Source organism: Theobroma cacao, chromosome 10, assembly GCF_000208745.1.
Source record: "Theobroma cacao cultivar B97-61/B2 chromosome 10, Criollo_cocoa_genome_V2, whole genome shotgun sequence".
Classification (NCBI taxonomy): Eukaryota; Viridiplantae; Streptophyta; class Magnoliopsida; order Malvales; family Malvaceae; genus Theobroma; species Theobroma cacao.
The window spans coordinates 5,652,903-5,709,722 of record NC_030859.1 but is presented as its reverse complement, the minus strand read 5'-3'; the positions used below and the strand labels follow the sequence as shown (position 1 = coordinate 5,709,722).

Genomic DNA, 56,820 nt, shown 5'->3' with positions numbered 1-56,820 from the left:
AAAAAAAAAAAAAAAAAGAAACGAAAAGAAAACCCCAATCTCTCTCTCAGTCTATCTTCAGGTAAGCACTCTTTCTCTGTTCATTTCCCCACTTTAAAGCTTCATTTCTTTTTTAAATTTTATTTTCCTGGGTGATCTTCGATATTCAATTCCGACTATGAACTTTGATTATCTTGTTAGTTTTAATTGTTGGGTTTTCTTTTTCGTCTTAGCTTACAGTTTCTTTTTGTCAGCAAGTTATAATTTGCTATGCACTGCGGAATATGGGGTCATTTTGTAACTAGTTTTGAGTGGTTGTCTTGTATTGGTTTGGACATTCGACCTTTTTATGGGACTTTGGTAGTTAGTTCCTTGAAGTGTTTTTTGCCCCTTCTTTCTTTCAGTTTTGACCCCTTTCTGAAGTTGGTGTTGCAACGTCTGTAATGCTTGAAATGAAATGGGTATTATTTATATTAAGTTTAAATATTGGGAAATGAACTGCTGCCTTTTTTGGGTTGAATATTAAAAGTTTGTAATTTTTTGAAGTTCTTTAGCTGCAAAAGTAAAACTTTGAACCCAATTGAACCTGGCTTCAAGCTATTAGCTTTGCTAGGATGAGTAAGGCTCCATTTGCTTGTTATTATTAGCTTTTGGAATAAAAATCCTTAGAATTCCCTTGGATGCAAAAGCAAGTAATATATTTGAAGAATTAAAAACTAAAATTGTAATTTATTGGAGAACAAAATGCATGATTTTACTTTAATTTAGAGTAATCATGTTAGAATTTGTGTTGCAGTTTAGTCATTTGTTCATTTTTAATCAATTATGAATTTACTTTTACTTTTTAGGAAACAAAATGCAAAAGGCATATAAAAAAAAAAGTCACATTGGAGCCTAAACTTTTATTTTCTGGAAATAGAAAAAGAAATAAACTCTATATAAGAAAATCACATAGTGTTGATGTTAAGATGTCATGATTCAGAAGCTTCTGCAGATTCTGTTATACTCTAGCTGGATTGACTTGGAACTGTCACTTTTGAAAACATTGGGATTTGTCATACTAGTTTGAGAAATGTGCACAGCCTCCTAGCTAAATATTTTCTCGTTAAATTCTCCCATAATATATAGATGGATAGTGCCTTTTAATGCTTATCTTTTGTTTGTCATTTTACTAGAAAGATGGTACTACTGTTATGTCACTGTTTTGAGGTAAACAGTTGCTTCGTTAGAATTAATATATAAATGGAAAAGTATAGATATTGTTTTTATGTTTCACTTGCCTGAGAAGAAACATAAGCTTCTGCATTATGGTAACCATAGGAATTGAAACACTAGGAAAGATATTTATCCAGCTGTAAATGTTACTAGAAAGGAAGTGATGCATGATGGAAAGAAGGTAGTTGAGGGATTAAATTATTGAAGATATTAATTTGCTAGTCTTTTGTGCTAATAGTAATTTCCATATAGTTTTAGGATATTTTAGATTATTTAGGTTATTTTATATCAATTAGTATTTTGCTTATATTCTAAGCATTTGGATACTAGGGCAGTATGTTATGCTTTCAAGTTGATGTTAGGGTTTAAGATTTAGCTTTTGAGTACCTATGGGTTTTTTTCTTTTTCAGTTTCTAGTAGCTTCATATTATTGAGCTTTTGATAATTTGAGATTGTGATATTAAAACTTGATTATTGAGATTTTGGGATGCCACATATAGCTAAGCTGACTGGTCAGCAATACAGTCTACCTTTGCAAGATTTTTAGAAGCAGTCAATTTACAGGAGGAAGGTTAATGGTAACTTTTGTGAGTAGTACTGGATTAGCAATCCACTTGCAAGCTGGCTTGGGAGAGGGAAACAAGGTGAAGAAACAATTATGAAATGCAATACCAGATATTGCAGTCCAATAACTAGTCAAAAAATTTCTCCCTACTCTCCTTTTTTAATATTTTGTATTTTTTTTCTTCTTGGGGGTGGGGGGAGGGGGTTTTGGTGGCTTGGATGTCTGGGGTTCGTTTTGAGATATTACAGGAACCAGATATCATTATTCTTTCTGTTGTCTCATTTTGGTGCAAATTATCATCCCTATTTATTTCTTTTTGTTATCAATTGTCTGGAATGAATGTTTGCATAAATCAATGTAGCTTTTTGTAAGGAATCTGTGATTGGCCTTTTGTAACATAATATTTAAGTGTTCATTTTTTGAATCCATGTGTTGCTGTTAATCTTATTATAATTTAAAATGCAAAGTAAGATATGACCATTCTGGTCTTGCTAATGACCTAGTGGCTGTTGATGCATTATGGCTGGCTGCGGACTGCATAAGCTTAACTATGAAATAATTATGTTTGGAACAGACTTTTCTGACTGATTTTTTTATTCTATATCATGTAGGTGTATATGCTGTAAGCTGGTAAACCTTCTTATCCTGATGCATGCTATAAAAGGTGGATGGGTTGGGCAGACATTTGCCCTAGCTAAGTGCAATGAGCAAGGAGGGAAGAAGTCTCGGATTCGGCGTTCAAAGGAGGAAAGGAAGGCAATGGTTGAATCTTTTATAAGAAAGTAACCCAACATATCCCATTCCTTTTAGTTGCTAGTGCTGGTGAATCTAGTGGTATCATCTTAATATGCGAGGAACAGTTGCCTCTGTTTTGATTTGAATCCCTGTTCTATATTTCTGCCTTGGTACTCATAATATTATTCTTCTGTACATAGTAGGATATTTTTGCAATACAAGTTTTCTGAATAAACTGACTTTGATTCAATCACTGCTAACTTTAAGTGGGTTAATAGAAATCTCTCCAAAAAAACACTTAACTGCCACCCCCCCCCCCCGTCCTTCCTTCTTTTTTTTTTTTTTAATCCTAGTTTTACAATCTTATGTACATACATGGAACATTTTAAAATACTATGTATTAAAAGAAGATTGTGATAAGTATTCTTTGCCCGATTTAAATTTGTGATCCATAATATCTTTCTGCTTACCAACTGATAGAAGATATCGAAGTTATGAAGAGAGAGCAGTGCATGATAACTGGCCTTATATCATGAGAGCATAAAAAATTAGAAGTGGCATTTGGTCATGTTTTTTAAAAACATTGATGTGACATGTCTATGTCCCATACTCACATTGGTAAACTTATATGTTCTATACGTATGTGATTATAAACTTGATAGAACCAAATGAGCCTTTTATTAGCTTTTAGAAGGATAGTTTGCCTACCAAACTTTCATTTTTCAATGCCTAAATTTATTCTATTTCTTTGAAGACTGTGTTGCGAGACACATTTTGGCCTGTATTTGGAACTGAATATACTTTGTTTTATATCGGAATTTTTTGCAAATACAATATGTAAAATGTGGAGATCTCTATATCAACCAACTTTCAGCAGACTTGGTAGTAAAAAATTGAAATGGTGGCATTTCATGAACTTGTTGACATGATCCTTTGCCTTTATGCCTTGTGGGAGCATCATTTGTTGTCCATTCAGTGTGAAATATTAGATTTCTAAAACCTATGTAAACTTATTGGTCTTATTTCAGTTTCCATGTTGCATCCAATTTGGTGTTCCTAATTTAATATTATTTTTAGTCTTATTATGTGGTGTGCAGTTAATTTATCTATCTTCATTGTGGATTTTTAGACTTCTAAGTTCTTACCCCTTTAATGAAGTTGTTAAACTTTCTAGTTTCTGTAGCCAAAAGCTGATCTGAGTTGCTACCTTCCTGTACCATTTATTGGGTGAACTTGTTGCAGGTATCAGAAATCAAACAATGGAAATTTTCCATCTCTTAACCTTACCCACAAGGAAGTTGGTGGGTCTTTCTACATCATACGGGAGATTGTGCGAGAGATAATCCAAGAAAATAAAGTGTTGGGGCCTGCTAAGTTTACTGAAGGGGAGCAGAACATTGATCTGTTCTTGGAACAAAATCCACTGGGTTCAATTTCCGCAGCACCCAAAAATTCTTTGCCCATACAATCAAATGGAAGTCCTTTCATTCCTAGTCATCATGAGGATGCAAATGATGGATCAGTTTCGGTTTCTGATGGGCATTCTATGGGGTCTGACTATAAAAAGTTTGACAGTGGGCAAATCATTAATGGGAATTTTGTAGATGTGACCAATGGAACTGATAAAGTAGCAATTGTTGACTTGCAAGTAACTGAACCACTGGAAAGTGATAAAAGTGGTAAAGAACTGGCAGCAGCCACATCTAAAGTCACTCAAATAACACCAGATGTAGTAGTCGAGACATTTCCATTACGGCCTGTGGCTAAACCAATTGACAGCATTGATGGAAGGTCTAGTGAAGTAGGGGAATTAAATGAAAATTTGGATCAGACAGAAACTGTGAAGGTGAATGAGAGTCTAGAAAATGTAAGTCCTAAGTTAGATGATATAAATTCCTCTGAGGTTTCTAATTTGACAGATGAGAAAGAAGTGGAAAACCTTGTGGATCTTTTGTTGGAGAAGAACTCTGATTTAGCAGATAAGAAAGTGGTGGAAAACATTTCAGATCCACTATTAGAAAGCTCAGATTGCTCTACCAGGAAAAGTGCCATTGATGAAGATTACAATGGTGCAGCATTAGAGGTCTCTTGTAGCAATGTTTTAACATCTGAAATAAATGAACCAAGCCAAGCAATTGTTGAAGAGGTAAATTTTTGTCTGAAACCTTTGTGCATGTCTATGTCTGACATCAAGCGAAAAAAATTGCTCAATGTGCATGATTAATAGGTTTCACCCAATAGTGTTTGTTTGCCTTTGCTATATGCTCTAATTGTAAGTTTTGCTTATATCAGTAGTCAGAAGTTGGAAGGTAAATGTGGGCAGAATAAAGAGGGGAAAGTTCCAGAGAGTAGAGTGGTGGTAAGAGTAAAGTCTATGTGCTATTAGCACTGTACCTTGATACAAAATTGTTAGAATAAATTTTGAAGGGTGAAAAAGGGGTCACAAGCTGAAATCATTCACCAAGGCAATACTATACCCACAAATCTTGTCCTTTGAGAGAGTTCGAAAAGTGTGGTTTTAGTGGGTTTGGAGCGATTTGATTCACTCCATACCCTCTCTCCTCTCAGACAGGTGTGTGCCCAAAAGACACAAACTAGGTGGAGCAAAAGCTTTTACTCCCTTCACTCTCCTATAATCCCCTCCATCCATGCACACTTCAAAGTTTAGGCTCTTCAACAAATGCCATGTTTGTTGAAAAATGAAACAATGTTGCTTATAATATAACATGACCAAGATGCATGCATATGCACCATTGAAAACGTAATGACGTTGCTAATAACTTAACATGACCAAGATGCATGCATATGTGTTTTTATCCATGCATGCCTGCACTTTTTTTGGTGTCTTATGGGAGCATATTTTTGAATCACCTTTTTAGGTCACTCCATATAATTGTAGGTATACAGGCGAGAACCTAATAAAAACTTAAAGTCCTAGTGTGTGCTTGGTTCAACTTCTTTGGTTACTTTTGTTACAAGGCACATAGTTTATTTGCCTTTCTGCAATTGGAATCCCTAATAAAAAGTACTATGGGTCAGTCGGAGAAAGTTAATGGCTTTGTTTTAGGTTAAACTCATGATTGTTTGTGTTCAAATGAAAAAAAAAAAAAATCAAGGAAGTGGCCTTGCTACCTAAACTACCTGGCATCTCACACCAAGGCGTATGGGCATGTTTTTGTTAAATATAATTGAGGTTCTTATTATATTATAGTTAAACCCATCTTGTTCGAACAAATTGATTACTGAGAAACACACTAAATAGTAGATCGAATGAGAAACCTGATGGTCTTTCTGGTTTCCGAACTCAAAAGAATGTCCTAATAAAACCTGATGATCTATGAAATTGAATCTATTTTTATCCTGGGAAACATTTCACAACAACTTTTGTACTTGATTCATTGTTTATTTGTTTTGCAGGCAGTAAATGCTTCAAATGGCAAGCACCCAAAAATTGATGGCACTGACACTGGCAGCTGCATTGGGGAGTCAACAACCCAAGAGGCGGTTGTGGTTGAAGGTCAAGTTGATTTGCAACATGTCAACTCCCAGAAAGGAAGCAATAAAACATTAGACAGAATTAATCTGTAAGTTTTTCTTTTGTCATCACTCATGATACTTTTAAGTTAAATCACTTTTAGTCACAGGTTTGAACGTTATACAGTTTCTTAGGATTATAGCTGGTTTTTGTGGACAGTGAATCATGGGAAGGGACATCAAAAAGTGCTGCCAAGTCCGAAACTAACCCCCTGTGGGCAATTTTCAAATCCTTTATATCAGCCTTTTTGAAATTCTGGTCTGAGTAACAGTTTTGTTGGTCTTTGAATTTTGAGAGTAATGCAAAATTTACTAGGGTTTTATTCACATTGAAGTGTGTGGGTGTTTTAACTTATATTTCCAATTTCACCCAATTTACCATGCTCAATGTTTATGCAGTAGTAAGTAGTGATCATGGTATTACAGGAGTTCCGGTTTGTAAATCGACGGCACAATGTGAAGGATATGATGGGATATTTTATTATGCCATGGACAGGTTTAGTTGCAAGGTTATAGTTGGTACAATGGTCCATGGGTATATTGTGTCGAGTTGAATGTTAGGATGGAGACATACATTTTATTTCGTGAACATAATTAGATTGCACTTGGAATGCCATTGTCTGGTATGTTTATCTGTTTTCTTTGATGTGCTGGAGCTGTAGGATGGCAAGCATGACATGCAGGGCAAAATGATTAACTGAATCCCTGCTTATTTATGCATCCGGAATCGTAGGATGCTGTTGGTGATAAAACAAACATTATACTGCTTTGTACCAAGGCTCTTTAATATTTTACAGATGTGGCACCCCAGCTATGTTCTGTACCAGTCCAACCAACATTTTTATGGTTCCCTTAACTGGTTGTTGCCTGGTTGGAAGTGCCTTAGAATTGAACTGCCTATTGACGTTCACGTTAGGAAGTTAGGAGGCGACGCCCAAAAGCAATACTGTAATTTTTCATTACCCTTTAGCAGAAGTGGGCTCATTCAATTAAGGGGATACAAGTTGGGAGTTTGTTTGAACAAAATGAAGTTACTGACAAAGCCTCCAAGCGGCAGTACTCTGGCCTTTCTGCCATAAGCCAGAGCTCGGCATTTGAATAACAGCCTTTCAATCGTACCAAAAAGGAAGGGATTAATCTCTAGCTCAAATTTATTAAGCGTTGTTTGGGCATGGCCATGGGCATTGAAACCACTGCTTAAATGTTCAAGTTGAGTAGGTAAACATCAAGTCAATTCAGCTAAGGTGGATCCCTTGTGATTAAGGCAAATTGTGGCACATGATATGTTATGCCAACCGAGCTAATAAAGGTAATCAGATCAGATAACAAGAGAGGAAGCAATTCCATAAATTGTTACAGCGTTCCAACTCACCCTGACCCTTCATAAAAGCTGCTGTTATATCAGATCAACCATTTTACGTTATTTCATTTAAATCTTTTGATTAGGTTTTTAGATGCCTTTCACCAACTTTGTCGTGTCATGTCATTGTATTTCTATGATATTTTTATACGAAAATTTTCAGAATAATTTTAAATCATCAGATTTACGGATTTTGCAAATGATTACTACTTCCTATACTACTGTATAGCTATATATATATATATATATATATATATATATATATATATATATATATAGTTTAATCGAATGACTCTTTATGTTAAAAAATAAAGATTTCATGAGTGATTACATGTTGTTTCGTTCATCATTAATTTAATTTACAAGAGAAAAACTGCATGCATGCAAGACTAAGAGGGGTGCCTAAATGAATAAATATTTTCATACTATTCCTTTTTCTGTACATTAAACTTAAAAGTTTATATTAACCAAAGGAACTATTTTGATAGGAAAATATAAATTAAGCATCCGTCAGGATAACTTCAAAGATTATATAAGAGCAGCCTTAATTTCGTACTTGAAACAAACACGTCCATTGATGAATCACACTAACTCTCTTTTACTATTTATAAATAACTAAGAAACAAAACGATAAGGGCGGTACAGAACGTGATGATCAAAACATACTTCATAACTTTTTTATTTACATCAACTATTGAATTTCATATCCGTAATTTATATAAATTATAAGCATGTTCACCAAAATTGATTGAATTTCTAATCATGCTTCAAATAATAACATAAACCTCACTTCTATAAAGGTTTTCAATTCAAAACAAAGAATATGTGTAATTGTTTGTGATATATATATATGAGTATATGCTAAGTTTTTTTATTCATTATTTGTAGGTAAATTAAATATAATGAACTATATACAAATATTGTACCAAAAATATTCATAAACTATGCATAATAAAAATTCAACATAGCACATTGTAATAAATAGAATTTGAGTTCAACATATCTGTTCAAATTCCTTTTTTATGGTTTATATTATTTTAAGGTTTTATTAGTTTATATGATATATATATATATGTTCAAATTTTAAAGATGAAGAAATATATTAAAGATTTAGTAAATTTTTGTTCACATACACACACACACACACACACACACACACACACATATATATATATATATATTTATATTTAATACATTGACAATGTATAGATATTCTATACTCATTAATAAATGTCATCACCTCATTAATAAATAAATTTTAAAAGTAAAGAACCTTTACAAATAAATATTTATAATTTTAAAAATATTTATTTTTAAATACTTTTAAATTTTTATCTTCCTACATTTATGAGGTGGTACTTTTTGAATACGTGATATTGTATAAAACTTATATATATGGTAAAAGAATAGCACAAAAAATAGTAATTCTTGCATTGCTATAAACTGCATTGGACTTTATAATCATACCAAACCCCATCTATACCCTTATTGGAGGATGACAGCTGAATTTATAATCATAATCAAAGCTATTTAAAACTTCCATAACAAAAATCCTATCTATGCAATCAATGAAAACCGTTGGCATAGCACTGTCTTTTTCTCTCTTTTTTTAACTGGGTGTTTTTTTTGTTCCTTAATTTTTACTGTTAATCATGATGTTATTATTATTATGTATCACATATTTGGTGATAAATAAGTACAAATATGTAATAAAAAAGGCATTAAATTTGATGTGGTACTAAGAGAAAACTATAATCTATATAATTATATTTCTGTAGACAAAATGAAACATCATAAATAACTATATAGGGACCACACTGGTCTTATTTTTCTTTTATCCTTATAATTTAGCTACATTAATATTTCATTTGTTCCTTGAGTTTTATTCTTCTTATTGCACCTTGAAGAAAACCCCATTCTGAATAGACCTATCACCAAATATGGCCATGCTCAATTAAGAGAAAAAAGAGAAAAAGGGCAAAAGCACATGCAAATCCAAATATAACCTCAATCATACAGCTAAAGGAAACAGCCCATCTTTAGTTTTCCAACTAGCTAAGCAAAGGAAAGAACCCCATGATAATCAACTTGGTTTTGTGGGTCTCCCCCCTTTTCCCCTTCATTTGAAGCATTATTTCATTTTATATGATGACTTGTGGCTCATTTAAAGGAAATTAAAACCATATATGTTTTAGAGAAAACTGTAAGAAATGGACCTCTTGATAAGTTGATTTCAGAAATAATCACCAATATAAAGTTATCTGTTTCTAGCAAAAAAGAAGCATGAGTAGACCAAAATGCCTTTAAAAACATCATTTTAAATTAGGGTCCCGATATCTCCCTCCCACCAGAGAGAAAATAAAAATAAATAATAAATGCTCAACTGTTTGAGCTCGCTCATCTTTCTCTCTCAACTCTCTGAACTGTCTCAACTCTGTCAACTCTATGTTGAGCACCATCGTCATCGGGCTGTGGTCTATCTCTGAGCATTTGGCCATATTGTCGTAGATTAATAGACCCTATAACAGAGATGACATCAAAGTATGTTATTGGGTTTATTGTTGCAACACTTAAATTTCTGAAACATTTGGCGTAAATTAGAACATGGATTAGAAACATTGCCCAAAGTTGTTACCCGCCATGCATCTATAACATGTGTTAGCGTTATTTTAATGTGTCACGTCATTGGTTATTTTAAGGCAGTTCGTGTAACGAGTCAATAATTACACTGATTGGTGTGTCACACGCCATGAGTATTTTAGGCCAGTTTGTGTAAGGAACAGTAATAATAGTGATTGGCGTGTTAGCGTTGGCGTATTGTAACATTTTATGTTATATGCATGGCGTGTTACAAAATTTTACGTTATACCCATGGCGTGTTACAACATTTTACGTTATCTGCATGGTGTGTTACAACATTTAACGTTATATGCATGATGTGTTACAACATTTAACGTTATATGCATGTCGTGTTACAATATTTTACGTTAAATGCATGGCGTGTTACAACATTTTATGTTATATGCATGGCGTGTTACAACATGACTGACAAATTCTAGAACACGGCATGTCATGTAATGTATTAGATGATTGACAAATTATTATTGTTTTCAAAATTTTAGTGGGGTTTCAATTGTTCGACTTGTGATAAGACACGGTGGTCGGTGGGTGGATGGCATTTACAAGGGTGGTGAGTCACGAATGCGGGGGTTAGGAGTGATTTGTTGTTTGTGGGATTGATGAAGCTGGTTGAAGATGTTGTTGGGGTAAACTCAGAAATTGACGAGATTGAGTTACATGTATTGATCAGTACACCTGGAGAGCTATCACGGCCAATTATCAAGGACGATGAGGATGTTGCATTAATTCTGCTAGAACAGAGGAATGTTCCGGCTGTGTATGTCAGCATTAAGAGACGCCAAATAAATGTTATGTCACATGAAGAAGCTGAACAACATGGTAATTAGCTCAATCAAAATGAGATATACAATGCTTCACATATACCACAGCATTCGGTCCGTAACCCACAACAATGGCAATTGAGATATGCACAAGAGTTTGTACAGTCCGGTAGACGCATGACATTTAAAAAACAGTTGGCTGCACAATTTCGATCAAGATGTGCATCGAACCAATTAATTACTTGTGTCCAACAAATGCAACGATTGGGTGAAACTGTACAAGGTGTAATGGCATTTTCAAATGAGAATGTGACACTTGAGGACAGCACTGCGACATTGGAGGGTGACAATGCGACACTCGAGGATAATACTGCATCTGATGAGGAAATGAGGATTTGTTCCCTATCGGTGAAGATAGATTTGATGACAATTTGGATGATGGGCTTGATGAATGGCGTGATGAGAGTTCAGACAAGGACCGGCTTTACGACAGTGACATTCCAATTTGCAATAATGTTGAAGGCGGAATGGAACCTGTTGGAGGTGTTGATGTACGAGATATTCAGTGTGATGATCCCATATACAATAACCCTATCGTTAATGAGAACGGGATTCATTCCCCTAGTACATTGCTCTATGACAGTTATCAAGAAAGGGAAAATGCAGAGATATCTCGTACATGTGTAATTCCAAGTGCAGAAAGGTTCTCCTTCCAAACAATTACAATTGAGGAGTCAACATGTGCTGATGATCGCTTATACAAAGGAAGAATATTTTCGTCGAAAGCCGAGTTGAAACGAGCTTTGAATATGTTGGCTCTAAAAGAGTAGTTTGGGATAAGAGTAAAAAGGTCATGTAAAGCTCGTTATGAGATTGGTTGCAAGGACAAGGCATGCAAGTTCATTGTGCGTGCAACGAAGTTACTTGAAAGAGGAGAATATTGGCAATTTCGGACATTCCACAAAGTACACACGTGTACTGTCGATGGTTTGCAAGGGCGATTTGCAACCGCGAGTGCAAAGATAATTGGTGAACTTATGTCACACAAGCTTTATGCTAATGGAGTAGCATTGAGACCTAAGAACATAATTGGTGAGATGAGGGTTCAGTGGGGATTGAAATTGTCACAACCCGGAACTTCCATCGAGCTCGTGACAACCGTCGTGAAGTCTCGTCAGAGATTCTTTACCCCGAATCCTGATCGAAACCTCACAAGGCTTTCGTATCAGTTTTCTTACCTCCCTTGTGATCGACAGTAACTAAAATCATGTTTTGAAACGATATGGACCATTTTCCCATCCAAAAACAATGAAAATTTATTTCTGTCTCACAAGGGTATTTTAGTCATTATTTTTTTTTCTTTTCTTTTTCGAAAATTTTGAAATCCGTAAAAAATGTAATATGTAAGTGGAAACACATATTTCATGATTTAAATTAAATTTTGAAGTCTAAAACATTCGTTTAAAGTAAAATTATAGCTATTTGAATATAATAAAAACATTAAATAAAATATTCTATTTTCTTAAAATACAAAATTTTCAAAGTCTTCCTAAAATAACTTTTGTAGCGTAAGAGTAAAATAAATTTATTCATATAGTAATAAAGATAATTAAAGTATGAAATTTCATTTACAGTGATACGTGGGCCCCTAATTGTCCAAGAAGGTGTAGGGCTACGAACTCTTACTTTCTAAGATGCAACTCCGAGATTAATTCTCGTCTTAATCACTTATCAACAAACTGTCCTGAGCCTGAAAAATGAATAGGAAGAGGGGTGAGATTACATAATCTCAGTGAGTAAACAATTACCATCAAAAGCATCTAAAGCCGAGTAGATGGAGACAAAATAAAAACGTTATATCTCAATAATGTTCATAACGCAAAATTCGTTTCAATCTATACCAAACAATTTCTTTTCATCAAAATTTCCCGGCTTATGAATTTCTTAAACTTGGCCACTGCCAGAATCATTCTCGCGGGTACCTTCGTCAAGGTATCCCACTGAGACCGCCAAGGCTGTTAAATGTCTCATACCCATAAACATGTTTTTGCATCTGACACACAGCCGTTCCTTGGCGTTAGCTGGGTCTCACTCTCACGTGGTAGCCCGAACGTGAGGTGCACTCAAATCTTACCTCAGGAGATACTTCATCCAACATCCCCCTGGAGGTAAATATATAATTGGGTTACCGTGCCCCTCTCATAGGCAATCCATGGAAACCCCCACCACTGCAGTGACCGTTTAATATACCACCAAACCCATAAAATTTTCAGTAGCATAATATGGCGAATAAAATTTAATCCAGTCTATCGGGACCAATCCAAAACTGTTCATATATTTCATGTCAACCCTAAAAATTTAGCCATCATGCTACCATAGTGTCATAAGCCATAATTTCAATAACATATAAAATCATAAATTCAACATAGTCTCCATATACTCAATTTTCCCAAAACAATATTTGATTTCAAAACCAGTATAAATATCATTTTTATAAAAAAAAATATTTTAATTAGAAAATATAATATTTTATAATTTAAACTCACCATTCAATAAAAGCATCAAACAAGTATAATTACTCTAGATATTTAAGATGATAGATTGTCCACTTACAGTATTAGGAGTAGAAATACTCCTATTTTTAGTCTGCGAGTACAGTCCTTTACCCGTATCCAATGGCTCACCACCTAGCCATAATCCATGACACATATTCCAATTAAATTGTGTCTAATAGTCATAAGCTATTTCAAGCTCGATATATATGTGTGATATGAAATGAAAAATGCACGGGTAGCCATCTAGACCCAGTATTGGTCTAAGTCGATTTTTTATCCGATAAATTTGCCAATGCGTCCAATTTCACTCCAACTTGCTTCATTTCTTTTCCAATCCCTCAATTCACCAAACACAAACTAATTAACACACAATTAGGCAAAATTTATCTTCACTTTTCTTCTTGAAACTTTCGACCAACAATGGCACACTAACTCCGTGATTTTTCCTACTTAATTTTCTCTCCATAATTCATTAATTCCTACACCAAAAACTATTATTTCTTAATCAAATCACCTAGAATAACATCCAATTCTTCCTCATTATTCACTTAGAGAATTCGGCTATTGATGGACACCAAACCTTTGGTGGTTTTCTTCACTTGTTTTCATGCTACACATCATTAATCACCTAAAAACACTAACATACCTAAAAATCAAACAAATCCAATATCATTCTCTCTCCATACCCATTTTGACCAGCCATGAATTCACCATGAAAGCATGTTTTTAAACCATGGAAATTAAGGAAAAATGCATGGGTAAGGTAAATCACTAGCAAAATCAAAGAAATTTTACCTTTGCTTGATCAAATCCTTGAATTCCAACACTTTCTCTTTGATTTTTCCCACCTAAGGTTTGTTCTTCCTTGGTTTCTCTTCTCTTCTGGTTTGGCCGACCACTATGGGAGAAATGGGCTGATTTTTATACCTTTTTATAAAGAAATAATAAAATAATAAAAGCATGACACATGACATTTCTTTATTGGTTCAAATTTTAAATATTTGACTTTTAATTCTTTAATTCTCCACCACACATTTCTCATGTTTATCCATTTCCATGATGAATAAAATCCCTTGGTCTTGACAACTGTCGGGGGTGAAAATTTACCGATTTGACCTTGGGGCAGTAAAATTACTGTTTTGCCCGTATACTCCAAAAATATCTAAATTATAACTTTTTCACTTATCAACCTCAAATTATACTCCAATGAGTCAAATGTGATCAATCTTGATCAAAAACTTCTTCCAATATTTTAATTTTATCCTCAGGTGGCAAAATTACCATTTTGCTCATAAATAATGAAAGTTTCGATTTGACTCCAAATTAATCCTCAAACTCCGAATCACCATTTTAAGTCATTCCTTGACTGTAAAATTTTGAATTTCACCTTAAAATCCCTATTTGAACTAGTTCAAGGCTTAATCGACTTAATGGTACCATTAGGGGCAATATCGTCTTTTAACGATTTCTCAAACTTCCTAAATATGCAAATATTCTATTGAGCATGTAAATGACGTCGTAATTATTTTATAGAATAGGGTTTGACAGAAATGCCTATATGGTAAGGCTTGGCAAGCGAAAGAGTATGCGGAGAGGCTTGTTTTCAATCCCCTAGAGGAGTCATTTCAACTACTACCCTCGTATTTTTATATGTTGGAATAAGAAAATCTTGGTACAGTCACCGCACTAGCTACTGATGAGGCAAAAAGATTCAAATATTGTTTCTGGGCATACGAGGCTTGTATTCGAGGGTTTAGGGATGTAATGCGTCCTATGATTGTAATTGATGCGACACATCTGAAAGGCAGGTTCAAGGGTGTTCTGTTTGTCACTGTATGCAAAGATGCGAACGAGTGCGTATATCCAGCTGCGTTTGGCATCGGCCATGTTGAGGACAAAGACTCGTGGACGTGGCTTCTTAGCAAGTTGCGTGATACGGTTGGTTGTTCTGAAAACACTATGTTCATTTCTGATCAGCATCTCGGCATTAAGAAAGCAATCCAAAATGCATACCCAGAAGCACCACGGTTTATGCGGGTACCACTTGAAGAAAAACTTTAAAAACAAGTTCAAGCGTAACGACGTTTCTATGATTTTCACCCTTGCTCGAGATTGCTAGAAGGTTTTCGATTTCAACAGACATATGAACCGGCTCAAGCAGATTCACGCGGGAACCCACACTAACTTTATGAGAATAGGTCTTGAGAGATGGGCACGTGTCTGTTCACCAGCAAGGCGATACCAAATGATGACATTCAACATTGCGAAATGTGTTAACTTATGCTTGAAGCATGCAAGACAAATGCCAATCATTGTTTTGATCTAGTTCATAAAAGACATGTTCCAGTGTTGGTTCCATGATCGGTACGAAGAGGCCGTCAAGGTGACCATGCCCCTCAGCCCTTGGGTCTCCAAGCAGTTGAGCAAACGGTTCAATGATGCACATCTCTTAGTGGTTAAACCCATCAATCAAGTGGAGTTCGAAGTTAAAGACTGGAAGATGGACGGACTTGTAAACCTGTCCACGAAGACGTGTTCATGCTGTGAGTTTTAAACAGATTTACTGCCATGTAGCCATGCCATTGCAGCAATAAGGTCAGAATATCTTTATTTCTTATTTGAACCCTAATTGACATAGTATTTACATTGTGCTTGAACATTGAGTTCATTGTATATTTTAGTAAATGCAAACGTGAAGCCATTGAATTCTACGCTGACTACTATAAGACAACCGTTTTGGTGGAGGGTTACACAGGGTCTATTCGCCTGATAGGGCATCCTAGTGAGTGGGACATCCCCATCATGTGATACAAATTGTCATCTTGCCACCACCTTGGCGAGGCCAAGAGGGAAGACTTAGGAGGAGAAGGATTCCATCGATCAGTGAAGGCAGTCGAGCACAGAGATGTTCATAATGTAAGAGGTACGGCCATAACAGACATAATTGCCCATCACCATTTCAGTTCCATCCACAAATTCGGCACCATCTCCAAGTTAGTCGACGCCTCCACGAGTGTGTCGACTGAAAGCATGTTCAAGTTATAGACAAATCGGTCACACATGCAACAACTGTCCAATACAAAGGACAATGTCTGAAAATGTAGGGTGTCTTGTGGATGAAGACAGCTTGTCGGCCTAACTAAATGTGTAACCCATATGCAATACCTTTGTCACAATTTGCTCTTGCAGTATCTTACATTCATTCATATTTGAATTTTGTGTTTGTTAGTTTCCTCTTGTAGATGAGTCTTTCTTTTTTTTATTAATTTTGTAGATATATTATTTGATTATTCATTTCATTTTGTCCGTCGTTTTGAGCACTGAATAAACTTACAAAGTCCTTATACTGTTACCGCCTTTCTCACATTTTATTATGACTTGTATTAAATAATTAATGATTTAATTTAATTCCTTTCTATTTCATTTGATTTAACCTTTTATGTTCTTACAATCAAATCTCTTAAGAGATATAAAATTAATTCATCTAACTTTAGTAGCTTTCTAAATCTTCATATTCAATTTGTTTTTATAATTTTTTTAATTACAACGTTTATTTTATCTTATTAATACCTCTATATAAAATTTTAAGCCAATCACTTAACAAAATAATAATAATAATAATATTGTTCCAAGGAGTTTACTTCAAAGGATGCAAGTCTAGAAAGAGAAAATTTTGGACTAATAAAAAACATATGATATGAAATTTAAGATTAAAACACATGACTTGACCAAACAAATTTAAAAAATTTATGGATTATCCAATCAAATTTCATCTACAAATCATCATAATTAAAGTTTATTAAATTAAAATATTTTAAAAATAAAATTGAAATATAAGGACGAAAATTCTTGAAAAATATATTATGCTAAGCTAACATGCTGAGTGCATGCAGATTTCTGTGGTGATACGCTGACTTTTTGCATTATCATGGGGTGACACGGCACGCCCCATCTTATGGTGACACTTTGAGTGGAAGTAGATACTTGGCTTGACACGCTGACTGCATGCAGATTTTTGTGGTGACACGCTGACTTCTTGCAGTATTGTGGGGTGACACGGCACGCCCCATCTTGTGGTGACACGTTGAGTGGAAGCAGATAGTTGGCGTGACACGCTGAGTGCATGCAGATTTTTGTGGTGACACACTGACTTCTTACAGTATTGTGGGGTGACACGGCACGCCTCATCTTGTGGTGACACTTTGAGTGAAAGTAGATACTTGGCATGACATGCTGAGTGCATGCAGATTTTTGTGGTGACACGCTGACTTCTTGCAGTATTATGGGGTGACACAGCACGTCCTATCTTATGGTGACACGCTGAGTGGAAGCAGATAGTTGGCTTGACACGCTGAGTGCATGCAGATTTCTGTGGTGACACGTTGACTTCTTGCTGTATTGTGAGGTGACACGACACGCCCCACTTGTGGTGACATCCTAAGTGGAACCAGATACTTGGTGTGACACGCTGACTTGTTCCAATTTTCAAGGGCGACACGCCATGCCCCAATTAGGTGACACACCACGTGATTACAGTATTAAATAATTTAAGGGCACTATGTTTGAATTAAGAAAGAAAAAGTAATGTATAAAATGTATGAATATTAAAATTAATAAAATTAATTGTATATACAAAAAATGTATAGAAAAGGGCCAATATGTTCAGGGTTCGCTCTCACAACTGTTGGAAAAAATTTCTAAAGCGTATTGGAGACACATATTTGCAATCGTATTCTGTTAAACTCTGATCGATTTCGATTGTAAAATAGAATCAATGTACCCTATCATGAACATATCGCAGCTGACACTATCATTCTGCCGATGCACTTTAGCTTTTGGAAAATGAATTTCTAATGGCATCGGCATCAAATCTCATGTCTTCCGGCATGTTTTGTTGAAATAACCGGTGGCAGATGATTAGCATAATTATTGTAAGGGATGTCATCTGAGCCGCTCGCACTCCGTTATCCTTAACATCCAAAGTTCTTGCGGACTCCACCACCTTGATCGTCCACCTCACCAAGTCGATCTTCGCTACCACCAAATGCCCACCCACATTACAAGGCGTGAAGATGAAATTGACATCTTCCCATTTTTTGCTGTATGTCGGCTTCTCACCCTTCACGTACGCCCATAACTCATTTGGAATTTCCATAGTCGACCCAGCATCTTCAATTGGATATAAGGTGTGTAGCATATGGATGGTGTCCTGTGAAGCATGTATACATTAGCTTACATTTAATGCAATCAAAAACTTAGTATTTTCAAAATTGAAAAATTTTCAAATATACTTACGAAGAATATCGTGTCAACCACGCATGCACGGGTAGTGTACAGCTTCGGCTTCAGCCCTGTCATCCACTTACAAAGTACCTTGAGGCATGCATCTATATGTTCACTAGTCATTTCTTCTTTGGGATCCTCTAATGTTATGAAAAATTCAACCCCTTGATCCCCTAAGATCTCGACGTTACGCCTGCATATGTAACAAAATGAGTTTGAAAAGCCATGGTGGATTAATGTTTCATTAAAAAACAATATTTGCAATGTTATTTATGAGCTTACCTCGCGCACTCGTCTTTCTTGAAAGCTTTGTACGCTTCAATCGTTGTGCTCTTTACATCCTGACGGCTCACTGAGGGGTCGACATATGGGCTTGCCCTGTATTTGCTCGCCATTTTCACCTATGCCCGCTCAGTTGGGTCTTAAATTTGTGCTGCACGATGATGGACATCAGATGACTCTAGTGACGACAACCATGAGCCGCTGGCTTCAAGAGTGCTCTGAGGAAGATGGTCCCTTCCTGCTACTGCCTCCACTAATGCATCGGCTTGAGGAAGATACTCTCCTTCACCCACGACTGAGTGAAGGTCCCTTTCCCCTCCCGCAGATGCAATGATAACCGGATCGACCTCAAGAATAGGGTCTCTGTCAGCACCAGCAGCGTAATTGTGAATGTGCACACCAGGTTCATCATGGTGCCCATCATCAGCATCAAAGTGGTCCTCACCAGCACCGTGAGATGAAGGATCGCCCTACAGAATGAGACAAATGGGAAAATCCGTTAGCTCGTATAATACCACAAACCATAAATCGAGAACAAAAAATAGAACTACACCTACTAAATGTAAATGACCAATATATGAGTGAAGCTAGAATAACATACCTGTGATTTCAGGCCATTTAAAATCTGAGCAATGACACAGTCCTCAAACGTTTGCATCGCTAAATTCAATGATTGAATTGAAGCCTTCAGCTCCAACATGTCTTTTTTATACCGATGCATGATCCGTCGCAGCTAATGCTTCGTGACTACTTCGTCATTTACTCTTGTCGAATGGGTCAACTACAATAACATATATTACTGTATTATTCAATAATCATATATAGAATTGTTAAACATTACCCGTTAGAACTTTCATATCCCTACCGGTGGCTCGTTACCACTTTGCGGTTGAGTAGGACCGATTGGTGGTTAAGGAGCTATGGTTGCCTCCCTCAACTACAATAACAAAAATTAATGTGTTACTCGATAAACAAATGTGGAAATGTTGAACATAAACTGTTAGAACCGATCTTACCAACAGGTCGTTAGCACTATACGTCTAAGGAGGACCTCTCAGTGGTTGAGGAGCTATCGTTGCATGGTCCAACTGTAAACACAGATATGTTATTCAATAATCACATATGGAATTGTTGAACACAAACCGTTATAACCGTCCTTACTGACTCCTCGTTAGCATTGTGAGTCTAAGGAGAACCTATCGATGGTTGTGGAATTGTCGTTGCATGGTCTAACTGCAAACACAGATATGTTATTCGATAATCACATATGGAATTGTTGAACACAAACCTTTAGAATCGTCCTTATCGGCTCTTCACTGCCATTGCCACGGTCATCGCCTTCCTTTATCAACTTGGGGACCGACAGCTCATCGATGACAGTTGTCGCGGTGTGCCTCCGTTTCATGGAACTAGTGGCTCTTTTGTGCTTCAAGTTTCTCCTCTTTTCCCTCGCACCTAAGCCCTAGTCCACCAGATCCTCCATGTGCCTTATTGGCACATATTGGTGGCCCTCAGATAACGGGACATCAATGTCCACAAAATAATCTCGGCTGGCCTTATCTGGGGTGGGCTCCAAGGTCTCTACTGCCCACAACTGCAAAATAGGGACTGCGATTATATTTTAAGGAAAATTATTATACAAATTCACAGTAGAAATTAGTAGTTGTTCACTCACCTGCTAAGATGACTTTAACATCTCAACTGCCTTGTTAAAGTTTTTTAGCTTTTGGTTGCATTGCCATCTGCACATGCATAAGTAGACGTCCTTCGGAGCAGAGGGGGCAACTATCTTTCGTAAGGCTAGAATTGCCTCCATTGCCCAGAACTGCAAGTCAAATGTAACTATTATCAGATCGTAAATGATAAACGATTGCAACCATAAATTATTATGTCAAAAAGAAAATGAAAAATGTTACGTGACAGTACCTGTATCACCCACGCGAATCCATAAATGTTCTACTGTAAATGATCCTTCTGCACGTTCGAGGAAGGCACTTCGAACCCCTTCAAAAGGTAGTCCAAGGTCAGCTTCCAAACGTAGTGACCTATGGGAAGACATTCTAAGCGTCGATGTCCTCCACCAAAGACAAAAAGCCAAGGCATCACCCGTCTACAGTAGTCTTGACCAAATAAAATTTTATTCGCGATCAAGATGAGTGCCATCTTGGTCGCATCTCCCTGTGGCTCAAAGTTGCCTCCACGGAACATATCAAGCAAGGCTTATAGCTTAACGCTCTACTGCCTGTTCCAATATTGCGCATAAATTTTTTCTGTAACAACCTTGTACAGTCGTGTGAACACATCTGGCATTCGATGAAACTTCAGTCCAGTGATAAGGCAAAACTCCTGCTTTGATATGCGTACCTTGCTTTTCCCAATGACAAACCATAGCTCATGCTCCATTGAATCTGTCACAGTGATTTAATGGATCATGATGTTCTGCAGAAGACCAGCGAAGAAGTACCCTTGCGGATATACATCCAGTAGCATTCCGAAGCAGGTACGCTTCACTGCATCATACTTCTCTTTCTCTTGAAGGGTCTTGTTGATGTAATGCAGTTGCGACCACTTACAGTGGGTGTTAATAGTGACATTGAACGACCACTTCTCTCTTTGCACAATAAGCAAACTGTCAAGATCTTCATACTGTCTGGATTGCATCTGCAAAACATGGCACACATGCACGAGTGAGTTAACCCATAATGTGGTAACACGCCATGCATATAACGTAAAATGTGGTAACACGCCATGCATATAACGTAAATTGTTGTAACACGCCATGCATATAACGTAATATGTGGTAACACGTCATGCATATAACGTAAAATGTTGTAACACACAATGCATATACCATAAAATGTTGTAACGTAAAATGTTGTAACACGTCATGCATATAACGTAAAATGTGGGAACATGCCATGCATATAATGTAAAATATTATAACACGTCATGCATATAACGTAAAATGTGGTAACACGCCATGCATATAACGTAAAATGTGGTAACACGCCATGCATATAACGTAAAATGTTGTAACACGTCATGCATATAACTTAAAATGTTGTATCACGCCAACGCTGACACGCCAATCACTATAATTATTGTGTCCTTACACAAACTGGCCTAAAATACCTATGGCGTGTGACACGCCAATTAGTGTAATTACTAACTCGTTACACGAACTACCCTAAAATAACCAATGTCGTGACACGCTAAAAATCCAAAAAGCAGTTTACCCACTACTTGTCACAACCGTTCACAAATTATTGGGAAATGGAGTGTTACAGATTCCCTCCATGGCATGTCACAAACTCTAAACGTTAACGTGTCACAGTCATGTCACACATTCCCACCATGGCATGTTACAAACTCTAAACCTTGCCGTGTCACAGTCGTGTCACACATTCCAACCATGTCATGTCACAAACTCTAAACCCTACCGTGTCACACATTCCCACCATGTCGTGTCACACATTCCCAACATACCTTTTCACAAACTCTAAACCTTGCCCTGCCACAACTGTCTCACATATGGCTTGCTGTAGCACGACCATTTTGTGCTTTGGATTCACATCTTTCTCCTTTCGATTCACCACTGTATCAGGGATTTCTAGTTTCACATCATTCACCAAGCTTTCAATTCATCACGACTGGTTCCTCGTTCGGTTTAATATCACTCTTCTCTTATTATCTGAATGTCATGTCCCAAATCTCTGAAAAACCATCTCATGCAACATTATTTTGTTTTGCACAAGCTTCGCGAAAAAAAAATAGATGTTTTGCACAAAATTAGATGTTCGTAAATTTTTTGTATATTTATTTTCTCATTATTTATCTGTTTGAGAGTGCGCGTCAATTGAGATGGCTCATTAAGGGCATTTTTGTTTCAAAATCTATTCTCGTGTCTAAAAACAATTAAAATTATCTAGAGGCTTGTTTATAAAAATACGTTATTTTTAAGGGTTAAAAAAAAATTTCTCCTATGTTTTAATATCTTTTAAGTTTCTTAGGTTGGAGTAAGAAAAAAACAGCTCGTACAGTACTTAAGTTGCTTCTATAAATTCCAGTCAAAACACCTTTCCAAGTCCTGGAAATCCATATGATTTTCTTCCTTCCTTTCTACTCTTTCTTAGCTGATTGGGTTTTGTTATTTCTTTTACTAAACAACAACAATAATAAAAGAAGACCCTTAAAACAAGGCTTGTTGTGAACTCTTCTTATCTGATATCTGATATCTGATATCTGATCATAGTATCATAGAAGAAAAGAATATAAAAAAGAAGGGAAAAGGTTAAAAATTCTTAAACAAGCTTGACACAAAGAATAAAGTGGAAGGTTAACAGGGTAAGGTTTGGAATGTTGTTGTCTGGTTTTATTAGCTCATGAAGAACCTGCAAAAGGGTTTTTGATCCATTGACTTTGATATCATCAAGGTTTTATTTTATTTTTTTCACTGAACTATGGGTAAAAATGATTGTTCATCACAGCTTACGAAAATGACTCAAAAAAAGTAAGGGAAAATGACAAGCAAAACCCCAATCCCATCACAACAAAAGAAAAAAAAAGATAGTAGTTTAGCAGCTTTAGATTGGATTAACAAAGGCATTATATCAGTAATGTTTTGTTTTAAGGAATATAATCCAATGGTTTACCTTTTGGAAAAGAGACGAAAAGCAAAGGGGATTAAGTAGTGAAAACCATGCAAGTGAGAGGCTAACTTGAGTAAGCAGAAACAGACAGTTTTCACGTGGAAAGATTCATTTTTTTTTTTTTTTTGTGAAGATGAGTTGGTATTTGGTGAAACCAAATCCAACAAATTTCCATTAAAATACTGAAGGAAGGGATCTGGTTAGATAAGAGTATTCAAGGCTCTAACATGGTATCCTATGCCAAATAAATAGGGGGGAGAGAGATAGCTAAAAGACAAGTCGTTTTCTTTTCTTCATTTTTTTTATTAAGTATCTGTATGAAAAATAATTCAAATTAAGATGTATACGCTTATCATTGAATCAAATATTTATATATTTTTTATTTTTATTTTTTGGTAAGAAAGAAAAAAGAAAATAATAGAGTTCAAGTGAATATTGAGAAATGAGTGTTTATCTGCTCTTTTTTTCTATATTTTTTTCTATTTGTGTGAAAGATTGGATTTAACTAATATTTAACATGATGATTAAGGCTTTTAAAGAAGTAGGGTGGATTAATCAATAATGAGATTGAAACGTACCATTTGGATGTCACTCCTTGCAAAATGCCAGGGAAGACAATTACTATGAAAATTAAATAGGTAGATGAATAGTAATTACAAACTCAAATTAATGATATCCAATATTCATGTCATATATAAACTTGTTATAACTAAAAAATTACCTGGCATAACATATATTTAAAATGACACAAAATATTAAATCTGAAATAAAAAAAAATGGTAAAACAGTTTTTATCTTTCCTTATCACATTTACTAGAAAAAAAATAAGTATAGAACTTTTTGAATAGAGGTGCTTGACAATATTAATTTTTTTACTAATAAAAAATTAATCATCATTATCAATTTGGCAAGGAAATAAAGCAGAAAATCACTATATACATGAAATAAATTTGTTTGGACCTAAGGTAAAACTGTCTATGCTATTTTAGAATATAGTGCATGCAAATTTTGCATTGACTTTTCAAGAAAAGTACTAAATTAATAACAATATTATTTTATACTGTAATTTGTCTAATCTCTACCATATATGCATAAGGTTAATAACAAGATATCCTTTTGTCTATTTTTTTACTATTGGTAGGATCCCAATGATGGGATATAGAATTCCTAACCCCTAGGAGTATGTTTTAATGGCAGCTACTCCAATGCTTCTTTCTTCCTCTATGTAATGATATCTTTTTTTTTTTTATTTAATTTTGGGAATCAATACAATAATAAGTTGAAAATATGTATAGTCAAGAAAGATTCATCCATGTAGTAAAGTTTACAAGGTAAAAAAAATGTTGAGGACATTATCCATTTTTTTTTTAGTTTTTCTTTTGTCCAAATGAAAACTTCCAATTTTCTTGATAACAATTTTTGTTAATTATGAATCTTTTGTTTTTATTAAGGAAAGGAGATATGGACATGTCTTGTTATAAGCATCACATACATGCATCTATCATTGTGTTAAAATATTTAAATAATTGTTTTGTAATTTAAACATTAATAAATATAAAAAAATTTATATATACATGTTCTCTCTCTGTGTATATATAAATATATATGTATATATACATGCATGTAGGTCTTAAATAAAAATTTGACATTATTAATTAAATATTAGGTTTGTGAATTTTAAAAATAAAATAATGTAAAAAAAAAGGCTTAAGGAGAGTCAGACTAGTATTACGTGAAGGGGAAATAATAAAAAGAAACATAAGATATCTAGAATGTTAAGAGTGTGTTTTACACGCTCCTTGAAAGAGCGTGGGTGAGTACGGAAGACACAATAGATAGTTTCCACCTTTTGTCTCCAACTTAAGTTTTACGTTCCACAAGTTGAAATCCGCTTAAGTGGAAAAAAAAAAAAAACAAAACACAAGTTGGGTCTTATTCCGAGTCTGATCTCAAAATGTTGGTTTCATAAACTCTGCCACGCGGCAATTCATGGACAATTTTGTACGGTTGTTGAAATAGGTCGTGTATTGATCTCCCAAAACTAGTTAAAAGGAATGGAAATATATATATATATATGTATATCTTTCATATTCAATTCGTACACCTATTTTATTAATTTATATATTCTAAAGAAATTATTGAAAGATCAAAATTCAACATTTAATCAACAACAAATTGATTAATTGATAAAATTGTTCATCTTAATAATAAGTAGGTGTTTATCTTTCAAAAGAACAATAAGTGGTGTTGATAAGAAAAGGTAAATAATAAATAGATAAATAAAATAGGAAAAGTAAGATTCTTAACCTATAGACAGATCCGAAAAGAGTACACTGCATAAAGCAAAGTCTTAATAACATGTTTCTATAAAAAGCCAAAGCAAAATCTTCCTCCCCACAGCTCTAAGAAATAAGGTAAAAGCCTAAAAAGCAAGTCTCACCCAAAGTCCCCAAACCCAACTCATCAACAAGGCCAGCTTAAACAGACAGTTTTTCACACAAAAAGATATGCAAATGCAATAGTACTATTCCATGTGATGTTGCCAAAAAAAAAATAAGAGCCTTCCAACTCATTTTTCCTATCAAAGATAACAAACAGTAACTCTTCATAGGAGAATATAAAAGAATCCAACACCCCTCCTTCCTCTTCCCCAACCTTTCTCTTACCTTCCCTTACACGTCTTCTTTTTCCTTCCCTTGGCCTTGGCCTTGGCCACCCATTATTATTCAAACAGAACAAGAAAATCCCATTTTTCCTAGCTTCATTTCTGGTTCTGGGGTGGTTTCTTTTTTCCTTCTTTAGCAATGTCTACAGATCTCGAATTGTTCCAGGATTTGACCAAAATAAAACTACCCCAACTCAAGATTCAATCTTCCAATGGGAGTGGTGCCGTAATTCAACAAGAAAACAACAATCAAGACAGCAGCAACGAGTGTACGACGCCAACCTCGGAAGAAAGCAAGATCCCAGCTGCTCTGAAATGTCCACCAGCACCAAAGAAACCTAAGAGGAGAACTTTTTCATGCAAAAGAAAGCTGTCTGATCAGCTTCAATTCTTCGAGATCGTTAACAGGGAAGAAGTTGAGGCGTATCTCAAAGCTGGTTTTGATAGCTCAAAGAGAAGGTGCCCATGTACATGAAAATACACCAGCTTTTTCTAACTTTTATCATTTGTGCCGGTGTTTCATTACTATTATTATTATTTTTTTCTTTTGTATATTGAATTGAAATTACACGCCAATCTGCCACTATGATTCAAAAGCTTATATAAGTCTGTAACTTGCAGACAATATTTTTGGATCTCGATCCTTAAATGTCTATTCCTTTTCTTTTATTTGAATGAATTGTTTTCGACATCGTCTTTTTCTTTTCCTTTCTTTTGAATTTGAATCCAACTTCTCAAGGTTTGTTTCTATTCTCTGCTAACATATATACCTGTGAATTCCAGAAACATTTCCGCCATGGGTTTCAAGATTGAAAAGAGAAAGGAATAGGATCCAAAACTTGTTCTTGAAAAGTATGACGTTTTTGAGTAGGTTAGATGAGGTGGGTTGGTTGTTCAAGTTTGAAAAACAACCCAGCAAGATTTAAATTAAGCTTCTAATAAATTATTGCTATTATTCTTATTATATTACTTGTTGGTTAAAAATGGTTGATTCGTGTTTTGGGTGTTGTTTGTTTGACATGTGACAAACTTTGAGTGATTGATACGGCTTTGGGATCTGCTAAGACGTAAGATTTTAACTTCTCGGAGATGATTTTCCTCGAGAAAGTGAGAGAAAGTGAAGAAGAAAGAGAGAGAAAGTGGAATGGTCCAATGTGCTAATGTCATATGCAATTGTTTTGTCTCTTGTGATAAAAAAAAAAAGCATTGATTTCTTGTTACCACCAAAATTTCTGCCTTCGTAGGATTTTACTGACAAATACACAAAGTACTGCTGAGTCACCACTTGTCAACCATCAATTCCCAAATCTTCTTAAACATCAACAAATTAATTTTCTAATTACCATGGATCTGTTTTTTTCTCCTTTCTCATTAATTATAAGTAGTTTATTTTGTTTAGCCAAGATAAATTCAAATCTGATTTTTCTAATATATACACAATTTTTAATTCATTTTTTGTTCAAAGACAAGGAGGGAAAGCATCATCATTCAGATCATATTTTTCTGGGAAAGACCTTTAAAATGATTTTTTATGATATTTTACAAAAGGATACTCTAGAGGTATCTATAGATCGGATCAGGCAGGGTTGAGGTCAAGCTTGATTGATGTCTCTAAAAATTAAGTATGAGTTTAAACTCAGCTCAATTTAAATTAAATTTATTATTAAAATATTAAAAAAAGATATTTCTTATATTAAATTAAAATTAAATAAAAATTTTTATTGGTAAAATGATATCTCGAACTAAGTTGGTCCGAGTAAAAAAAACCTATCCTGATCCAACTTGAGTTGAGCTTGATGAGCTGTAAGTCTAGCATACTCCAATAGTTAAGTGTGAAAATTTTAATTTGAAGATGTAATGTTCAACTTTTGATAAAATGATCATATCATGTTATGTGATATATATAAATCTAATGAGTTTTTACATTTTTTTTAAAAAAATAAAATCTTTACTAATATCTTTTCTTTGTTGTATATAAAAATTCATTATCAATTCAAGTTTAAAAATTTAAACTAAAATCTAAAATTCTAATAACTTGGATATCCCCACAAGTAGGGGCAGACTCAGGAATTTTTATAAGTGGTGTCAGATTTAAAAATCGTTTTCCTCGATTTAGAATTTGTTGGGAGAGTACTCAGATCAATTTTAACACGAAAAATATTGTTGAGTATCATCATTAGTAGAATTTTATTGTTATTATCTGGGATTTAAGTCTTTTGTACAATTTCTTTTCTTTTGAAATATCTTTCCATGACTTATTTATCTAAAATTATAAAACTGGTTAAAAATTACTATTTATTAGTATAAATTAAAATATTAAAATTAAATAAAATATTTATCAGGTTTAGTAACTAGCAATATGATAATTTTCTATTTATTGATCAAAACTAAATATAAGCATTCACAAACCACATAAAGTTAAATACAAAAATCAAATAATCAAATAGTATATTTACAAAACAAATCAAAAAAGAAAGATTCACAATTTTAAGATATTATTTGATATGTAATATTATTTTCTATTAGCTAGATTATAATTATGAACCCAAATTATCAAACTAATCAAAAAAATATTTAGACATGAAGTATTTAAAAACTTAAGTTAGGTTGAAAATTACTTACAATTGAAAGCCTAGATGAGTTGCTTTGAAAGAATGAAAAACACAATCCAAGGATCAAGAAGGGGGAGGAATTGAATTTTTAGATAGAGAGAATAGTTTAGGTTTTAACTTTTTCAACAAAATCTTAAATTATAGAAGAAAAATTTTGTCTTTCCTTATAATATTTAAATATTAATACATAAATTATGTTTTGATAAATCACTTTATTGGGAGTCTCTGACCCCACTTCCTATAAAATTGTAAAAAAAAATGAGTTCATTAGTATATTAACTACTTTGAATCTTAAATAAATTGTATAAAAATTAAAATATTTTAAGAAGTGAGTGGTGTCATGTGACACCATTCCTTCCAACATGGGTCCGCCCATGCCCACAAGGGGTCTTCATCAGCATCTTTATACCTCATCATCTGACTCCATGTAAACATAAAAATACAAAGATAAACCATAAATCAATTGCCATGTTTTATTATATTAATTTGGATTTAAAAGTCATTAACATGGATTGTGATCAACTTCTAAATAAAAGTTTTAAATTAGGGAGCCAAAACTATTTAAGAAGAAAATGGTCTTGTATTTTATGTATTTTTTGAATAAATAACTCACTCAAAAATACACTTAAATCATTTTGCATTAAAAAATAAATCAATTATATTTTTTTGTCCAAAGAAAAATCAATCAAGCAATTTATGGGACCAACTAGTACAATTAGAAAATTATGTCCAACACTTTATTTTCTTATTTTTACTAAAATAATTGCCACAATTTAATTATATACTAGCTTCTTGGTTGTAAACTTTGTCATTATGTAAATAATGCAAATATAAATATGATGATTCAATGTAGATAAAACAAGCATGAGTAAGATCGATGCTTTAAATTTTATATAATTGAAGGAAATCAATGAATAGTTGGTCTCTTTGCTGATTCAATGTGGAAAATGCTAATTAAATGAGGTTACAATATCTAATTTCTCAAAAAAAAAAAACATAATACTTAAAAAAATCTCTAAATTATTTTAAAATTTTAAATAAATTTTTATTCTTTTATTACATATAATCAAATTTTTACACTTTTATTTTAAGTCAAATAAACTCTTATAATTAATGGTTGATTAATTGTTATTAATCAAAATATCATTTGTCATTTTATATCAAATGGTACTGACATGTCATAATGATAATGATGTGACATGAAGACTAACCATATGGTATTTTCACCATTCACGTCATCATCATATAGGCAACAAATGACAAGTGATGTTTTGTTTAATGACTTAATCAACTGTTAGTTATAAGAACTTATTTAATTTAAAATAAAAAATACATAAACTTGATTGAATGTAATAAAAAAATAAAAAATTATTTAAATTTTTTTAAATAATTTAAGAGTTTTTTCAAGTATTGTAAGAGAAAATCCTCTAAACATTGTAAATACTGATATGTTAGCAACAAAAACTATGGCTTTGAAAGTAAAAAATAATTTGAAAATTTAATTTCAAACTAAAAGAAAAAGATGTTATCCCTGAAATCAGCAAGTTTGAAAGCCGCCATGAAAAGACCACCAGCTTCAACAAGGTGAAATTAATGTTTCACATATATTATTAACCATATATTTTTCTGCAATTGTACGTGAAACTAAAATGTGGTCCTCAGTTGCCTTTTTCCCCACAACTTAGATTCTCAAGCTCATCTCTTAGTCCCATATTGATTTAATCAAAGCGAATTCATACCATTGCCACTACCACTATATTGTGTTTTCCTTTCGTGGCAAAAAAAAGAAAACACTCAATCTTTTAAAATTAATACTCTAAATGAAGTTTTTAATTTGAATCCTAGTATTTGAATCAAATAAAAAAATTGTTAATGAACTTTTTTAAAAATAATTATTTTGATATTTAAACAATATATATAGAACTTTTCAAATATATATATATATATATATAGAAGATGAGAAATATTCTTTTCTTGTACTTCATTTTTCTTTTTTTCATTAAATAAATTAATTTTTGGGCAGGTAGGGAAGACAAAAAGCAGTGGTATTGAATTGATGAAGCCTGGGGTCCATGGTGGAGTAAGAGATACACAATCTGTGTAATAATGGCAGCAGAAATAATTATTATAAAAAGTATATATAATAGTAAATACATGGAATGTACATGTACTGGCCCCTTTGCAGTGTATGAAAATAATGAAATAATATTATACTATCTGAAGATCTGATAATTACGAAAATGACTTCTCTACGTGCATAATTTTGGTATGCTCTTCTTTCTTTTTCACATTAAATTCCGAGTAAAAACATTATAGATCTTTGAAAATTAAATACCATATTGTTAAGATGAATAAATTGTCAGTCACTAATGGAGTCAACGTGATCTCATTAGTTCCTTTTTATTAGTCTATCTTAGCTTAAATTTTCATAACTTAATAGGGAAGTCATAGTAAAATTAGACTATAATGAAGAAAATTAGTCTATCAATCTCATGAATCAAGTTTTAATTAAGAATTAATAACAAGGGAAAAGGTGGGTTGGGAAGAGAGCTTATAACATAAGCGATTCTTAGCATCCTAATTTTGACTGAATAAAGAAGAGATGAGACCCAGTGTTACTTGAGGTATAAAGGTGGTAAACATTTGATGGAAAGAGAATTGTTACTTTTACATATGCGGCTATTTAAAGCACAAGAATAAATACATCTATATATGCTTAGATTTGCAATGATATGTTCAATTTGATTTTTAATAATATTTTTCAAATATATAGTTGAGGTTGGAGAATAATAATAAAATAAAGTTTATGATAAGATTGAGGTCCATTTTGCTGGAAGTCCAAGATTAGGACCGAATAAAATGAACACACAGTCTTAAGCATTCTAAGGGTCCACTTCCCCGGAAGGAAATATCCTTTTTCGAGATCTGAAATTGTCAGATATGACATAAGTGATACAACAGTAATTTTGGGTTTCCATCAATATCATTTTATAGCCAATCATTATATAGGTTTTTCTTGTAATTATATATGCGAGGTGGAAGAGGGAGCTAAAGTCACATGTTAGACCCAATACTTCTAAAGGTACTATAATATATTAGGTAAAATGTTTTAATTTTTAAATTTTGATTGAAATTATATTAATTTTTAAAATAAGTATTTTATTTAAAAAATAGTTTTTATTAGACACGTGAGTTTCGTTAGTCACTTATTAATATTTTTATCAACTTATTAACGTAATAAGAATAAAAAAATAATTTTATTTTTTTATTAATTTTTATAATTATAATTATACAATTATATTATTTTTTTATTAATTTTTTAAAAACTCCCCCATTGGAAACATCGATTGGGCTCGCAAGGGGAGCACCGATGCTCCCCTTTCTTAGAGAGTTGGGTTTTTGTTTATAAAAAATATAATAATAATTTTTTAAATTAATAAAAAGAGTATTTTAGTCTTTTTATTATTTATGTTAAAGGTGTTTGTAGTCTTGAGATGGAGTGTCCATCTTGAAAACTAATAAACTTTCGTATAATTTCCATCAAAACTTAAAAAAATTAAAATATTTTATTATAATATATTTAATATATTAACAATATTAGATTTATTATAAAATATTATTTTTTAAATAAATAAAAGTAAATATAAAAAATTTTATACGTTGATCATTGTATAATAAATACATTGATAAAATTAATCTTCAGCTCAAGTGCGTATTTCAAAATTTTTTAAAAATTTCTTATAGAACCTTGATGATAATTCTTTATTTAAACGACGTTCGTATCCTATCTTGAGTCTCTCTACTAGGCAAGTCAAGACTCTTGCGGTACCGATGTTGCAAAATAGATTATATGGTTAGGGTTACTGGCTAGTAGGTATTCTCATGTGATTGATAATACGCATATGCAGAAACAATGAGAGTGCCGAAGATAAGGGGACTGCAAGGGAATGAAGAAGCAGGGAGCAACAACACAATGCCCGCAAGTGGAAAGATTAATGTCAGCACTACCTTTATAATATTTAATTTAACGGAACCTCAGGCTGCCCACACAAATTTTAGGCCACAACGCTGCTAGGAGAGATGGGTTTTGGTAGACACGCGTGGAAGAGAGTCTCTCTCTTGAGAGAAAGTAATTTCTTTTTTGGTTTTTTACCTCATGATTAAACATTACAAATTATTATTGAGGTGTCACTTATATAAATTATAAACCACATAAATATATAATTCACATTTTAAGCTTACGACATTAATTTAATGTGATATTTGTACTAAAATGATATGCAATGTGATTCTCAAATTTTAAGTATGTTTCAAATATCTAACATTGTTAAGAAAATCTTATAACATGTCATGGATCAATTAAAACATGTCATATAGTACTTGAGTATTTAATTTATTGATTGGTATATAATTTTTTTATTCAAAAAATAAAATTTAAATCCCTTTCTCTCAATTTCAAAAAAAACATGTCATGTGATTAAATCAAAATCACATCACTCTCCATATCCAGGATTTGGATGAACTTGTGGTATTGTCTTATTTGTTAAAAAACTTGAAATTTAAATTTTAAAAAATTGAAAACAAAAAATTAAAACCATTTTCTTTCTTCCCTTCCCTCCCTTTTCTCCTTCATGCTTTAATAGTTTAATTTAGTCCTGAATTGGACCAATATTTGAGTGCATGTGGCTAGTCGAGATCCAATCCAACATCGATAAGGCTTGTTTGTTTCAAGTCAAAAACGACTGTTTTCATATCGTTTTTTGAGCTTAACAAGTTGCATTCGGCCAAATCGGCGACGGCTTGGGCCTCAGCTGCTCAGATCTAGCTTCAAAGCAGTTGGTGCGACGTGGAGAGGAGTGTGAAAGAAGAGGCAGGAGAAGACAAAAGGAAAATTATTTTTTCTTTTAAAAAATTTTGGTTTTTGTTTCTCAAACAAAAAAATAAATAAATTCTGTTTTAATTTTTCAAAAATAAAAAGTATTTTCTAAATTTTTTTATTTTTTATACTTTTCAAAAAATGAATTTTAAAATTTTGACAAAAAGAAGAGGAAATTTTTTTAATTTTTCTATCTATTATTTCCAAAAACTAAAAATATTTGCTATAAAATTTTTAGATTTTTTTAAAATTTTCAAAAACAAATTCTAATTTTTTATTTTAAAAAATAAAAAATTTAAAATTTTTAACTAATGATATTATTTCTCCTGTCTACCCTAACCATCAATCCAAGAAATGACGTGACATTTATTTAATTACATGACACATTCTGAATGATCTGTTATATCATATCGTTTTCATAATATGAAATGTTGTGACATACTAACAGACGGATTGAAAGCTTAAGTACCACATCGAACATGTTTTTTACGACAGATATCATGTTAGGTATATCCTCATTTGTTTGCACATTTATTAAAGGGATAGTACTATGCCATACAGCCTAAAAAATTTTGAGCTGAAATTGTGTGGACGGGCAGTAATTTTGTTTTAACTTCAAAGAAAAAAATGTTATATGAGTTATTCGGATTGAATTCATGCATATTAATCAAGTGAGGAAACAAATAATGTGTTAGATCTTATCATAAAAATATTATATTTACGTGATAATTGATATTCATATGAGAAAAATGAAATCATAGATAACATCAAATTCACTTAAAAAAATTTAAAATTTGAGAGAAAATATAATATTAAAATTGTGTTATAATAAGCAAATAAATAAACTTATACGCTTGTTTCCTTTAGTCAGGTATGCCGGCAGCGTCGCCATTACGTATTCCAATCTTTACTGCCGAAAGAGATAGACAAAAGAGGAGAAATGGGAAAGAAACTGAGAAAAGGAAAGTCAAGAAAAAGTGAAAATGGAAGCAAAACCCCAACATTTTGTACTTGGGAACAGATTCCTTTTGTCTTTCAGGACAAAAAATTTGTGTCATTGTGTGAAACAGGAATCCAAGTTCATGTAATTCGAGGTGCTATTCCTAGGCTTTGTACTCGTGTTCTTTTAGGCCTCTGGTAACAAGTGCTAGAAGAAGAGAAAAAAATGGCAGAAATTGTTTGGAATTTGGAATAATTTATATTTACATGATGAAGAGTATTTGCATTCTCCATTCCTCAATATATTGCTTACAATTGTAAGTCTGCAATATTTTCCTTTTATTGCACATTTCTTTGTTTTATGTTAAAAGAATGTAAAAATAATACGATAATCGCTATATATAGAGATCCGATGAGATCCAACCATCGTGGACCCTTGGATATAGCTGCTTCATTTTGAGTCATTAGATGCAAAATATTGGCAAATTAACATCATAACCAATCACTGGATAGGAAGGGTAAGGAGTATATATGAAAAATCTATGATGCCCTGCATCTTTATTCATAAGAAATGTGATTATTTAGAAGATAATATTATAATATTTGATATATATGTATATATATATATATATATATATATTAAAAAGTGTTGATTAAAATACTAGAAAAATAATATTATAATGTTTGGTTTATTAATTTTGATTTTAAACTTAAATTAGAGTTAATAACTTAGAACTAAAAGGGTCTTTGTAATGGCCCATGCAAATTGTCTTAAAAACTGAAGAGCATAGGTTTATTGGGTTTTGTAAGGAGAATACCGTGAAGATACTCTTTAAAATATATTAAGTAGTATTTTCTTTCAATATCTTGAAAATCATCATATCAACTATCAATTATTATATTTACTAGAAGAATATTATTATAAATAATATCTAAAAGGTCTCAAAGACACTCGTTAGAAAAAATCCATGTTTATTTTCAAAAGCTTCTCTCTTTTCTTTGGCATGACTGTTCTAAAGATATTTGTTAAATTACTAATTATTTCTTTCAAGAACATATTTCAATCCAATTATTTGTCATAGATGGAAAGTTTTTTTATTTGATCACTATTTTCAGGATGAATTAAATGTTCTTTTCACGCTTTTCTTGCATTTTAAACAAATTTTAAATCAAATTATGATTTGTTTCCATAAAAGGAACCTGAGAAGGAAAGATGGAAACCCTAACCCGTTGCCGAACAATCTTACATCACCTAAATGCCCCGAGCCCTCAAAACTACCATCTAAGATATAAGTTAGTTTTTTTGGTGTCTGTATATCTTATATATTCAATGTGTCACAGTCCAATAGTTCAAACTAGCTCAAACCCAACAAATAGGTCAAATAGCCCAACCAAACCACCAAATAGCCCAAACAAACTAGCAAGTCAGATAACCCAATCTGAAGGCCTAACTTGCTACATAGGGTAGAAATGTCCACACACCCTTGAAAATATCTAATTTGATTTGAAGTTTTGAATTTGCTAATGTATATCTCAATTTAGATATAGATTTACTATATTAGATTAGGATTTGGATTTAATTTGAATATTATCTCTTCAAATTAAATTTCGTATCATATATCTCTATCTTATAACATAATCTTATCTAACCAAGGAGAGCCATTAGCTTATAAATAAGTCCCTTCTCCTTATTTGTAACACACTTAAGAGAATTAACAAAACATTTCATTTCTCTAAATAGCTATCTCTCTTTTTCCTTTCTTTAGCTTTCTCTTATGTTAGTTTTAAGGCTTTCTTAAGCTTAATTTTAAGAGTTTAAAATTGCACGACGAGATTGGGCTTAAGTTCCAAGAGGTGACAATGATATTCGAGCATATTCAAATCTTCATTGATGTGGGGCCCTATGAGAGGTACAAAGGTCGAGGTAGATCCAAACTAGTGTAAGAGTCCCTCTCTTCTACGGGTAAAGAGCGAGTGTAATGAAGACGTTGCATAATTCGATAGGATCGAATGGCATGGATCCCACATCAGTAAGAGATGAAATGAATCTTAGGTATATAAACATAGATCTTTCACAACCTATTAAACATGTTTTTTTGGTTAGGAATGTGGGCTTGTGATTTATAAGCTTACTTAAGCTGTATTTTCAGAACTTAAAACTGTACGGGGTTGAGTTTAAGTTCCAGCTCGTGACACAATGCAATTAGTAATGCAATTTGTTCTTTCTTGTTTTCTTATTGGGTAAACTCTACGTATACCCTTTGTAGTATGACTTTTTCTCACATAGCTCCTTGAGGTTTTTTTATATAAAATATTGTGTTTTAAATTTATTCCCAAAAGGGTAAGAGTGTTAAAGTTTTAATTAGTTTTTTTTTTTATAAACAAACAATAATAACCTTTGTTTTAACCTTTTTATATTTTATTTATTTAATTAAAAATATTTCAACTCTTGGGTTCCTTTTCAACTTTCTCTCACTCTTTCATTGTTCCAACAGAAAAGAGAGTGTTTTCTTCTTTGAATTCCAAATAGGTTCAAAAGATTCAATCATTGTTTTTGTTTTCAAATTTTCCTTTCTCATTTTTTCTGTTCGTTTAATTCATTTTTGTAAAATATAATTTCTTTGAATATTGAATTTAAATAAATATAATGATTGCTTTTATTATTACTTTTATTGAGAGAATTTTGATTGATCGATTCATTTAAAATTGTATTGATTTTATTTTTGTTTGGATCATTATTAGTATTGAGTTATTAGAGTTTTTATTCAAAATTTTTAGAAGAGGATCCAGATGCACATGCTCTTTTTAAAAGCTCTCAATCATCTTGCCCAAATAATTTGTTTTTATTTTTTTTCATTTTTTTAAAAAATAATCCTATACAATTAACAATTATGCAGGAACCGATAAATTTATGTAAGTGTTAGCAAAAAGAGTCCTCCTAAAACAGAAAAAAAATGTGGCAAAGAAAAAGAAACACCAATGGTTTCTTATATTGACTGAGAGTTGCCGATTACCTGCCAAACCTTTATTCTATGGAAACTGTTTTGAGTTGCAATACTGAGACTTCCTCTTCCCAAATCTGATGATAGCAATGATTCACTATGTTAACACCAGCTTCTGCAACTTCTATGATTTGCCCTTCTCCTCATCCGAACTGTCCACCATTTTGTCAAAGTCATCAACGCCTTCATCATTTTATCAAAATGAAAAATTTTTGCTGAAATATTTTTTAATTAAATATATAAAATACAAAAAGATTAATATAAAGACTATTGTTGTCAGTTTATAAAAAACTAAATAAAACTTTAACACTGTTACCTTGTTTGGAAATAGAATTAAAATACAAAGTTTTATATGAGAAAAAAAATAACCTCAAGGTGCTATGTGAAAAAACACTAAACCATAAGGGATGTATGTAAAGTTTACTTTTTTTTTTTAATCTTTTTTGAATTCAAGGAAAAGGGAATTCACATTAAATTTTTTTAACAGGGATACATGTAGTGACAGACTCAAGATTTTGCATGAGATGTGACTAAAAAGTACTCATACAAGATCATGAACAAAATCAATAATTACATTCAGAGTAAAAAATAATCACTTTTTAAATAAAATTATATTATAATATAAAATTTCATTAATAATTTTAAAACTGAGGAGTAAAGTCCGTCACCTTTGCCACCACCTTTGGTCCGCCCTTGGATATATACATTTACTTTTGAGCTAAATGTTTTATGATGCAATTTTAAACTTTACAATGACCCATTTAAATAATCATGTTAACTCATTGATCTCATTATTTATAATTATGTAAATATATTTGTAGAATTTAAAAACTCAATTATTGGTATAGAATTATTTTCATGCATGTATATACTAAAAGTTAAGTTTTCTTACATTAGGCACAAACTAAACAAATGCTTGTGTGTAAATAATTCTATGACACTGTTTTTATTAATACTAGAGTGGTGCCCCTGCTTTGTTGGGTGTCAATTTTTTAAAACAAAGAACAACAATTCCTTATATATACAACCAGAGTAAATTAATAAAGCAAGAAAACAAACCAAAGTAAACAAAATTTGAAACACCAAGTGAATAATCAAACCAAAACAAATAACAAACAAAACCAATCAGCAAAGCAAAAACCAAAGTTAAAATAATAAAAAAAAAAGTCAAGAACAGCACCAAACTACAAGAAAAAAGAAAAAAATGTAATTCAAAATACAAAAAAGTAAAGAAAAAAAAAGAATAGCGCCTCGGCAAATCAAAGAGCGAGGAAAATGAACAAAGAAACACCAAAAATAAGGAAACAAAACAAAACAGAATGAAAAAAAAGGAGCACCGGAAAAAAGAGGAGAAGAAAATGAAATCAACGGAGAAAGTAAGAAATGTGAGAAGGTGGAGAGACCCAGGGGGAAAAAAATCTACAAGCATGGTAGTTAAAAAGATCAAAATAAAATGTAAATATATTAAAAATTGACCTTAAGACAAAGGAAAAATTGATCGTGAAAAGACAAAAAATGCCCTAAAAAACCCACAATCATCAAAGAGGCCATCCTATAAAAACCACCAAAAAAGAAAAAAAGAAAAAATTGTAGTGGTATCAATTGAATGACACTTGGACATCAATTGGAATAATCCCAATTTGTAGTCACTTTTAATATATAGCTAGAGTATGCTAGTGCGATGCACTCGTGTGATATAGATAAAACAATGTTTATTGAAATTTATCTATATTTCAATAATCATATAGCGCTCACTTTATATACACATTCATAAAGCTATTTGTTAACTACAATGTGTATAGAAAAAGTCAAGCATTGCATAATTGTTGTCAACTTGCAATGTGTACAGAAAAGTTAAAAGTTACATAATTATTTAAAGTGATAATCTATGTAAGAGTTGTGAATATAGACTATAATATACAACCTAAGCACACATAAAATACATGATAAGTGGCTTTACTTAGTGATGTCAACGACCATAATATTTAGTCTTTGTGAAACTTCTTTCCCAATAGTGATAATAAGCGTTCCATCCTCTATAAAACCTTGAATGTAATAAGTTCTTGCATTATCACGCAACTTGAACCTACTTATGAAGTAGTGAATGATTATTAAGGTGGAAACAAAGTAAAAAATAAAAATTATTATTAAATGTAAAGTAGTATTTTGATAGCTTTTACCTTCAGCACATTTGACTTTACATTAACTATCAGACAATTAAGCTTAAAAGTAAAAAAACAAATAACAAAGTTAATCATTTTTTGTTATGAATGTCGAATGTAGCCTGAAAGAAGGATTTTAGCAATTAGCAAAATTCCACTTAACTTGCTAAGAGAGAACCTAATGACAAATCTCAACAATTATATTCAACAGGAAACTCAAGTTGTCGATATGTTGGATGAAAATTGAGGTCTAACAATACAAATTAATTATAGTAATTAAATAGAAGGAATATAACAAAACTTCTACAAAGGAAGCAGAAATGTCATGGCAGTTGTATATCATGCTAAAAAGACAAGTATCAATATCAATACTATAAAAACTATAGACCCTGATAAGCTGCCACACATTAGTTTTTTTTTATGTTCATTTAGTTTATGATTCCCATAAAAAATTTCATGAAGTTGCAGACTATGCTAAAAACGTATAATTCAATAAAAATATCATAAAAATTGCATGCTACAGTATAAAATAGAAATACCTTCATAATTTAATAAAAATTTCAAAAGAGCCTCAACAATTTCAATCAACAACAAACTAATTTTTTTTTTAAGTTCATTTAGTTTATAATTCTTATTAGAAATGCTATAGAAGCTGCAGACTGCTTAAAACACAACATTTCAACAAAAACATCAAAGAAATTGCACATCATAGTAAAAAAAAAAAAATACGTTCATAAAGTAAAAAACCAAATAACAAATATATTTGCAATAAAAATAACATAAAATGTGCAAACCACATTAAAAAGATAAAAATACCCTCACAATTTTATAAACTTTCTAGAAGGGTGCTGATAATTGTAATCAATAGCAAACTCAAATTCCAAAGATGGTGAATGAAAATATAAGTTTAGAAAGTTAGAGAAGATATCACTAACGAAATTGTTACAAACAACGCAAAAATGTCATAGATTGTCGTCTACAATAGAGAAGTATAACAACACATTTAATTAAATGAGATAAGAAGAAAGAAAATTTAGAAACCTATCTAAAAGGTTTTTGATTTCTGTATGGAGACAATAACATTATAAAAATAAAAGTAATAAAGAATCTAAATAATAAAAACTGGAATAAACAAATAAAATGAGATAAGAAGAACGGAAATTAGAAACTTATATATACCAAAGGTTTCTGGTTTCTATTTAGAAGCAATAACATTATAAAAACATATAATAAAAATCTAAATAATAAAAACCGGATAATCAGCAAATCATGGCATTAATTATTCTATTAGTTATTTTATTTTTATTCTTATCATTTTTTAAACTAATTTCATAAATTTGAATTAATGCATAAATAAAAATTAAATAAATAAATAAAATAATTAATTAAAAAGTAAAATAATGAGCAAGGAAATAAGATGAAGAAGAAAGAAGAAGAATAAGAGAGAGAAGCCAGTTTATCTCTATCTAATCTGTTCAATCAATTTAAAAAATTATCAATCTGAATTTATATTTGTGTGTCTACTCTTGACCCCTAACTCTCTCTCCTGCTTGATCTCTCTTTTCTCTTTTTTCCTCTTTCCTCAGCCCATTCTTTCATTTTTTTTTCTCCAGAGTCTTCCTCTAAGTAAGAGAGAAATCAAAAGAACAATTCAATGAAGAGAAAAAAATTTTGGATCCATGGCATTCGGAAAAGATAAAATGTCATGACCTCCCAAAAAACACAAAAATCATTAAAAAAACCTCAGAGTAAGAATAAAAAAAAAAAAACTTAAAAACAAAAGCATACATAAACAAAAACTACAGAAGAATAAATAGAGAAAAATCAAACTTGGAAAATAACAGTGAAACAGAAGACAAACAATAGAATCTGTAGGAAAAAAAAAATCAAACCATGAGCATATGAAAGGGAAAAATCGAAAGCAAAACACAACTTTAAGAACCAAAACATAAAGCAAATTAATACGGTCAAACCAAAACAATACAAAAACTACGAATCAAAAACAAAATGAAAATCATAATACAAAGAAAAATTCATATAACAACGAAATCAAAATGCAAAAAATAAAAAAAAAATACAAATCACAAATCAAAATAAAAAAAAATAAAGAAACCAAAGAAGAAAAGTGGTTGAACAAATTAAAGACTAAACAAAACAAAGAAAAAAACACCAAAACAAACAAAGAAAGCCAAAGAAAAAAAGTAAAAAAATGAAAAAAGCTATAAAAAAATGACAAAAAGATGAAAAAAATGGCGAAAGTAAAAGAAGAGAGAGGGTGGAGAAACGCAAGGGAGAAGTCAAAAGTTAAAATGGAGAAAGTAAAAGAAGAAAATGTGGAGAAATCTAGGAAAGAGAAAACTGACCAAAATGCTATGCCCACCAAAGAAAACTCTTGCAAGATAATTCTCACTCAATTAGAGCATCACATGTCAACCAATTAAACTGTTGATGTGGCGTTTCAATCGAGCTTAATTGTCTTCTCCAAGGGCCAACTTTTAATACATGTAGATATACATTTCTCCCTTCAACGAGGCTTCTGTTTTGTAGCCCTTGGTTCCATTTTCGGGGTTCTGAGTTACAAAGCTTTTCCTTTCCTACTTTCTTATAACTAGATTTTATTGGGCTTCAGAGTTAGATATTTTTAGCTCTTAGCTGATGTCAAAGTAAAAGTTTCCTCAAAGTGCATATATTAAAGATTATCATCTCAACAGTGTTGGTAGGGTTTTCGAAGTTTACAATATGAGTTTATAAGATCATCATATGTTTATTTAATAATTAATATTAAAACTTAATTTTCTTAAATTAATGAACACATGAAAACATTCTAAACCTGCTTGTGAAATTTAAAAATTTCATTGTATGTGTGTAAAATTAATAATTTTCTTCAAATTAATTATAGTAATTAAAGAAGCTCTAAATATTAAACCCTACTCATGTTGTACGACAATGACATATATATGCTTGAAGATATTTTTTGTAAAGAAGGAATGTTAAGCATAAAAGAGTTGTAAGGAGTTCACAATAAGAAAATTGAAAATCTTGTACTCCAGAACTGCCCTGCTTTGCAAAGATTATCAGTCATAGGGTTAATAGACATGCTTATGCGCATAGAGGAGACATTAAAGCAAATTTACGAAAATGCTGTTGAAAATGCAAGAAAACTTGGAATTTGGGTTTAAAATCCCAGAAATTGCAACCTTTGAATTACTTCCCACCATTTGGTTATCTGCAAACCTGTCTTGAAGAGGAATGAACAAGGACAGAACTTTGAGCTTTTGGAGAATTAAAGAATAACAAGCCATTGTTCTCATTGATGATAGGACACCAATGGTATTCATAGGAATATACATATAAGGTGAACAAAGAGAACAAGAAAAACATCATAAAGATATCAGTAAGGCAATTACAGTGACGCCGTCTTGCAACAAATGGATCCCCAAATCACATGAAAGATGGACATGGGAGTGCAGATTGCTCATAAAATTTCAGCCATGAATTCAACAGATCTGCCAAGTCAATCCATATATATTTTCAAGTTTATTGTCTTAGAATAATAATACTTGGGAAATGTAATAGATAATAAAACAAAATAAAGAACAAATTGGCATAATTCTTTATGGAAAGGATAGACTCAATTGAGAAGAGAAAGGATTTTTGCTGTAATAACTAACTCACCGCAATAGTTCAGTTGTTCAACGTACTAGATAGTTTGGATGGAGAGTACGTGGCGCACTTTATAAAAATCTTCTCCTTCCCTTCCGTCTATAACTTGAATCCTTTTTAAAAATGATCTGCTCATCCCTTCTAATTTCATTTCCTGAAGACTAGTGATGTACCTCAACCCTTCTGGAACCATCTTCAAGCCAGGAACAAAAGCCAAATGTAAACTACGAAGACATGGCATTGCCCCTTCTTCTATTTGCCACTCTGCTAAATTTGATGACTTGATGTCAATAGAATCAAGTTGAGGAAACCCATTGGCAGAGCAAGACATTCTAGTCCCTGTGTATGATGAAGACTCCAAGCATAGAATCCTCAAATGAGGTAGCTTTTCTAGTACGGGCATTGGATCTTGATTAATGTGTGAGAAGAACAAAGTTAGCTTGCAAATGCTTGTTGGAAGAAATTTCAAAACATGATGGCTTGGTGACGGGTCTTCCTTTATTCTCCCACATAAGAATAGTTTGGAGAGGTGATGACAATGAGAAAGTTGCTTCAATTCTGGAAATGGAATTGATCCCTCCAACGCCATGCGCAAAGACCGAAGGCGGTCTGATCCAAAACTACGAGATCTTAGCATAGCCTCAACATCTTCTGGTCTCTTAAACTGTATTCCTAAGCTCCGAATATTTGTCAACTTGAGCAATGCATTGTTTTTGGTCAAATTCTCAACCCTTATGTACTTCATAGTTTCAATATTTTCTAAAGTATTTACTTGGCAACACCCTTTTATGTTATGCCAATTTTTGAATGCATACCAGTTGATTAGTAGAAGATGCCTCAAGCGTTCCAACTTGGATAAGACATTAGGAATTATCCCTGGAGATTTTACTAGGATATATAAGGTGTGTAAATTCTTCAACTTAACAATAGAACGTGGCAAGACCACTTCAGCACATTTTAAACCCAAGTACCTTAAATGAAACAGATTACCAATTTCACTTGGTATTATCCATAAAACATCCTTTCTCAAGAGATTCAACACCCTAAGGAATCTGAAATTATTACATTTTGATATGTCTAGCCTTATCAAGTCCTCATCTTGAAAAAGTAAAAGAGAACGTAAGTTTGGACATTTTCCCTTCAAAGAAACATACCTTTTGCTAGGATGAACAACAATTCTACGTGCTTTGGATATTGTAGCCACTGTAAGATGAAGAGAATGATTTTTGTTTTCATTCATCCGCAGTTGAACAATTTTAAAGAAATTTTCCTCTTGAGCTTTTGACACGCACAAGTCTCTTAAGAGATCATGAATACGATATGTCTTCACACCTGCTCCTGTATGATCTCTTCTGCCAACTTGAACCAAACATCTATTTGTTAGCTCTTCTAGGTATTGTTCAGCTACATCCTCCATCAACATTTCTCCTTCCAATGATAGAGAAATAAAAGCTTCAGCAATCCATAGTCTAATTAATTCTTTCTTTGAAATCTCTGAATCTTCCGGATAATGACCAAAATATAAAAAGCATGGTTTTAAATGAAAGGGCAACTCGTTGAAACTTAAAGCCAAAATCCCATTAACTCCACCATAATGACAGCCTTGTTGTTGGAATTTGTTCAAGTGTGCATTGATGTTTTTCAGCACCATCTCCCACTCAGTACATGACTTCTTTGTTGCAAGTAAGCCTCCCAATACAACAATTGCTAGAGGTAAACCTCCACATTTCTTCAGTATCTCCTTTCCTAACCTCTCAAATTCTTTTGAACAAGCATGAGAATCCATCTTATTTTCCGGGAATGCTTTCCTTTCGAAAAGCGTCCAACTCTCATCATCAGTAAGAAGTGGGAGCTCTATTGGGGAGCTGCAGGGATCAGCAAGCAGAGCAACTTCTTTGTTGCGAGTTGTGAAAAAGAGCTTGCTTCCTTTATTTCCTTTAGGAAAAGCAGGTTTAAGACTAACCCAATCCTCGCATCTCCAGATATCATCAAGAACTACCAAATATCTTTTTTCTTTCAAGACATCATAAAGCTTTTCAACCAACTCATGCTCTTTGAGTTTATCGATTCGCTCTTTTTCTTTTCTAGAAGGAGATAGAACCTTTATTAAGACTCCATGAAAAACCTCTCTTGGCATGCATTGTTGAGATATGAAAACCCAAGCACAACAATCAAAATGTCTTTTCACATCATTGTGATTATATATTTTCTTTGCAAGAGTGGTCTTACCTATGCCTCCCATGCCCACAACGGAAACAACATGGAGTCTGTCCGCTTTCTTCATTAATAGATCCATAACATCCCTTGTGCTAACCTCCAAGCTGACAACATCTTCTTCTTCAACATGTGGGTACGATCTTCTTAACCGGCGTTGCATCTCAGCAGCAGAATTAGACCCCTCTCCTTCTCTTGATATCCCGTAAGTCGTAAGAGTTTTCGAGATGTCACCAAGCTTGGTTTGAATAGCTTTGACCTGCTTCCCAATTTTGTGAGTGGAAAGGCTTGTAAATCTCTTGATGATTCCATGGAAGCCTCCTCGATGTGCAACTTCAAGAATATAAGAGTCTATAACATCTTCAGCATCATAAGCAAGATCTCGGATTTCTCTCACCCGAGTGCGAAGACGTTCATCTTGTTCCTGCTTATGGTCTACATCTTTCAAGAAGCTCTTCATCCGCTCTAGTTCAGCCTTAATGCTTTCAACTTCTTCTCTCACATCATTCAAGCAAAACGCTTCATAAATGAGTAAATCAGTGATTCTTTCAATGGCAAGTGAGACGATTGCCTCTGCCATTTTTCTTTGAAAGGCAAGAGAAATGAAATGCTACAGGGCCGTGTGGTTGGATTTGAAAGAATAAAATGGTTGGTTGGCAAGTCAATGGGTTTTGCAGGAGACAAAAAAATAACTTAGACCATAGAATTAAAATTGTTTGCAAAGCAACTATTAAAATATTATTTCTATAATTGAAATTATAGACACAAACTTTGCTTATTTTATAAGACATTTTAGTGTGTTAATTAAGAATGGTTTAAAATTAATATAGATACTATTAATTGTAATTTTTTAATTAAATATGATAGTTGACCATTAATATTATGAATTTTATTACATTAAAAAATAAATTATTGAATATAGTAATTTTTTAAAGAGCGATGATATTTGTGATCCCCATGAAGCATTGACTTACTCAATTTCTTCCACCTTTTTCAATTGTCTTTGGATTTCGTTTAATTGATATTCCTTTATAATTCTTTTTTTATATTCCTCTTTATCCAAAGTTATGAAAGCTTGGTGGCCATTTAACGTTGTACTGGACAAGCACAAGGGGAAAGAATCTCTTTTCTTTACTTTCTTGTCCACTTGATATTGTCCTACAAAATCATTTCGATTCAATCCCATCTTCTGCTGAGGACGGATTAATATCCCAAACCTTGAAAATGTAATAGTGGCAATTAGCAAATCACAATTATTGAATACTACTTTTTTTTTCATATCTTATCTTTCACTATTTGTGATTTCACAAGAAAAATAGCAAAAAAATCTAAAAGATTGGAAATTAGTAAGAATAAAATTTTAAAATTAAGTCCTTTTTTCAATACTTAATCATGAACTTTGAAAATTAAGTCTCAATTTCTTCCATCTTTCTCAATTGTCTTTGTATTTTTACTTCAATTGCAGCACAAATTAAGCATGCAAAAACCCAAAGATTCAATAACACAAAACATTGTGGAAGCCCTGGCCTTGAATACCATAGACAAGTTGCATGATCTTTTTTTTCCTTTGTATAAACAAATAGTAATTTCAAAGAGAAAGGTTCCAAAAAATAAGGGAGGATGAAATATCTTTATTTTCTTCTGAACCAACATAAGCATTAAAGTCTATAAAATTAATAACAAGAAATATTTGCAGAAATTGATGCATATAATCGATATTAGCAATACATTTAAAGTTGTACCAAGTGGGGACAATTGTCAATTGATTGGCAGCTCAACCATGTGAATGTGACTTGATTATTTATTTATTTATTCATCTTCGGGTCATTTGTGAAGAAGAAAGAACGAAGAGGAGAAATAAGAAACAAATTGAAAGTAAGCATTTAAGTCATTCTTCCAAGCTTTCAAAGTATTCGAGTGTTCTTAAATCCATTTGTGCTTCCATTCCTACCGTTTGTAAGCATCTTTGATATTGTCTCTTCGTAAACTTGTACTCACTAAGCAATATATCCATCTATTAGAGTCTTTTTGCTTGTGTATTTTTTTAAACACTCAAATCCTTGAAAAATAAGAGATTATACCTTAACTTTTAAAAAGTATCATCTAGAGGTTCTAAGACTGAAAAGATAAATAGGTTACATCTAAGTCTGCAAAAAGTAGTTGTATTGATTGAAATTCAATAATAGATTGAACTCCTTCGCAAATTAAGCAAGAGTACGAAGGCACCAAGGAGAATGGCTGAACCTTTTGTAAATCGAGTTTGCAATTATTAGTAACTCACTCTCTTATCTTTAGTTTAAATAATACCATTAATCCTTGTATTTTATAGAAAAAATGGATTTAGTCCATGTATAATAATTTATGTAAATTGAGTCCTTATATTTTGTGAATTTATTAATTATAGTTCCTAACTTTAACACTATTAAATTTAACTGTCAAGTATACTGAAATGACGATGACTATGTGTTGATGAGGTATGATCATGTTGATGTGGCACAATGTTGACGTGTCACATGAATTTAAAAAAAATAACAAAAGCACCCTAACCTTAAATTAAATGAAATTTATAAACAAAAAAAGAAAAAAAATTAACAACCCACAAAAAATATGTTAACAAAAATGCCCTCACATGAAACTATCTTTTCCCTTGGGAACCACCCTATTTTTTTTTTTTACTCAAGTGAAGAAAAAAAATTAAAAAGGAAAGAATTTTGAAAATAATAAAGAGGGAAAAAATAATAAAAAAATTTTTTTATTGAAAAAACTATTTTATATTTAACTGGGTATTAAAGAATTTCCCGCAGCAATCCAAAAAACTAGTTTTAGTTTGCAAAAGAAAACAAAAACAAAAAATGAAAAATAACCAGAAGAAAACTAAAGTGAAATATGTTTGTAATTTGTAAAAAACTGACAAGAATCAAGAGGATTTAGAAGAGAACTAATTATGCCCAATCAACCTTGCACCATTCAAAATTCTAAAACCTATTAACAAAATCTTACAAAATCTCTGTTTCTTCTTTACTGTTTTGTCCACCAAAATCTCTCAACTTGTCTAAAACTCTTTGAAAATTATGTTCACCGAGAATTAAGATTCAAAACAAGACCAAGAATCATGGTCATACTTTTCTTAAATTTCAACTATTCAATTCTAGAGCCATTTGTTTTTCCCTCTCTTGATTCTCCATCTTGGGTTGTTAATTTTCTTTGTTTGTTTATTTGTAAATCTCATTTAATTTAGGTTAGCATGTTTTTTGTTTTTTTTTTTGTTTTTATAAATTCGTGTGGACACATCAGCTTTATGCCATGTCAACCTTTGCCATGTCAACATTTGTCCCACATCCACATGATCATATTACATTAACACATAGTCAACACCACATCAGCATACTTAACGGTTAAGTTTAATGATGTTAGAGTTAAAGGACTGTAATTAGCAAATGCACAAAGTATAAGGACTCAATTTACACAAATTATTTTGTAGAAACTAAATCTATTCTTTTTATAAAATATAAAGACTAATTACATAATTTAACCTTATCTTTATTGTATTTACTTTAATTGAATATCTATTGAATTGTTAATGAACTTAATTTTTGATATATCTTTCTTGAAATTTTATTGTGTAAAAAAAATTATAAAAATCCAATTCACATCCTTTTAGATTATTCATTCTACTTAAGCTAATAGAATGCATATTCGATTATTGTTGATGAGTTTCGCAAATTGGATTCAAAGTTCCTTGTGTGGTATTTGCAATCTAACTCTCGGGAGTTGAGTTGTTGTCGACTAGGGGAGAATAACATGGGACACTCTTGTGAGTTTTGTGGGCTTTTGATCTTGGGTTTATTTTTACTTTAGGTGGGCTTTCGAGCTAATAAGTCAAATAGGAACAAATAAGCTTCGTTTAGTGTTTCTGAGCTAGGTTTTTCTATTTAAGAGTATTTATTTCTAGGCAATTGGACTTGCTCAAATAGTAAGAGTAAGGCAAGGTTCGGATACAAATCTTCTTGTATTTGTAATTCATAGTATGTTCGTAATCTTTTGAACTAATAATCTATTCTCAATACTTTTGCTCATCCATTTATGATAATTAAACAATTTAAGAAGTAAAACGTTATTAATTTCATATATAGACATGTAATTTTCAATCCTAAATTTAAACTCTACACAATAATTATGCGACTCAAACAACGTAGCTTTGACACGTCGACTAACTCAAATAGTATGAGTCAATTAAGATCCATATGAAGATTTTAGTTAGGGTTTGAGCAAATTTGTGCTCTTTTCGTAAAACAAGAAACACAAAAACAAAAGTGTGTCTTTAATCCATAATAGTCTTCATCCATCAAGCTAATTTTTAATATTTTCTCCATCCTTTTCTCATCCATTTATGAGCTCAATTCTTAATTTTATTTGTACATATAAAAAGCAATCCTGCACAAATAAATATAGACTCAAAAGAATGTAGCTTTTGTTATGAATAAATATATGAATGTCCATTATATTATGACTCAACAAGTGCAGACCAAGTCAAACAGGATAAAAGGCAAGATACAAGAAATGTAATATGATTTGAACTCTTAGATAGAATTAGATTAGGACTATGATTCAAGGGGTTGTTAACCTATAAATAAACCCTTTCACTTCATTTGTAAAGATACACTTCAATAAGATCTCTTTTCTCCCAATAAACACTTTCTTTCTTCTCTTTAATTATTCTTTCAAGTTATCTTTATTTGTTCTTTTAAGATTTATTTCATAACACGTTATCAGTACGATTCTCTGATCTCTCAAGTTTTGGAATTATTTTGTTTTCATCATCTTCAAGCTTCAAAAGGATTTCAACAATTCGGTTTTGATTTATAGTTTTAGCAAATCAGGTAAGTGTTGCTATTATTTTGTTTTCATCATCTCAAGCTTTGAAAGAATTTCAATGGTTGATCTTTAATTGTTTTGGTTGTAATGAATCAAGTAAGTGACTTGATATCTCTTTAATATTTTCATTCTCTAAAAATCAACTTTAATATGAATTTTACTATCATATAATATATATTATATTCTGTCCCTTGATTGGAAAGTGAATTTGCTATTATATAGCTATTAATGAAAAATCATAATGTCCATTCCCTGAAGTGAATGCGACATCATACTTATGGTCATGGTCATGAATCTATCTATTCCCTGAAGTGAATGCCACATCATTTAATAATTATGATCATGGATATGGAAAAAGGTCATTATAATAATTTATCATAAGAAGTGAATGGATAATTTTATCATAAGAATCTAAGAATAAGTTTGCCACCAGAAGTGGATGGATAATGTTACCACCAGAAGTGGATGAATGTTGTAACCCACTGACTCACCAGAAGTGTATAACCCATCAAAAAAAGGTGGATGAATACTTTTAACCCACTAGAAGTGGATGAATAATGAAAAGACAAAAATGAAAAGAAAAAAAAAGAGAATATAGAAAACATATTGTCATTGATGTGGCATGAAAGACCATTGGTTACATACCTGTTATACATCTTAAATTGTATCAAGCATCACCGAAAACTATAGCATCTTGTGTTGATTTTAATCATGGCCAAGTTGATATAGCGCATCAAGATATCTATCCATCCTGAAAGAGGACTTGATTATATGATTGGTAACGAAAATATTCATGGTTGATTTTCTTGTCCTGTAGAAGGAATTGATCATTTAATTAGTAATGGGAATATCCGAGAATGAACTTAATAGTAATTGGTATGTTTTAGTATAACTGTATTATGAAGATGCTTTAATATGTTCTTATTATATTTAAAGGATATGTTCTTATTATGTGTTTTAACTATATATTTAATGTTATTTCATTTTAACTTGTAAATTTCTTATTGTATATATTTTATTGAAAAAAAAAAATATGGATATTCATATTGTTGGATCGAAGATCTATGATGTAAATATATGTCTACTAGACATTGCTATAACACACACTATATTGAAAGACAAGAAATATTTTTCTTACTTGACAACGAAAAAAAAAAGCCAATGTCAATTCAATATTTGGTAGTACAAAATTAATTGAAGGCTCCAGAAGAGCTAATATTTTACTACCTAGAGGAATAAAGTAATAAAGGATGTATTATTTTCTATTAAGTCTCAAAAAAGTTTATTAAGATATTTGTCTTAATAGATATCATATTGAGACAACGAATGAAGGAGAAACTTAATACCTCTATATTGCAATTGTCTCAAGTAGAAAGTGTGTGTTGAAAAAAAATTACTCGCTTTGTTCTCAGAATTAAACTTTACAAATATTAGAATAATTGAAACTCATAGTAAACCAGAAGTTTACTAATAATGTTGATGTTTGGCATGACCGGTTGGACTATCCCGAATCAATAATGATGCAAAAGAAGATGATTGAAAATTTATATGATCATTCGTTGAAAAACCAGAAGATTTTTCAATCTAATGAATTTTATGTGCTGCTTGCTCTGAAGGCAAATAAATTATAAGGCTATCACCAGTTTAAGTTGAGACTAAATTCCCTACGTTTTTTAATAATATTCAAGGTTATATGTGGATTGATACATCCACCATGTGAACCATTTAGATATTGAACAGTTTTAATCGATGCATCGACTAGATGGTCACATGTGTGCTTATTATAGCTTGCAATTTGGCATTTGCAACCATTCATTTGCAAGCACATTTTCTATGTAATGTAATTAAGATTATTTGTCTTGACAATGCTGGTGGATTTATATCTCAAGCCTTTAATATTGCATATTAGTTGGAATAACTATTGAACAGCCTGTTGCTTATGCTTATACACAAATGGTTTAGTAGAATTATTTATTAAATGCTTCCAACTGATTGCAAGCTTATGAAATTCAAACTCCCGATGTTGACTTGGGGGCATGCCATTTTGGATGCAGCAGCATTTGTAGACATCAAGCCAAACGAGTTATTATAAATTCTCCCTATACAATTGGTTTATGGTCAGGAACCAAATATTTCCCATCTAAGAATTCTTTGGATGTGCGGTATATGTTTCAATTGCTCCACCACAACGCACAAAGATGGGTTCTCAAAGGAGGTTAGGAATATATGTTGGATACAAATCTCCATTTGTAATTAAATATTTAGAACTATCGATAGGAGATTTATTCATGACAAAGTTTGTCAATTGTTATTTTGATAAAATAATTTTTTCAACATTAGGGGGAGAAAATAAGCAGCTGAAAGAGGAAATTTTTTAGAGTAAATTATCATTATCTAGTTTTGATCCTCGCACAAAGCAATATGAACTTGAAGTTCAAAAGATAATTATTTTGCAAAATATAGTAAATCAGTTGTCAGACGTATTTACTGACCTAAAGGGAATAACTAAATCTTATACCAACTGCAAATGCTCTTATTAGCATTGATGTCCCTGTAGGACAAGGCACACTAGAAGCGTGGAAATCAATCGATTCCAAAAATAAAATCTTTGAAAAATAAAAAGAGCAAATATTTAAGATGGTTAGAAAGAGGAAGTAGAAACTCTAGAAGAGACCCTTGACATAATTGAGAAAAATTTCAGAAGAAATTCAAGTACCTGAAATCAATGAAAATAAAGAGATCACAATAAATTATGTCATGATGGGAAAAGATGGAACTGGTAAATAAACGTCGATGAAATTTTGTATAGAGTTCAATATTATGAAAGAAAAACGAGGATCTTGAACTTATATTTATTGAAGAATGTAGACATATAAATGATTGGCCAATGTGGAAAGACGCAATCAAAATGGAATTGAATTCAATTGCAAAACGTGAAGTTTTTGGACCTGTAGTCCGTACGCTAAATGGTGTAAAACCAGTGAGATATAAATGGGTATTTGTGCGAATACGAAATGAGAAAAATGAGATTGTAAGATATAAAGCATGGCTTTTCGCACAATGTTTTACCCAAAGATTTTGTATTAAATATGAAAAGAGATATATTCTTTGTGGTGGATACAATTACAATTCTATATTAACTAGTCTGGCAATAAATGAGAAAATGAAAATGCTTCTAATGAGTGTAGCTACAGCCTATTTATATAGCTCAATTGATATCGATATCTATATGAAAAGCCTTAAAGGATTTAAGTTGCCTGAAGCATAAAATTTGAACTATCGAGAAATTTACGCAATTAAATTAAATAAATTTTTATATGGATTAAAGCAATCCAGACACATGTGGTATAATCACCTTAGTGCAAATTTGTTGAAAGAAGGCTATAGTAATAATCCTCTATGCCCATGTATTTTATAAAAGGGGTTTAGATATGAATTTATTATAATTGTTGTTTATGTTGATGACTTGAACATTATTGGAACTCTTGAAGAGTTATTAAAAACCGTGGATTACTTAAAGAGAGAATTTGAGATGAAAGATCATGGAAAAACAAAGTTTTGTTTGAGTCTTTAGATTAAACACTTGACAAATGGAATAATTGTCCATTAATCTAAGTTTATAGCAAAAAGTGCTAAAACCATTTTATATGGAGAAAGCATATCCATTGAGTTCACCAATGGTTGTAAGGTTATGAGATGCGAAAAAAAAGATATTTTTCGACCTCGTGAAGATAATAAAGAACTTCATGGTCCTGAAGTACCATATCTTATTGAAATTGGAGCATTAATGTGTCTTGCTAGCAATACATGACTTGATATAGCAATTGTTATGAATTTATTAGCAAGATATAATTCTTTTCCAACTCGAATACACTGGAATGGAATCAAACATATACTTTGATATCTCCGAGGAACAATGGATATGACTTATATAATTCAAATGCATCAAAATAAAATTTAATTAGTTATGTATATGCAAAATATTCATTTGATCCACACAAAGCTCGATTCTAGACATGTTATTTGTTCACATATGGAGGTATGGCTATTTTATGGCATTTTATAAAGCAAACTATAGTTGCTACTTCTTCTAGCCATGTAGAAAGTTTAGCAACTCATGAGCAAGTTATGAATGTGTCTGGTTAAGATCTGTAACTTAACATATTCAAGAAACATGTGGCTTATCAACCAAGAAGAAAATTCCAACAACATTATATGAGGATAATACTGCTTGCATAGCACAGTTAAAGGAAAGATATATTAAAGGCGATCGAACCAAACATATAGTTCACCAAAATTCTTTACTCATGATCTCCAAGTAAATGGTGAAATTATTGTTCAACAAATTCAATCAAGTGACAATCTAGCAGATTTGTTCACCAAAGCCCTTTTTATTGCAACATTTGAAAAGTTGGAATGTATCATTTTAAAGATCTCTATAATGCAGTCATCAGGGGGAGTAAAATACGCACTGTACTCTTTTCCTTCATTAAGGTTTTTCCCACTGGGTTTTTCTTGATAAGGTTTTTAATGAGGTAGTATTTCAAAAGCGTATTCTTGAAAAGAATTATGTATTCTTTTTCCTTCACTTGGATTTTTTCCCATGAGGTTTTTTTCTTGTAAGGTTTTAACGAGGCATCATCTTAATACAATGGACATTCAAGGGGGAGTGTTATGAATAAATATATGAATGTCTATTATATTATGACTCAAGAAGTGCAGACCAAGTCAAACAACATAAAAGGCAAGATACAAGAAATGTAATATGATTTGAACTCTTAGATATAATTAGATTATGACTATGATTCAAGGGGTTGTTAGCCTACAAATAGACCCCTTCACTTCATTTGTAATGATACACTTTAATAAGATCTCTTTTCTCCCCCTAAACACTTTCTTTCTTCTCTTTAATTATTCTTTCAAGTTATCTTTATTTGTTCTTTTAAGATTTATTTCATAACAGCTTTGAATTTCCTTTTTTTAAAAGCAGTTTTGGATTATTGATACAAATCAAGCCATTAATAGACCTATTCACAACTCGAGCTGTAAAACCCAACTCTATAAATACATGTCATGACATACATGTACTGAGTAGCATGTTATTACGCTAGAAAGTCTTGAGAATGGACGAAACCCGATATTGTACATAACGGTACACTTGAGTTGATTTAATCTCGAACTAGTTCAAATAGGAATCGTAGGATGAAATTTAATATTTTACAGTCCAGGAATGACTAAAAATGATTGTTCGGAGTTCGAGGGTTCATTTGGAGAAAAATTAGAAATTTTGATGTTCAGGGGCAAAATCATCATTTTTCCACCTAAGATAATAATTTGATCATGGAGTGAAATTTTTGATCAAGATTAACTATTTGGAGTATAATTTAATGATAGGAAGTGAAAAATTTCAATTCTGGCAATTTTCGGAACATAGAGGCAAAACGGTAATTTTGTCTTAGGGTAAAAATCGTAATTTTCACCACCCAAAACTTGTCAAAATTATAGGATTTATTTATTTTGTATGAATAACTATGGTATTTCAAATGGTGAAAAATAGAAGTTTAATGGTTGAAATTTTAAAAACGGGCCAATGAGAAAGTGACACATGGCACTTTTTAATGATTGAATATTATTTTAATGAAAAGTCAGTCCATTTAAACCCCATATTAAGTAATGGCCGGCCATAAGGAGAGAACAAGAGAGAAAATAGAGAGGAAAGGAAGAAAAGAGAAAAACCAAAGGAAAACTAGAAAATTCAAAGGGGAAATCGCGTTTTTCGACTGTTTACGCATCTAACAGTAAGATTTTTCGACTTTAACTTGATTTCTACCTTTCTTATGCCTTTGTTTCCATTTAGCATGCTTGAGGAGAGAGATCAAAAAGTGATATCAAGGGCTGGACAAAATTCAAGGGGGAGGAATTTGAAATTTTTATGTTTTGATTTTTAGTTAAATTGATAGTTTTAGTTAGTTAAATGTGTATAGAAATCAAATTGGGCAAGAAAGCATGAAATTTTCACAATACCCACCCTTGGCTGAATGTTCAATGATGTACAATGATGATGAACTGATTTTTATTCTAAGAGAAATAAAGAGAAAATGATGAAAAATGGTTAAATGTGATAGAAAAACAAAGTGAAAGATTTACCGAATTAATGTCCCATTTTTGGCCGAATTTTTCAAGGAGGAAAGTGAGCTGATTTTGGTGATTTTAGTGAGTTATTGGCTGATATCTAATGGTTAGAAATGTTGGAG

At 32.2% G+C, this 56,820-nt stretch overlaps 3 protein-coding genes across 3 annotated transcripts; 2 read left to right on the top strand and 1 right to left on the bottom strand.

Annotated features, from left to right (window-relative positions):
* LOC18586558 lies at positions 7–6,667 on the top strand. Its single transcript, XM_007010023.2, has 5 exons — positions 7–61; positions 2,371–2,541; positions 3,737–4,640; positions 5,912–6,078; positions 6,189–6,667. Exons 2-5 carry the CDS (start codon positions 2,408–2,410, stop codon positions 6,295–6,297), a joined length of 1,314 nt encoding a protein of 437 aa, XP_007010085.2. The 5' UTR covers positions 7–61; positions 2,371–2,407; the 3' UTR covers positions 6,298–6,667.
* On the top strand, positions 26,363–27,052 carry LOC18586556 (cyclin-dependent protein kinase inhibitor SMR1). The gene is made up of 2 exons (XM_018128810.1): positions 26,363–26,682; positions 27,007–27,052. Exons 1-2 carry the CDS (start codon positions 26,363–26,365, stop codon positions 27,050–27,052), a joined length of 366 nt encoding a protein of 121 aa, XP_017984299.1.
* LOC18586554 (disease resistance RPP8-like protein 3) lies at positions 43,103–46,363 on the bottom strand. The gene is made up of 2 exons (XM_018128572.1): positions 43,490–46,363; positions 43,103–43,320 (listed from the first exon to the last, which is right to left on the bottom strand). The coding sequence occupies exon 1, from the start codon at positions 46,269–46,271 to the stop codon at positions 43,515–43,517; it is 2,757 nt and encodes a 918-aa protein (XP_017984061.1). The 5' UTR covers positions 46,272–46,363; the 3' UTR covers positions 43,103–43,320; positions 43,490–43,514.

Bases quoted from the DNA above. Each gene is read 5' to 3' on its own strand.
- LOC18586558 (XM_007010023.2), top strand. From the start codon at position 2,408: ATGCATGCTATAAAAGGTGGATGGGTTGGGCAGACATTTGCCCTAGCT. The intron at 4,641-5,911 runs GTAAATTTTTGT...TTTGTTTTGCAG, and splicing joins GCCAAGCAATTGTTGAAGAG to GCAGTAAATGCTTCAAATGG. The intron at 6,079-6,188 runs GTAAGTTTTTCT...TTTTGTGGACAG, and splicing joins ACATTAGACAGAATTAATCT to TGAATCATGGGAAGGGACAT.
- LOC18586554 (XM_018128572.1), bottom strand. From the start codon at position 46,271: ATGGCAGAGGCAATCGTCTCACTTGCCATTGAAAGAATCACTGATTTA.
- LOC18586556 (XM_018128810.1), top strand. From the start codon at position 26,363: ATGTCTACAGATCTCGAATTGTTCCAGGATTTGACCAAAATAAAACTA. The intron at 26,683-27,006 runs GTGCCCATGTAC...TGTGAATTCCAG, and splicing joins TTTGATAGCTCAAAGAGAAG to AAACATTTCCGCCATGGGTT.